Below are 72089 nucleotides of genomic sequence, written 5' to 3'. Positions count from 1 at the left end.
ACTAAGAGGGCTGGAAGTGAGTCAGGGTGAAAAAAGTGCCCTGTGTACCTCGCACGTCCAGAACACACCACGAAGAACCAAGATTTCTTCCCCGGGCATCCTGCCCATCTTCAGGGAGCATCGTAAGCAGCGTCTCCATCGTGCATGGGCTCAGCTCCTCCTTCCTTTCTCAAAAGCAGCAGAGCTGCAAGCACAGAGACCCTTTTCCCCAGCAGCAAACGCCTCCTCGGACTGCACCTGGCGCCCTTTTCCCCTCTTTCCACCCACATCTCACCAACGCCTTTGAATTGTTCAGCTCCTTTCTTCTCTCCTCCCGCTTGTTGCTAAGTTACGGAAGATAATGAGGATCAGGCTTGGGAGCTCATTACAATTCTAGTCACCGGCTCTCTCTCTCTCCCCCTTTCTCTTTCTGAGGAGAAGGAGTAAAAATGCTTGTTAAACTATAATCCAGAAAACCTTCGACTTTCAGAATAGGCAACAGAAGTGCTGGGCGTGGTGTGGTGGCTCTTGCAAACTGCACACCCGAAATCCATGCACATTGCAGAAATTCACGAAATGCTTCACTGGATTCCTGCCCTGCTGTAAGGAAAATGTCAGAAGAGCATCTGCATCAGATGGGGACTGTTCCACCAGTGACGAGGGAAGTAGGAGCAGCGAGGAAATGAGCAGTTAGAGTTTTATCATTCTAAAGTAGCAAAGGGAATTGCTCTTATCTCCACGTGGCTGAACGCAGTGTTTCAAACCAGCAAGTGCAGTCTTTCTGTCTGAAAAGTGACTCCCCTTGATTTGCCAAGCAATCCTTGCAGGGCAAATCAGAAGAAAGTAACGTTTTAATCCAGTCTGAGTAATGTTACAAAACCAGCTCTCCCAACACCTTGTAATACTATTCTCTGAGTAAATGATGGAGGAGAACAGGCTTAGGAACTTAGGGAAACCCAACAAACCTCCAACCACCTTCAACTCCACAGAGAGCTAGCCATTCTCCCTCCAAGCTCCGCCTGGACTTCAACTCAAGTCCCTGGTTACTGTGGTCTGATCTGCAGCACCTGTGGCCCAGGCCAGGCCTGCCCTCCTTGACTCCACTGGCTTGTTTGTGACTTGCACAGCCCAGTTTCCTTACCTGTCCATGGGGTAGAGTTGAGACCGACTCCTCTGGGCAGGGCAGGGTTTGGTCTCTGTGCCCTTTGTCAGGGGGCAGGAGCTGGTGTCACTCACTGCCTGCAAGAGGACTGCATTTGCCAAAGGTGTCTTTCTATTCTATTGCCCTAGGGGGTCTCCACTCGCTGCGCCCAAGTTGTTGGTTGATGCTGTTCTAATCAGCTGGTGAGCACCTCAAGGCTGGAATGAATGCCTGCCCATCTTGGCATCCATAAAAGTTCGTATTAAGCAAATAAATTTTCACCCTCAACTGCAGGCTGTAATTTTAAGTCCAGCATAGAAGGCTTGGGCTATTCCAACCATTAAACATTTATAGTCAGAAGCACGTAGCAAAATTACACAAAAAATACTATTCTTATAAAATTACAAAGTAAAGAAGACAGCCCCTCCATACTGAGACTATCTAGAAGTTTTACTTGTTGTATATAAGTTGGAATAATGCAAAGATCTTATTTTTATTTTCGCTGTAGTTGAGTATAGAAAAGCCCACAGCTGGCCGGGCGCGGTGGCTCACGCCTGTAATCCCAGCACTTTGGGAGGCCGAGGCGGGCGGATCACGAGGTCAGGAGATCGAGACCATCCTGGCTAACACGGTGAAACCCCGTCTCTACCAAAAATACAAAAAACTAGCCGGGCGAGGTGGCGGCGCCTGTGGTCCCAGCTACTCGGGAGGCTGAGGCAGGAGAATGGCGTAAACCCGGGAGGCGGAGCTTGCAGTGAGCTGAGATGGCGCCACTGCACTCCAGCCTGGGCGACAGAGCGAGACTCCGTCTCAAAAAATAAAAAAAAAAAAGAAAGAAAAAGAAAAGCCCACAGCTTCCTGCGCATCCCACTCTGGTGGACAAAACTCTCCAAAGGGCAACTCGGTCATCTCAAGGTGAATTCTCCACCAGTGTTACACTTCCCGCCACAGACATCACAGCTAGTTATGCTGTGTTAATAAAGCTAACCTGGTGCATCTGATAATATATGCCTTTTTTTTTTTTTTTTTTTTTGTGAGACGGAGTCTCGCTCTGTCCCCCAGGCTGGAGTGCAGTGGCCGGATCTCAGCTCACTGCAAGCTCTGCCTCCCGGATTCCCGCCATTCTCCTGCCTCAGCCTCCTAAGTAGCTGGGACCACAGGCGCCACCACCACACCCGGCTAATTTTTTTGTATTTTTAATAGAGACGGGGTTTCCCCGTGTTAGCCAGGATGGTCTCGATCTCCTGACCTCGTGATCCGCCCGCCTCGGCCTCCCAAAGTGCTGGGATTACAGGCGTGAGCCACCGTGCCCGGCCTAATCTACGCCTTTCAAATCACTCCAAGCTCAGCACCAGTGACTGACATCCAGGTCACGCCTGTCTCTGCCACAGAACACTTTTGTGCTTATGAGAGAGTAGCTCACTCTTTCTGAACCTCAGCATCCTCCCCTGTTGAAGAGATATTGCTATCCTTGCAAAGATGTATTTTGGATCCTGCATGTCAAGCAACTAGCAACTAGCATAGAGGCTGGCACACAGTGGATTGCAGTAAGTGGCAGTGGACATCATCCTTGCTATGACTCTAGGTTCCACCCTGATAAAATGAAGTGTAAGTCTGCTGGCATGAGTGCAAATGGTACAGCCATTTGAGACCAATATAGCAGCACTCAGTGAAATAAATAGGTGTGCATATGACCCATGGCTCATCAGTCCCATTCCTGGGAAGAGACTCCCAGAGAGCACCAGCACCAGGGAACAGGGCCCAGGGGACTTATCCCGGCATTGTCTGTGGGCATGGAAAGTGAACGGCAACCTGGGGTTTCACCCAGGGGAATGGATGAGGAAAATGGTGAAAAACGGCTGTGAAGCTGTGAAGCCGAGAGGGGAATGAGCTCCAGGACTGCCAGCAACATCCAATGGTCTTTAAAACACAGTGTGCAGTTTTAATTTTTTTTAAATTTATGCTTACTATTTATTTATTTATTTATTTATTTATTTATTTAGAGATGAAGTCTCGCTCTGTCGCCCAGGCTGGAGTGCAGTGGCGCAATCTCGCCTCACTGTAAGCTCCGCCTCCTGGGTTCACGCCATTCTCCTGCCTCAGCCTCCCGAGTAGCTGGGACTACAGGCGCTCACCGCCATGACTGGCTAATCTTTTTTGTATTTTTTAGTAGAGACGGGGTTTCACCGTGTTAGCCAGGATGGTCTCGATCTCCTGACCTCATGATCTGCCCACCTTGGCCTCCCAAAGTGCTGGGATTACAGGTGTGAGCCACTGCACCTGACCTATTTATTTTTTAAGAGACAGAGTCTTGTGCTATCACCCAGGCTGCAGTGCAGTTGTGCAATCATAGCTCACTACAGCCTTGAACTCCTGGGCTCAAGCAATCCTTCTGCCTTGGCCTCCCAAAGTGTTGAGTTTACATGCATGAGCCATCACACTGGACCAACTTTTATTTTTAAATAAGAAATTGAATGAGGCCTACAGCCTCATACTATTGATGTGAGTTTATTATACTTACGGACATGCTACAACACTGTATTTCACAGACGCATACATATCCAAGGACATAAGTGCTTAGGCTGGGAGGAGAAGAGTGAATGAGAGGGGGGAGTATAAAGAAGTAGGAAAAAAGAGAATAAAATAAAATAAAATAAGAGAAGGGCTTCATACAGATTACTGGTGAACTTTGTATGATTAACTCAACTCTTCACTTTTTGTCCCCGCCAAAAACCAAAGAAGTGGTGGTCTCTCATGCATGATTTGGTCAGATCTGCCTGAAAGGAGTCAAATTATTGCATCAATTAGGCCAACTGCAAGGACAAAACGGAAGTCTTTGAGAGTAACACCATGTGTTCACTCATCTTTATATCCACAGCACCAAGCATATAACAGGCATGAAATAAATGCTTAGATGAATGAATAAAACAAAACATGTTGATATTCATGCAGGTACTTTCCTCCTTTCCCTACCAGAGGATGACAGCACCCTCAGAATGACAAAAGGGAGCATGGGGAACTTATTAGGAGGCAGGTTTGTTTCCAGGAGGTGAGGGGACAGGAGAGAGGTGCACCGGAACTGGTTTCCCAAATGTCAAGAGAGTTGCCTCACTCTTTGGAGGAAGACTCCAAGAAACAAAACGATTAAAGAACAGCCCACAAGGTACATAGTAAGGCACCTGTGCTTTGGACATTCCACGTGCTGTAGGGCACAGAAGATGAGTCTGGCTCCACTGTTACCTACAGGGTGAGGTGTACAACATGTCATACAGTGTCACTGATACTCTGTGACATCAAGGCCCATCTTCCAAACCGTTGGGTCCACTGTGCCCAGTAGGGTAAGTGAGGATACGGGATGTCCGTTTAGTCACTGACTGAATGGGGTGATGAATGAATAAATGGATGAGCAAGCCAGGGCTGAACCCCATCACACAGTTGGGATAACAGCCTTGGCATGAAATGGGAAGATGAATGTACACTGATGGGCTATTGACGGCAGAGTTACGCGCCTAAGAGTATGACTTTATGGACTAGGGCGACAGCCGCTTCCTAAACACACCTACTGGGAAATGGAGATCTAGACGGACGTAACAGCAAATAGCAACTGCCCAGGCCTGCTGCTGCCGGCACGGCACCGTGCTGGGATCCTCACTCATATGATTTCTAGAGGTTAAGTGAGCATAAAGTCACATTGTCTTAGAAACTCGGCTCCACTAGTTACTAAAAGTATGTCTTAAATAATTAGTGAAGTGCCCCAGGCCTGTTTTCTCGTTTGTAAATGAGACAGTAACAGCATATACTTCAGACCGTTACTGTGAGTCTTCAATGAGCTACCACCGCAAAGCCCTTACCATGGTATTTGGCATGTAGCAAACACCAAAAATACCACAACTCTACTATCATCCCCATTTCAAACCCAGGAAAACTAGTAAATGGTTGGGTCAGACCTCAAACGGAGGCGTGTGTGGCTCCAAAGTCTTGCCTCTCTTGATCCTGCTTGATATGGGGGTGGGCAGCACCAAGCCTCTTGGCTGAAGGTCTTTGGTATTTGCAGGTGAGCTGGGCTGGCACAGCTGTGGGGGCGAGCAGGTGTCAGCAGCAGGTGGCAGGCAGGCAGCTGTGCAGAGCTCTGACACACGTGCAGGAGGAGATCAAGTGGTGGGACTGGGAAACTATATCAAAACTCATGGATGCTGGGACCAGTTGGCAATCACAGGCCAAGCCTCGAAGGTCCTCAGATCAAGGCTGAGATCAAGCCTGGGCGTGGGACAGGGCCTGCAAGAAGAAGGATGTGGGAGCAACCAAGGGAACAGAGAGTTGTGGGCTCCAGAGCAGACCAGTCCTCACAACAGCAGTGGGACCACCTCCCGGGGCTTCAAGCCAAGGAACTGGACAGCAAGAGAAGGAACGTAACCTGCACCCAATATCGGAGCTGGGCATGCATTTTCCTGTGGAAGTATGGATTATACATGGTCCTGGGGCCTACAGCCTAGTGTGTGCTGCTCTGTAATACACTGTGTCCTGAATCTTCCAATACAAATCCAACTTCCATATTCTGTTCTTTTTTTAAAAAAAAAATTTATTTTAGAGCCAGCAGATACCTGTGCACATTTGTTACAGGGTATCTTGTGTACTGGTGGGGACTGGGCTTCTAGTGCACCCATTCTCCAAATGGTGAACATTGTACCTGACAGGTAATTTTTCATCCCTCACCCACTCCCTTCTTCCCGCATTTTGGATTCCTGAGCATCTATTATTTCCATCTTTATGTCTGTGTGTACTATATTCTGTTCTTTCAGTATGTACTTGTACTTGTATTCCAGTATGTACTTGTCAAATCATGGATCCCAATTTTGGGTTCAGAGAACATGGCTCCTGGTAACTATAGTTAAGTCCTACTGTGAATTAAACCAGCTTTTGTGGACTGGGACTCTTTTTTTTTTTTTTTGACATGGAGTCTTGCTCTGTCACCAGGACTGGGGCTATTTCTTGTAGGAAAATTTGTTCCATGTTCCAGATAACTTATGGAATAGAACCCTTAGGCATGGCATACCTGGTAGAAACCTCTATTTGCAATTATTATTATTAGGTTCAACTATGATGTGTGGTGCCCTTCCTGGACATTGTTTGATTTTCTTCTAATCCACCAGAGATCGTATTTTAACAAAAATAATAACAGTGAAAACTGTGGCTTGTTAAGAAACCCAGGGTCCCCTCAACAACATATGAATCAAAGGGAAGGACTTTGCCATTTCCCCCCGGAAAGCCTGTCTTAGGAATAAGGCAAGGCTGAAGAGCCAATCTGCTGCAATGACTGTGTCAGCCCATGTGGCCATGAATCCAAGAGGACTAGGGGACTCCTGTCCACCCTGCGAGAGGACCTTGCTGGAACCCGCTCCCTGGGCCTGCCTTCTGCTTGACTTCCACCTGCTTTACTGGGGGTAGCTTCCTTTTAGTTACGTGTGACTCTCTTTTGTCTCTAGGTGTTTTCCCTTCCTGTGAGCAGATCCTTCCTTCCTTCCCTGTCCTTGCACCTCACTGTGTCCCCACTATCTTCGTTTCTGCATTTTGCATCTTCCACAGCATCACCCCAGACCCTGGGTCACCAGAGCCAAAAGACCCTCAATGGCCTGGTTTCCTGTCCCAGGATCTGCTGCTTCGTTTATATTCACTCCTCTCAGTTAACGAGGAGCTTTGTTGCGCTTTTGGCACAAATAATATCAAAACAACAACTGAGATGCAAAACATCAACAACAAATCCAGGCACCTGGCCATCCTTTGGAACAGCTGTTTTCACTGTTCCCCTCATCCTTGCCCAGTTGCAGGCGCCCTTTACCATTGATTTATTTCATCATCCCTTAGTCTGTCACTCAGGGACGGAGTGTGTGCCAGGCACGGGGCTATTACCCGGCACACAGATGAACCACTCATTTCCCAGGAGTTCAGGCTGCACAGTTAATAATCAACTTCTAAGAACCGCACCTGTGGCAGTTCTTAACTGACAAAGGCATGTACAATGCTGTTTCTGTTGTTTTCCTCAAGAATTTCTAAGAACTTCTCAGTCAAGAATGCATATCAGTGGTGCTTTATTATCTTAATGAATTTCAAAGTCCTCTTTTCTCTGTTTTACAAGTGGGGAAATGTGTTTATGTGTGAGAGGAAAACAAAATGGTCAGCTTAATTTGGGCAACGCATTTGTAAGATATCAACGGAAACAGAAGGTGTTTCCACCACACGATTTGCTAGGTTTAGTTTTTCTCCCCCATTCTAGACTATTTTTGGTCCTAATTCTTCTGCAGAAATTATTTCTTCTATAGAAATCTCTCTTCTCCCAGGAGAGAGACGTCGATAAAGGGAGACAGCGTGGCAGCAAATGCTTTCAGGCCCGGCTCTCCTTTCCACCCACAGGCGGCTGCGAGACCAGTGGCGGAAGGAACGGTGCTTCCTGTCCACTTCTTTTGCACTCCACTGAGTTGGAGGTCAAGGAGAAAAACTTTCACTCATTTTACCTCCAGCTGAAATTACAGACAATAGTCGTGTTTCTTTGAACTAAATACTTAACTTTTACCAAGCGGGACAAGCAACGCTGTCATATCTTTTCCAATTCTGTGAAGTAGAAACAGTGCCAGCATTATGACTAATCTCATCGGCAAACCCAGCTAGCTGGTATCAAAATGTCATGGGGTCACTGGAAAAAAAAATAGGCATTTTAGCAATTCTAATTAAGTCTTGAGTTTATTTAAACCCTTGGCTTAATGGAAAGATTTTTCTCCTTTATTAACATTTGTTTTGTTTTTACTTTTATTACTACAAGACTTTATGTCGCCCAGGCTTATTCATTATTTCAGCCAACAAATATTTACTGAGTAACTACTATTTGCCAAACAGAGATCCAGGCTTTGGGGACATAATTATGTAAAATAAGCATGAGGTCTGTGCTTTCACAGAACTGATATTTTAGTGGGAGATTATGAAGAAAAAGTAAATTAATACTAAAATGTTGGAGAGTAACAGTAGCTACATACAGATTTAGAACAGTGCTGTGATGAAGAGTAACTGGGTGGTCAAGAAAGGCCTTTAGGGAAGAACATATTTATAAATGGAGAGAAATATAAATGGCAGGAAGGAGCTCCTGTCCTGGCAGCAGGATCAGCACATTAAACACGAAGCAAGAGTCCGCATAATCATCAAGGGAAATGACCAACACCCGCAGGCAGAGCCTTCGGAGTCCACCTAGCAGAGCGGGACCGGGGCACGGGTCCTGGGTCTACCACATTCATTTACGTGTGGCCTAAAGCCGCCTCCTCACATATTCCAAGCTTGGCCTGAGGGTTTTTCCGTACACAGGAAACCATAACCTAACTGCAGGTGTAAACAGACTGCACCAATCACAGAGTTTCACCAATCACAGGCGGCCAACTGTTCAAACTGTGTTCAAATAAGGCAAACGCCAAACTGCACCCAGTCCAGCTGTGTCTGTGCCTCGCTTCCCTTTCCTGTATGTCTCCTTCCTTTTTCTGCTAGAAATCCTCTCTGACCATAGGGCAGCATGGAGTTGCTCCGAACCTGTTCTGCCTGGGGAACAGGAGGGTGTGCTGCCCAGTTCAAGAATCTCCCTCTGCTCAATTAAACTCTGCTAAATCTGATTTGTCTGAAGTTTTTCTTTTAACAACCACCAGGATTCAGTTATTTGAGCAAGATCCCTAATTCCTACAAGGTTTTTTTTTTTTTTAATCACTTTACTCCTCATTGGTAAATTTTAGATAATAATAACTCCTAACTCACAGGATGGGTGCAAGATTTAAGGAATTAGCGTATGTTAGAGTAGTGCCTGATGCACAGGAAGTGCTGCGTGAGGGATAGTCATGATGAATACAATTAAATGTGCTAAGCACATACACCCAGGTTCACAGCCGTACTCTTCACAATAGCCAAAAGGTGAAAGCAACCCAAGGGTCCATCGATGGATGAATGGTAAAAACAACATGTGGTCTATTCATACAACAGAATATTATTCAGCCTTAAAAAAGGAAGAAATCCCAGCACATGCTACCACATGGATGAACCTTGAGTGAAATAAGCCTGTTACAAAAGGACAAATACTGTGTGATTCCACTTATGTGAGGTACCTAGAGTAGGCAAATTCATAGAGACAGGAAGTAGAAGGATGGTTGCCCGGGGCTGGGGAGAAAGGGGCATAGAGAATAGTGGTTTAATGAGGACAGAGTTTCAGATCTTCAAGAGGTCCTGAAGATTGGATGTACAAATGTGAATGCACTTAACATTACTAAACTGTATGCTTAAAAATAATTAAGATAGGCCGGGCGCGGTGGCTCACGCCTATAATCCCAGCACTTTGGGAGGCCGAGGCGGGCGGATCACAAGGTCAGGAGATTGAGACCATCCCGGCTAACATGGTGAAAATCCGTCTCTACTAAAATAATACAAAAAATTAGCCGGGCCTGGTGGCGGGCACCTGTAGTCCCAGCTACCCTGAGGACTGAGGCAGGAGAATGGCGTGAACGTGGGAGGTGGAGCTTGCAGTGAGCCGAGATCACGCCACTGCACTCCAGCCTGGGCAACAGAGCAAGACTCCATCTCAAAAAATAAAAATAAAAATAATTAAGATAGTAAATGTATGTGTATCTTACCACAAATTTTTAAGAAGTGCTAAGTGTAAATTACAATGTGAAATAAGAATCAGGGTAGAGACAGGGAGTAGCAGCTGTGCAGCAGCAAAGTTTACTGTGGTGTGCAAGGCTGCACATCTCCAAGAATTTCCAATTATATCTTGGTCTATGTGACAGGCACACCAGAGGTGCTCAGTTCACAGCCTGCCTGAATATTCATGGTGTTTCAGACTGTTTCTCCCTCCCACATTTCCCTGAGGTGTTAGTCAAGGTTCTCGTTGCAAGCAACAGAAACTAGCAGGAGAGATGGGCTTGAGATTGAGAACTAGGCTCAAGGACAAACTTCCAGGAAAGACCCAAAATCACGCTGCAGTAAGGGCCTGATAAGAAAACCACGCCACTCGTGAACCCGGGAGGTGGAGCTTGCAGCAAGACGAGATCGCGCCACTGCACTCCAGCCTGCGCGACAGAGCGAGACTCCGTCTCAAAAAAAAAAAAAAAAAGAAAAGAAAACCATGCCACTGACCTTGCCAAGTCCTAAAAGCTTTTAGGACTGGTCTAAAGTCCACTTACTCAAATGTGGCAATAGTTGCTACGGCCACCAGCACCAATGTCACCTGTGTGGGAGGACAGACCGCCACTTCCAAGAACTGCATGCCTCAGCTGCCACTCTCACAGGCAAAAATAAATTCCAGGTGGAACTTCCTGTTTCAAATGTCTAACATATGACAGATAGGTATAGATATTTCTGTTGTATCAAAGAGAACACGTGTAACAAAATTACACGCAGGTGAGTCTGATTGGTGGCGTGTAAGTCACTTGCCTGGGCCCTAGTTGATGAAGAGGCTGGCACAGTGAGTTTTCTCAGTTCTGTCTTGGGGTAGAGGGATTCATAAATGCGGAAATTTTAAAATTGCAAGGTGAACAGTACAGAGCAGCTGGAACCTGGACAAACGTGTCCGCTACAGTCCCCCACCCACTTGGCCTTCCAACATCAACACACACTCTTCTACACTTCAACCTGACAATCGTGACATTATCCAGAAAACGGTCAAATAACTCACCATTGTCTCAGATTAAAAAAACTTGACATTATCAAAATATCAGTGATCCCCATGATATCCCTTCACAGAGACAAGATCTACGGGATCAGTGTCGGACAGGGTCAGCTTCAAATGCTACGGAGGCTGACACACAGAGTTTGCGAGTTTACCTGGTTTGCACATGTGGGCTGGCAGTCATCTGTGCATTAGGTTTAGTTTTGGATGAGATGCCCAGAGATTCATCCCTGGGCTACACTTAAGCGGATGTAAAAGAAAAGGAGCCAGATACTGAGGAGGCGCCATCGCAACTCAGAGGAACCAGGAAAAAGCGCTGCCGAGGGAGGAGAGGCTCCAAGGGCATCGTAGGTGCACAGAAGTGATGAGATTGAAAAGGAAAATCATCTCTGGCTTGGCAAGCAGGTCACTGGTGATGGCCCAGAACCCAGATTCAACAAAATCATGGGAATGGAAGCCAGCGTTCTGGGGACTGAGCTGCGTGTGAGCAGGAGGGGCTGAAGGAGAGGCAGCGAGTCTAAACAACCGTGTCAGGAGGCTCATCTGTAAAGTGAAGGGGGTGCATCAGAAGCCCTGACAGATCAGGAAGGTGCATGTCCGGCCCTGCGGTGAGCACACACTGTGGAGATCCACCTGCATCAGGCTCGATGAGAACATTAATCATCTATATGCCCAGCTCATACAAATGCTTGATTTCCTATGTATCTTTCTGCAAAGTCCACTGAGTTGATCCAGGTAGAAAGATTTTAAAGACAGTTTCTCTTCTGCTCTACAAATGGGTACTTAAACAGAGACAACAGTTTTGGCAATGACTTGAGGGCTTTTAAAAATTAATTTTCATCATTGATTCTACATTGTTTGTTCTGTTTGTCTAGGGTTAGTTACAAGCCATTTTCCATTCTAAGAACACATTTACCCTGTGAGAGAGAACAGCTTTTCTCTCATGTACTTGTGTGTTCAATTTTGTACCTTCTCCAGTTCCCTCTTCCTTAATATTCTTGACTGGACATGTGCACTTCTTTTACCTTCTATAAAAATGAGAAGGGGGTGTAGGGATTGAATTATTAATACAGCAAGCACATGTTATATCTTTATGCCAACACCACCACCAATACCTTGCCATAACCAGCCACAAATCCTTAAGAGTTCTAGCTGTTAGAGCACACAGGTCAGCTGTTTTAAAGTGCACACAGGGAGAATCTCCTTATTCAAAAATTCCATAAAGTCTTACAAAGTTAAAAACGGAGCTTCCAGGCATCCAGAAAAACAGCAAAGCGAGTGACAATGCCAGGAGCCTCCTCCTCACTAAATGCCCTTACTTAGAGCACAATGAAAAATGTTTATCAACAATAATGCCAGCAAGGAACATTAAATCTGATGTGATTCAACGCAGGGCGTGCCTGTTTGCATGTACAGTCAGACACCAAAGGAACAAGCTCTGTACCACAGAGGGCTGAGTCAGACCAGAGGTCACATCTCTGCATGCTGGTTTTCCTGGTTCCATCAGAGAGGAGCAGTTGAGGATACGGGGTGAGGTACTGTATTTCTAAGCCCTGGCTTCCTCATCTGTAAATTACAGACAATCAAACCCACTTCACAGGGTTGTTATGAGAGTTAAATACAACAGTGCAGATAAAGGTTCACTCCAATGCCTTGCACCAATAACAGTGATGGTGGCGATGTTATTATTCCACTTAAACACCATTCCCTGAAGTTCAGCATAGCAGGATAAGCTCCATCTAGCTTCTGGATCACTTCAGACAACGTCTGGCTTCCTACCCTTTGGTCTTGCTGCCCTCCATTCTAACGTGTCTAGTATGAGTCCTAGGGCTCAGGTGACTCCACTGAGATGCAGCCGTCTCCTCTCCGAAGGAATCATATCTCATCATTCAAGTACTTTATGACTGGGCTTAAGCACTAGTTTTCTGTGCATCTCTAGTTCCTCTGGTTGCGCTAAAGTCCTTCCTGAACCGTGAGTGCATTCATCATGGTTCTCCAGGGAAACAAAACCAACAGAATGTGTATACAGAGGTAGACACTGACACAGATGTAGACATGCACATAAAGGGAAGGACCTGACTCCTGCAACTGTGGAGGTCGGCACGTCCTAAGATCTGCAGCACGAGTTGGCAGCCTGGAGACCTGGGAGAGCTGAGGGCATAGTTCCAGTCTGAAGGCTGGCAGTTTTGAGACCCAGGAAGAGCTGATATTTTCGTTTGAGCCTGAAGGCAGGGAAAAGTCGGATGTGCTGCCTGAAGACAGTCGGGGAGAGGGAATTCTTCATTACTCAGGGGAGGGTCAGCCTTCCGTTCTATTGAGGCCTTTAACTGATTGGTAGAGACTCAACCAAATGAGGGATGAAAGTCGACTTCACTCAGTCTACTGATTTAAATGTTAATCTCATCCAAAATCATTCTCACAGAAACACACAGAATAATGTTCAACCAAATAGCAGCACCCTGTGGCCCAGTCACGTTGACACATAAATTTAATCATCACAATAAGCACACGGTCCCAAAGCAAGGCCTAAGCTAATCAGTAAAGTTCTATCGGCTCAGAATAGACACAACCCAAACCACTATCAAAACAAATCAGAGAAGCCAAATGCATGGACTTCTGGAAAGCGACATCTCCTCTCTCTCTTCCTTTCAATGGTGGGGCGGTGGGAGGGCATCCCTATCCCGAGGGAAGTCAGCGTATGGAGTGGGGAGGAGACAAGGAGAATCCCAGAGAGATGCTGCAGCCCTGGTCAGCCAGGCTTCAGGGCTAATTTCCTCGGACATCTCCGTAGCCCGAGCAGGTCCATCATGTTTACCGTGCAAACTAATTTGGATGGGTTTTCCGTCACCTGCAAGATGAAGTCTAACTGCTCTACACTGGAACCATTCTTGTCAACAATCTGCCCCTACTCCTGAACTCTGTACTCCAAGCAAGCAGGCAGTGTGTGAAACACTGTCCAAGTAAAATTATGTTATTGGAGCTGAGAAGATGTCCCTCAAAGGTCCATGCTGCCTAGGCTTATCTCTATCCAATAAGTTACTTGCCAGAGATCCCCCTACCCGACTCCCACATCTCAGATAGGAACGCCCTCCCCGAGTGAACTCACAGTGGGAACCTTCCTTTGGCCTCTGAGATTTGCAGTGTTGGTCACCTTTTGGGGTCAGGCCCTCAACCCTGCCATTTCCCAACTTTCTCACTGTCACAACAGTCAGTGCCATTTGGTCTTAGATTATGTACAAATGATATAATTATTGAACTGGTAATATTACATGAATAACAAAATAAATGATCAAACATAAAACAGTTGTTGGCAGGAAAAATGCTGTAGGTGTTTAGACAAAAATAGTGCATGTTAGGCATGCACTCCTTGAGTGTAAAATTAAGAAAAATCAAAACAAAGTAAGTCTTGGCCAGGGCAATCAGGCAAGACAAATAAATAAGGGGCATCCACGTAGGAAGAGAGAATGGCAAAATATCGCTGTTTATAGACACATGGTTCTATATCTAGGAAATCCTAATATCAGCCCAAAAGCTTCTTAACCTGATAAACAACTTCAGCAACATCTCAGGATGCAAAATCAATGTGCAGAAATCATTAGCATTTTTATACACCAAAACAATGAAGCCAAGAGCCAAATCACGAACGAACTCCCATTCACAACTGGCACAAAAAGAACAAAATACCTAGAAATACAGCTAGCCAGGGAGGTGAAAGATCTTTACAAGGAGAACTACAAACCACTGCTCAAATAAATCAGAGATGACACAAACAAATGAAAACCATTCCATGCTCACGGATCGGAAGAATCAACATTGTAAAAATGGCCATACTGAAATTTATAGATCCAATGCTATTCCTATTAAACTACCATTGAGATTTTTCACAGAACTAGAACAAATATTTTAAAATTCATATGAAATCAAAAAAGAGCCCAAACAGCCAAGGCAATCCTAAGCAAAAAGAAGAAAAGTGGAGGTATACGCTACCCGACTATACTATGCAAGACTACACCAGAGGGCTACAGCAACCAAAACAGCTTCTGCACAGAAAAATAAACCATCAACAGAGCGAACAGACAACCTACAGAATGGGAGAAAATATTCGCAACTATGCATCCAACAAAGGTCTAATATCCAGCATCTATAAGGAACTTAAACACATTTACAAGAAAAAACAACTTCATTAAAGTGTGGGAAAAGGACATGAACGGACACTGTTCAAAAGAAGACATACATGCGGCCAACAAGCATAGGAAAAAAAGCTCGATATCACTGATCATTAGAGAAATGCAAGTCAAAACCACCATGAGATACCATCTCACGCCAGTCAGAATGACTATTACTAAGGCTCTTACTGTGTAAGAATGCTAGTCAAAATAGTCAAAAAATAACAGATGCTGGTGGAAGGAACAAGTTGTGGAGAAAAAGGAACGCTTATACACTGTTGGTGAAAGTGTAAAATTAGTTCAACCACTATGTAAGACAGTGTGGTGACTTCTCAAAGACCTAATGACAGAAATACCATTTGACCCAGCAATTTCATCACTGTGCACATACCCAAATGAATATAAATTGTTCTATTATAAAGACACATGCACATGTATGTTCAGTACAGCACTAATTAACAAAAGCAAAGGCATGGAATCAACCTAAATGCCAACCAATGACAGATTGGATAAAGAAAGTATGGTACATATATACCATGGAATACTATGCAACCACAAAAAAGAATAAGATCATGTCTTCTGTAGGGAGGTCATTATCCTTAGCAAACGAGCAGGAACAGAAAACCAGATACCGCATGTTCTCACTTATAAGTGGGAGCTAAATCACGAGAACTCATGGACACATAGAGGGGAACAAAACACCCTGGGGCCTGTTGGAGAGTGGAAGGTGAGAGGAGAAGAGGATCAGGAAAAGTAACTAAGGCCCACTTGGCTTAATGCTCGGGTGATGAAATAATCTGTACAACACCCATGATACAAGTTTACCTATCTAATGAACATGCACATGTACCCTGGAACTTAAAAGTAAAAAAAAAGAAAAAGAAAATTTTAATTAAAAACAAAGCAACTGTAATCCTAGCACTTTGGGAGGCCAAGGCACGTGGATCACCTGAGGTCAGGAGTTCGAGACCAACCTGGCCAACATGGTGAAACCCCATTTCTACTAAAAATACAAAAATAGCCAAATGTGATGGCAGACACCTGCAGTCCCAGATACTCAGGAGGCGGAGGCAGGAGAATCACTTGATCCCAGGAGGCAGAGGTTGCAGTGACCAGAGATCGTGCCACTGCACTCCAGCCTAGGCGACAGAGCGAGACTCCATCTCAAAAACAAAACAAAACAAAAAGAAATCGTGCATGTTAGGTCAAATCAGCAGCCTATTCTACCCCAAGATTCTGTTCCTGAGGTAATGGAGCATAGAGCTTTCCACACTGTTAACTTCAAAAGAAGTATTAGTTTCAATTTTCTATCTCAATGGATTTTAAATTTGATATTTATTACAGCTCTATCACTATGAATTTACTTATATAACTTTCTTGAATCTACTTGTATTTTTGATGTATACAAAAATGTGGGCTTGGTATTTAATGGAAAAGTAGTTCTTTATGTCTTGCTTTTTATGAAGACACCCAGTTTTGACACTCTTAAGTTTAATGACTAAATCCCTATTTGACCTAATTATGATCCTTGACTTACAAAGGGTACATATAGCTCAGGAAGTATAGAACAAGAGGCAGGGACATGGGGTTCGCAGGATTTCCAGCTATTTGCTATCTGCATTCTGGTGTTTATTCATGGAAGTCATAACTGAGTAGAGTTCCAGTCAGGGATGGGAAAAGTGTGAAGACTGAGACTGAAGTATAAAGATTGGGCCGGCAGCACTGCCCGGGCTGGGGAGTCTATGCAGCTTGGTGGGGTGTGGGGCGGCATGGAGCTGGAGGGTGCTGGATTACAGCCAAGAGGGAACAGAAAGAAATGCAACCAACTTCATCTGCTTCCAGTTTAGCTCTGAACTGGGTATACTGAGGAAGGCACAAGAGAAATGCATTGGGCTCTAAGACTGTGAGGTTAACGGAACCTGCTTCAGCTATTATCTTGCAAATGGAAACCCCAGGCCTCTCTGTGGTGTGCTTTGCCCTTCCCTAGGTTGCGGTTCCATGGCTGTATGCCAGTCTGCCAGATCTGGCCCGAGTCTCTGCATCTGGCTGCCACAGAGGGCTGATGCCTGCTGGAGTTTGAAGGCTGACTGTGCAGTTGGCATTGTCAGCCTGAGCCTGCTCCCTGTTTTTAAGCCATGGCGTGTGCCAAGCAGCAGAGTCCTGTCTGAAAGAGTGAGGAGGGGAATGAAGGGGGAGAGGGGGCTGAGGGGTGAAAACAGACCCCTCCTGGCCCATGAAGGCAGGGACTGGCATGAAAGGAGCCATTGTGAGCACAGTGGGCACCTGCTGTCCCCCTCCATGGGTGAGGCACTCCTGCCTTGGAGAAGTGCCTCTGCTTTGACGCACAGCTAAAAGATGGGTTTGTCCCACGGTGGTACAAAAGGGTGGCCTGTTTGGCAGCTGGTCTACCATGGCAAGAGTCCTGGGCTTGAAACTGGGAAAAGAAGGTGCAAGCTCTGGCAGTCTCACCTCCTGGCCGTATGACTTTGGGCAAATCCTTTAAACTCTTGAGTCTCAGTTTCCTCATCTGCAAACTGGGGGAAAGCATGCTTGTTTCAAAGCATTGTGATGAGGGTCAGGTGAAATGAGGTACGTGTGAAATTCAGGCGGGACATATCTGGACAGGAATGAACCCTGTTTAAGCCACCATCCTCTGGTGGGGCTTGGCATTTTGGGGTGAGCCGATGGATTTCCTCATCTGGTCTTACCCATTCTGGTCACAGACTGATTAATTCAACGATTACCTTGGTCCACGTGTAACCTAAAGGTACAACATAGGTATGTACCTTTAACAATTCATAATCAATTATAATGGTAATGGATTACATTTGCTTCATACATACTATGTACTTCGCAGTATTAGGCAAATGCTTCAGGTGTGCTATCTCATTTAACCTTTACAACCGCCCTAGAAAGGCCAGACCAATCTCAGGTTTCCCTGTGACAACAGGTAGCTCAGATTACTTAAGGGGTCCAAGACAAGATAAATTGTTAAGTGGCAGAGCTGAGATTCAAACCCAAGTATTTGCACTTCAGAGCCCATGCTTTAGAACTTGGAAATATTTTTAAAAACTTAGTTGAGAATGATGGAACCCACAGGACTGTCGAAAGAACTATTTACGATTGACCAAACTTAGCTTTCTCATAAATACCTACGAAACTATCATAAATATCTATGAAACAAATACAATACCATGTGATTCTAGTGTTAATTCCATCCCTTCATCAATAATAAATTGTTGATCTATTTAGTCAGGTGTGGCTTAGGGGACGTCTCTCTGTCTTGTGAGGAGCTTGTATTTTTGTTATCCAATTCCATGTTACTTGCTAATATTCATTCATATATCCCGTGCTGTCTTGAATGGCCAGTGAGTTCTCAGTGTTGGCTGGGGTAACACTTGCTCAAAAGTAAGACTGAGATTCAGAGTTACCGGTGGCTGCATTTCCAGAGCGTCTATGACTTCTTCTGGAATCTGTTACTACACAGAATTGTGCAGTGGAGGAACGGAAGGAGGCTCACAGTCCTCCCACACATGCTCTGCCTCGCATCTGCTACCCCTCATACGACCCTTCCCACCACACACATCAAAACCCCACTCTGAAGCTCAGCACATGGGGGAAGTTTAGGGATCACCTTCGACTAAGTAGACAGCTCTTGGTGGCCGAACGGCCACCTGAAAAGTTTCTTTCCTATACAGTTGTCGTTGATATATTTGATGTTCCATGTGCATTATCAGAAATCCCCCTGACAGGTAAACATCTTAGAGTTTTGCTACGATAAGTTATAAAGATTTAAAGTTTCTGACATTGAAACTATAAATGTTGTAAAGTTACATAACGTTAATATAAATGCAAGGTCCTACCCAGGATGTCGCGTTGCATTTCATTATCCCGGCTCCTTAGTCTCCTGTGGTCTGTGACAGTTTCTCAGGCTTTCCATATTTTTCATGGAAGTTTTGAGGAGTACTGATCAGGTATGGGTTTGTCTGATGCTTTTCTTATAATTAGACTGGACATGAGGCTTGTTGAAAAAAATACCTACCCCACAGGTGAAGTCACATCCTTTTGGGGGTACATGACATGCTCATGACATCACTGATGATACTGACCTTCATCACTGATGAAGAAGGCATTTTAGTTTGGCTGCTGGAACAAAGTACCGTAGACTGCGTAGCTTAGAGCCAAAAGAAGTTTGTCTCTCACAATTCTGCAGGCTGGCAAATCCAAGGTCAAAGTGCCAGAAGATTCATTCAGTGTCTGGTGAGGGCCTACTTCCTGGTGTGTAGATGTCTGTCTTCTTGCTATGTCCCCATATGGCAGAAAGGGCGTGGGAGCTCTCTGGGGTCTCTTTCATGAAAACCTAAATCCCATTCATGAGGGCCCTACTCTCATGACCCAGTGACCTCCCAAGAGCCTCACCTCCTAACACCCTATAACTAGGGGTTAGGATTTCAACATATAAACTTCAGGGGGACAAAAACATTTAGTCCATTGCAGCCAGGTTTCTCCACTGTGAGGTTACTGCTCTCCCATTGATTTAAACTGTGCTTCATTTAAATGCAATCTGAATGTTGTCTGGTCACTAACTCATAAAATGTAGGCTTGACGAAACTGAGACTGTAGCCGTTCCAGTAGCTTTGTTGTCTGTTGTTATACTGATGTACTGTGAGCTTTAGAACTCATTAAGTCATCTGTGACAGGCTGGTCCATTCACAGGGAAAATAATCTGGAGGCAGAGTGGCCTGATGAGGCTGGAGAACAGGTGCAGTGAACACGGACAAGAGAAAGTGCTAGAAAGGTAGGCGGGCACGGTCAGAGAGAGAAATGGCTGACTTGAAGAAGATGGCAGAGGTAGAGCAGATCCAGGGCACGTTTGCTCCAGAGGCACCCACTGGAGGCGGTGAGGCCACACAGTGAGGCAGCAGCCTCTCAGAAAGGAGGCAGGCAGGGAACGGAGACCTCAGGTCATTAAGGAAGTCATCTCTGGGGTCTCCCGGAAGAATGCTGGGATGGTAAGTGGAGGGCCCTGATCCCTATGAGTGAGGAAGGAAACTGGACATAAACTCAGCACAGCGACTAAGAGAAGGCGGCTGGATGACATGTGCCGTGGAGAGCAGGTTTCTGTTTTGTTTTCTGTGATTTTGTTTTATAAAGGGTGAGACATCAGCAAGAAGGCTGCCGCCTCTTCCGGACCCTGAGTGGAGGAGGATGTGGGGGAAGGAGCCGCCCCGACTTGAGTGGGCTCAGGGAAGCTGTGTTCTTGGGTGGCGGCCAGGGTTCAGTTCAGCAAGGACGTGGAGGAACATTTAGTGATGACATGGGGGAGTTTGGTTTCCTGCAGAGGGTTCTGGAGAATCTGGCAGGCAAGTTTGGGAGGAAAGGCCACCGAGGGATGCAGGCCAGGGGAGAGGATGGCAGTCAGAGGCCAGAGGCGCCAAGCATTGTGATAACTCAATCAATATGCGAAGGAATGTGTATGTTAAGTAGCTCGATGTAGCCATCCCACAATGTGTACAAATTTCAAAACCTGCTGTACATGATAAATACATACAATTTTTATTTGTCAATTAAAAAATCACATATGATCCTTCACTCCCTCCTCCTACGCATCCCTACTGAGTGCTCTCTTTGTGCCCATGGTGCTTTGGCAAAGGGGAGGCAGATGAGAATAAAACCAGGTCCTGGCTGTGGAGCTCACCCTCACGTGGGGCACACCTGGGGCCACTGCATGGTGAGCGCTGGGAGGAGGAGCCTGGTCCAGGCTGGCTGAGGACAGAGGGCAGGGCTGGGTCTCAGGTAGGGGACCCCAAGGCCAATCCCAGGGAGGACATCTGAGCAGGGGACTGAAGAGGTGGACGCTTCCAGCCCATACATGCTGAGGAAGCATCAGATCTGGGAGACGAGAGGCTGGAGGGGGCAGAGGCCCTCAGAGGACCTGGCCTGGTCTCTGGGTTTTATTTTGAGTGTGATGTGAGGAGGGAGTGTCCAGAGCAGAACAGCCAGAAGCTGATGTCATGTGGCAGACCTGTGGCATGGGTTCAACCCACCTGAACCAATGGTCTATAAGCATGAGCTCCATCAGCAGCTGGGAGGACAAAGCATTGCTCAAGTTTCCCCAAAGCGGCCCGCTGTAGGCAGCACTGGCTGTTTCCCAAGGGCAAGTCAGCAGGAGCAGTGATCGTCTTTAGCTCCTAAGATTCACAGACTATGAGGAAAGAAGTGCTACTACTGGGCAGGGCATGTGGTCTCTGGGAATTGACAGCCTCCACCTCGATGGGTTCTCTGTGCCAGATGCCCACCGAGATCCCGGCTCCTCTGGAAGCTCCTGGCTCCTCCACCAGCCAGTGCTCACTGGGAAGTCTGAATTGGTTATCTCGGCTACAAAGAAAGGCCTTATGGTTCAAGGTTGCTGGCACGTAAACTCTGAGGAGGTGCTGGGAAGTGCGTCCCCTGTCCTGAGTCTCCCCCCAACCCCCATGGGGCACTTTGGCTGTGCTAACTTGGAGACTGGCACTGTCAGATGGCAGGATCATGACCACAGAACGCCATCCACAAGCATGCAGTTTGCAACAGTTTCCAAAGTAATTGCCTGGTAAAACCCACTCCAAATCAAAGTTTAAAAATCCCGATTCTTCTCTCAGTCTTCAAGAAGGGCTATGAAGGATGGAAGGTAACAAATGCATGTGGACACATGCAGATATGGCGCACATGCACACACATACACACAACCCCTTATGCAGTGCAGCTCAGGCTCAGTCATGAAGATACTTCACTGGGTCTTCCTTACACAGTTCCAGACACACTGAAGCCCAACTTTTATAAGAACACGGAAAATTAGAACTGGATGGAAGCTCCTTCATCACCTGATCCCCATTCTCTATTTTGCAAATAAGAAGTGCAGCTCCATAGAGGTAAGGTGACCCAGGTTCACAGAGCTCTGGAGCGGCAGGGCTGGTGGGAAGGCAGAGCCCCTTGGCTCCCAGCGCCGTGCACCTTGGTGCCATTGGAGGAGAATTTCATCCCGACTGTGTGCCCTCACCTCTCTTCGTCCTGATCAGCCCCCAGTTGGTACCTGGCCTTCTGCCACCGGCCCTTTAATCCTTCCTCCAAAGATGACAGCCTCACCCAGACAACTGAGTGTGATTCTCAAAATACCCCCATGGGTGGGTCATGTCTCCATCCAGTGACGCTTCCATTGCACATAACACCTTTCGACCTCTGCCTCAAGGCAGCAACAGCAGCGAAAAGTAGGCTTTGAGTCAAAGATATCTAAGTTAAAACTTAGTTCTAAAACATAACAGCTAGCTGTGTGGCTTTGGGTGAGGTACTTAACTTCTCTGAGCCTCAGCTGTTCTTTTTTAAAAAAAATTTTTAATTAAAAAAAAAACTTTTCCTTTAGGTTTGGGGTACATTTGAGGTCTGTTATATAAATAAACTCAGGAGTTTACTGTAAAGCTTATTTCATCACCCAGGTATTAAGCCTAGTATTCATTATTTTTTTCTGCTATTCTCCCTTCTCCCACACTCCACTCTCAAGTAGGCCCCAGTGTCTGTTGTTCCCTTCCTGGTGTTCATGAGTTCTCATCACTAAGCTCCTATTTATAAGTAAGAACATACAGTATTTGGTTTTCTGTTCCTGCATTAGTTTGCTAAGGATAATGGCTTCCAGCTCCATCCTTGTCCCTATAAAAGACATGGTCTCATTCTTTGTTATGGCTGCATAGTATTCCATGGGGTATATATACCACATTTTTTAAATCCAGTCTACCGTTGATGGGCATTTAGATTGATACCATGTCTTTGCTATTGTTGAACAGTGCTACGATGAGCATTTGCATGCATGTGGTTTTATGGTAGAATGATTTATATTCCTCTGGGTGTATACCCAGTAACGGGACTATTGGGTCAAATGGCAGTTGTTTTTAGCTCTTTGAAGAATTGCTACATTACTTTCTGCAATGGCTAAACTAATTTATGATCTCACCAATAGTGTATAAGCATTTTTTCTCTACAGCCTTGCCAGAAGCTGTTAATTTTGACAGTTCAGTAACAGCCATTCTGACGGGTGTGAGATAGTATCTCACTGTGGTTTTAATTTGCATTTCTCTAATATTAGTGATATTGAGCTTTTTTTCATGTGCCTGTTAGCCACATGTATGTGTTCTTTTGAAAAGTGTCTGTTCATGTCATTTGCCCACTTTTTTTTTTGTGACAGAGTCTTACTTTGTTGCCCCAGCTGGAGTGCAATGGTGTGATCTCGGTTCACTGCAACCTCTGCCTCGCAGGTTCAAGTGATTTTCCTGTCTCAGTCTCTGGAGTAGCTGAGATTACAGGTATGCACTAGTACGCCCAGCTAATTTTTGTATTTTTAGTAGAGGCAGGGTTTTGCCATGTTGGCCACGCGGACTTCAAACTCCTGACCTCCCAAAGTACTGGGATTACAGGTGTGATCCACCATGCCCAGCCGCATTTGCCCATTTTTAATGGAGTTGTTTGCTTTTCTCTTGTAAATTTGCTTAAGTTCCTTACAGACGCTGGATATTAGACCTTTGTCAGATGCACAGCTTGCAAATATTTTCTCTCATTCTGTAGGTTTTCTGTTCATTCTGTTGATAGCTTCTTTTGCAGTGCAGAAGCTCTTAAGTTTAATTAGATCCTATTTGTCAATTTTTGCTTTGGTTGCGATTGCTTTTGGCGTCTTTGTCATGAAATCTTTGCCTATGCCTGTGTCCAGTATGGTATTACCCAGGTTGTCTTCCAGGGTTTTTACAGTTTTGGGTTTTACATTTAAGTTTTTAATCCGTCTTGAGTTAAATTTTTACATGGTGTAAGGAAGGGATCCAATTTCAATCTCCTTCATATGGCTAGCTAGTTATCCCAGTACCACTTACTGAATAGAGAATTCTTTCCCATTGCTTGTTTCTGTCAGTTTTGTCAAAGATCAGATAGTTGTAGGTGTGCAGGTTGTAAGTATTTCTGGGCTCTCTATTCTGTTTCCGTTCCACTGGCCTGTGTGCCTGTTTTTGTACCAGTACCATGCTGCTTTGGTTACTCTAGCCAAAACATGTAGTATAGTTTTAAGTCAGGTAATGTGATGCCTCCTGCTTTGTCCTTTTTGCTTAGGACTGCCTTGGCTATTTGGGCTCATTCTGATTCCATATGAAATTTGAAATAGCTTTTTGTAGTTCAGTGAAGAATGTCATTGGAACTTCTCAATAAACCAGGTATTGAAGAAACATACCTCAAAATAAAAGAGCCATATATGACAAAACCACAGCCAACATAATACTGAACAGGCAAAAGCTGGAAGCATTCCCCTTGAAAACTGGCATGAGACAAGGATGCCTTCTCTTACCACTCCTATTCAACCTAGTATTAGAAGTCCTGGCCAGAGCAGTCAGGCAAGAGAAGAAAATGAAGGGCATCCAAATAAAAAGAGGAAGTTAAACTATCTGTATGCAGATGACATGATCCTATATCTAGGAAACGCCATAGTCTCAGCCCCAAAGCTCTTCACCTGGTAAACAACTTCAGCAAATTCCAGAGTACAAAATCAGTGTGCAAGAATCACTAGCTTTTTCAATTATAAAATGGACACACTTATACTTACTTGACAGCACTAATGAGAGGATTAAATGAGATAATGGAAATGAAAGTATGTGTCCTGAGCATAAAATAGCCTCTCAGAAATGTTTTGTCTTCCTCCTTTGGGGATTCCACCTCAGAAACAAAAGCATTAGTATAAATGACTTGGCAGTGCCAGATCTCTGTCTTCTGAATACAGCCAAAGCCTATTTGGATTCAAGTGTAGCCAGTGAGACTGGAAATCAAGTGAAAAACACAAGGCACTCCCCCTACATGAGTACTGACAACAATCTTCTGAGAGATCAAAGACAAGCTTTTTTTTTTTTCTGACATTCACCAAGTCCCAAGGGTTGTGCTGGGTGGTGAGGTTACAACAGAACGCAGACCATGGCCCTTGTCCTGGAGCTTGCAAGTCTCCATGTGACACAGCTGGCATCATTACTGGGGCAAACAAATGCACAGCTGTCCAAGAAAGGTGATGTTGAAAGATAACTTCTGTGGGGTTGAAGACATTCTGGAAAGTTTGTGTAAACATAAATCTGCTACCTGACAGGTCAACCAGTGAACCTATAGTCCCCCAACATAAATCATAAGAAAGAGCAATTAGACAATGCCCCCAATAGTTAGCTATTATTTACTGACCTGGCATGTTTTATCAAACTTAAAAATAAGCAACTAATAAATTATCTGAATTTCATGATTACGTAGACCGTTTTGAAGCCATGAGTTTCCCACCAAGAAAGTGATGACGTTAGTAATTTCCTCTGTTAGAATCTCCAATCAGGTCATCAATTATTCTAAGTAATGTGTAGCCCTGTGGCACACAGAGGAGTCTCACATGTGTGAGCTGTTCGTTTGTCCCATGTATAGTAATCACCCAAGGCAGAAACTCTAATGCTTTTCGATTTTGCCTCGATTTTCTCAATCGTAAAATGGAGATATCAGAATTACCTACTGAAGGGATAGTGGTGAGCATTAATGAGTTGATATAATTAAAGGGGTTTAAACAGTGACTGAATCAGGTGAGTGGGTTTTCTATTATCATTGTTAATCTAACCTGATACCCAGATAACAATACCAGGTAGAGAGTTTCCAACACTAGAATCCTTCCTTCCACTTACGATCAAAAGATGTTATCCTATGTAAGCTTTCTGAGTTTGGTTTCATGCCCAGCAATAACTAAATTTATGTGGCCGCATAATTATGTAAAGGTAAATAAATACAAAGACATAACATTCCAACAGGGGATCAGGTGTGGGGCCACAGCCCGGCCAGATGAGACCTCATCTTGGGTTGGGTGTATGAGGCAGGAATGACACTGCCAGGTTTGAATTTGGCCATGAACATCTCCTTTGTGCATTCCATGGTCCATTACCACAGCATCCATGGAGTGAAGATATAATAACATGGAGTTAGGGTGGCGTGGGGAGGAGTTTCCACACTAGCTGCTGAGATTAAAAGAGAGGAAGGGAATCTGGAGTCTCTCTCAGCCTAGCTTCCTCTCACGAGTCCTCCCTGGACCCCCAAGGGGAAGGCTGGGCTCTGAACCTTCTCTCCCACCTGACCGCAGTGTTGGTTTAGGGTCAAGGTGCTCAGAGACAAGAGAGGAGCTCACACATATATGTGGTGTGGCAATTCCAATAGGCCAGGCTTGCCCGTCTTCAGGAAGTAACACTTCTCACGATGGTTAGAGGTTGGGGATAGGCGTAGGGTGGAGAGAAAACAAAGAAGTAGAGTTTATGCCCCAACAAGGTAAATCGAATTCCCAGCCCTGCACCAGTCCTTTCAGTGCCTTTGGTCATAAGACATTCATGCAGAACATCCCTCATCACCCAGTCCCATATGGATGCAGTCACAGGACTCAGAAGATGCCCTGTCAACGCTGGCTTCCCTGAGGGGCTCCATCTAATAGCATCAGAAACCACTTCACTAGAAGTGAACTGAAGAGGCCCCTCTGCAGATAGAGGGGAAAGTTCAGGACTTTGCCAAAAGGACCGACAGCTGCAGTGGGAGTGCCAAGCGCCACAGGCCGAGAAGTGGCCTAGATTAAGAAGTTCCATTTCCCCTTCCCCTGTCAAGGATAAGGAAGGCCACGTTCATTTTATGTGCAGGACGATGTGAGGAGCAGAATTGGACCTGTGGCCAGATCAGCTTGGAAATCTCATCAGACACACACAGCAATGTACTTGTCTTTTTGTCATTCCTCTCCAAAAAACAAAGCCACCAAAAGAGACAGTCTTCTCATTCTAAGTACCACGTATTCACAGTTAAGAAGGCAGGGCTGTCCAAAGAAGCCATTCCTTCCATCCACTCAAGATACATCCATGCATATATATTCTCGCCTATGTGCCAGACACTGTGCTGGGCTCTGTGGACACGGCAGCAGGCAATTCACACAACACAGAACTTACACTGCAGAAGAGAAGAAACAGTCAAACATATATAATTGACAGTGACATTTAGGACAGAAGGACAGAGGGCCATGGGGCATGTGAGGTGAGCACGTAACCCCATCACATGTCTTGTATGGAAATGGAATAACAAGTCTAAGGTAAGTGTATTCTTTTGCGACTTGAAAAGCTGAAATGCAGATCTACGTCGTTAACCAGATGTGTGAGCTTTGTCTGTCCACCCCTTTCCAGAACTTCCAAAGAATCTCTAAATGGGACCTAACGCACTTTAAAGCGGACATATAGTAGATATTCACTGAGGCTGTTCTGGGCACTGTGTTCTATTCCTTCATCACTTCTAGTTTTAACTTTTCCTATTTATTCATTTGATACAAACTGACTAACTTCCTCTATTCAACTGTTTCGACATCTCTGACATTCTGAGGGGTGCCCGTCATCCAATCTTTCTATTGTAACCATGAGCTCTACCATTTTAGAGGACTTTTCATAGAGGAATGTGTTGACTCCTTCCATCCATAAAGCCTGTTGTTAACATACTCTCCAGATCGCTTGAACCACTGATGCTAATATGAAATATCCTCATGTCTTCTTGCATCCTCTTTTCTCCCCTTTTCCTGGCTAAATGAACCAGCGGTCTCACACTGCATGGTTGCTGTGGGGAGTGATGGGAACTCCGGGCTTCTGGCCTTAGAAGTGGCAGACGAAGGATCTCTCATGGTGTCCTTGACCTGACCCCTCTTTGTGGGCTTCTTCACCTCCTCCTCCATGCTGCCCTCCCCATGGTTCACGGTGGCCCTTAGCACAGGATGCCTGTTCTTCAGAGTGTCCCCGCAGGGCAGAGCTACCCAGGAGCCTGTCAGGCCAAGGACAGAGAGGCTGCTGTGGTTCTCTCATTTTTACAGACTCTCTATGCCTCAAGCACATAGACACCCCCTAATAACACTTCCTTTGTGAGTTCACTGATGTTTGGAAAACCCCTTGTAAATTCCTACTTCATGGCATTAACAAGAATCCATTCCTGAAAATGTGAATGGTTCTGTTGGTTTCAAACAGCCATCAAGAAAGCTAAGGGATTGTTTTGGTGTCTTAAAATTCTTGTCTGAGTCTCAGTGGCTGAGACAGCAGCCCCAGAATCATACAGAATCGAAACCCAAACATTGTCTTCCTCACGTCAGCAGATCCCAAGGACGACAGGATGGAGCCCCAGGTGTCTTAGACAGCTCAGCCGAAAAGTGGGTGCTCCTGGGACATCTAGTGGCCATAGAGAAAAACACTCCCACCCAGGTAGTAGCAAGGGAAGCCTCTAAGGGTGCTTAGGTATCAAGTGCATTTCCCCTCCCCACCTCTAGCCAGGTAAGAAAGCCGAGATCCTGGCCGGGTAAGAACAGCTCACCCAATTTCCCATCTCCAACAGGAGGCGTTGGTACTTATTTCTCGTAGATCATTTCTACCTGAATTTTGTTATGCAGGAACTCCACGTGAATCAGCCATGGCCTGAGTGGTTGAGAAGTTTTAGCGACCTAGAGTTCACTAGGTATTTGCATCTAAATGAAGTGATTTTCCAAATTCTATCACGCATTCCTTTGTGGATCATGGCACGGAGGTAGAATCCTAGCTCTGAAACTCTGTGCCTGCCTTCCCTCCTGCCAGACCCCTCCTGAATTCCCTGATTATACAACGCAAGCAAACAAAAATGTTCTTGCCGCTCAGACACTTCATGCTTTGTATCTAAAATAAGAATGTCGCGGAGAAAAACAAGTTTGTGCTCTAGCTACTGACAGGTCTCAGAAAATGGAAACAAAACAGTAAAAGAGAATTCCTGTTTCTCAGCCCGAAGAGCAACAGGAGAGAAGAGAAAATCCAAGAGAACTGGGAATTAGAGCTGTTACACAAGGTAGAGAAAGGAAAAAATAAAAAACCAAGGTTCCCAGTCCCAGAATATCCCTGCAGGAAGCTAAGTGGAACAGTTTTCCACAGAAAGCAAGAGACATGTCCTATAAATAATGTGGTGGGCAGGGCAGCGGGGGGCGGGCAGGATCCCCTGGAGGAAGCGGGGAAGGGCTGCACAGGCCCCTGAGCGGCTGGCTGCCTCCCGCCACAGGAACGCAGTCGCAGGTCCAAGGCCAGGATGTTGAATATTTATATTCTGCTTATAAAATATGCCTTTTATTGAGAAATTTAGACACACTCTACTGTGTCCAAAGAGTCCTTAAAGTCACATCCTTTCCATTTTCCATGTTCTCTTGTCAACAGGCCAGTACCCACAGCCTGGCTTTCACTTGGAGACGGGAGGGTGAGGAGAGGTGCTGTGGTGGAGATGCCTCGCAACTGCCCGGAACATGACTGTCTCACATCATGGGCTTAAAAGAAAAAAAATACATATGTTTCTTTGTATCAATAGTTAGAACCCTGAATGGAAGTGTTGGTCATTCTGAATTTTCTAAAATTTATTTTTATTTTTTTAATAATAGTTTGTTGTTGTTTGTAGAGATGGGATCTCGTTACGCTGCTCAGCCTGGCCTCAAACTGCTGGCCTCAAACAATCCTCTGGCCTCGGCCCCTCAAATTGCTGGGATTATAATCCTGAGCCACTCCACCAGGCCTGTTCAGAATTCTAATATACAACGAATTCTTAATGATAACCAAGAAATAAAGACTTGGAGCTCAAACTGTGCCCCTGAGGCCTGCAATTCCTGAGAACCGTGCCTCCTCCTCCCATTCTTCCATTTGGAATTGCGTTAAGCACAGAGACCCGAGGAGCCTGGACACAGCGCAGGATGAGGGTGTAAGAAGCCAAACCCCGCCTCCAAACACAGGGACTCCTCACCAGCTGGTAGGGCTTCAGTGCACACACAGGAAGCAAAAGGATGGGCAAGGTGCACAGATGAGGTGGGAGGACCGGAGCCAGGACGTCTGAACCTGGTGAGGAGCTGCAGGGGTGGGCCAGGGGTGAGGAGGAGGAACAGGTGCCGGGGAACTCCTGGGACCCCAGGCTGGCAGCCACTGCCTCCTCTGTCCCTTGGGCACCCTCCCTTTGCCCTGCCCTGGAGAACGTAACTCTTAGCAGGCTCTTGCAGCCTGGACTTTCCATGGCACTGCTGCCTCTGACTCCAATCGCTACCACTTTCCCCCTAAAGCTTCCACCTCTGAAGATTTGCCTCATATCATCTCCTCTGTGTAATCTCTTCTCAGCTTCCCCTTACCCCTAAGTCCCCACCCCTCCATCCCCAAACAGGGAGCATTGTCTCCGGTGGCTCCACTCTACTAGACCAGCAGGGAGACGAGGAAGCTTCCTTCTATGGACCACCCGCTGGGCATAACCTCCTCCCCTAAGGGTGGGGTGTGCATGAGTGCCCCAAGTGCCTTCGCCCAGGCAGGTGCGAGGGCGTGTGAAACCGGAGGCGAGAGCCTGGCAGGCTGCACACCTGGGGGCTGAAAGCAGAAAGGGAGGGATGCCCAGGCAGTCCTTAAAGGGACCTGGGGAAGCTTCATCTTCAACCGCGGACAAGCGTCATTCACCTGAAATGCCAGGACCAGGAAGTCCTGCCGGCCGCAGGCACAGCCTGTCCAACGTGATTGGACATCACTTCCTGCCGTTCATGTCCTCTTGGAAGGTCAGGTGGCCTCTGCAACACGGTATGTGCCGCGTGGACACTGGGGAGGGGAACGAGGGTCTCCGAGAATCTCAGGAGGCCAGCCCCCGCAGTGCTCACTTGGAGTTCAGGTGCTCAGTAACCTTCATAGAAGGTGGGGGAATCCGGAGAAGAAAAGAGCTGCTCCCACAGCCACCCAGCCGGTGGATGGCAGATACGGGTCTAGAGCCTGCTTAGCTCACAGTACGCTCACCTGAAAAACAGCTGGAAAACCCTCAGGTAACACAACTCCGGTATTTCAGTACTGAAGTTAGCAAACAGCACATTCTTTTGAGAAGTGGGTGAGGCCTCCCAGGACGGTAAAGCTGCACCAGTTTAGGATGCCTGCCCCTTTATTTGGGTGTCTGAGTGTTCCACAAATGACTGCCACTACCACATGTGGTGGGTGGCGCGAGGCACCTTGGCCATAAAGTCCTGCCAGCACGGGACTCAGAGACCGTGCTCGTCAGCGTCGTGCGTGGTGCCTGCATCTGGAGCAAGACAAAGTCAAGTTTTAGAAAGTGCTTCCACATCCCGGCATTGGAACTTCTGGCTGGGGCACAGCACAGAAAATGCCTTTGCCTCTTGTGGATTCTTGCCCAGGGCTGAGAACTGGCCGGCTGCCATGCTGTGTCCCGGGTGCTGCTCCAACCAGACGCCAGCTGGGTCCCTCCTCCCTTCCTGTCTGTGTGCCTGACCAGGGACAGTGGCCCCTGAGAGATGGCTCCTGGGTCTCGAATCCTATACAACACGAGGCAGCCCATCCGTGCTGTCTGTTTTTGTTTTGTTTTGATAATCTCCTCTTATAACAAGGATATTTGATTTCTTGTTAGGATGAGTCAAGTGGGTAAATTTGGTTCCGGAAACTGACTTATCAGCATTATCACATTTCAAGGAACTAGACTGCATTAAAGACTTCAGTCTTTTGTTACCAACTAAAAATCAACTATTTTTAAATATCTACTATTTCTCATAAATTCATGGTCAGTTTCTCATAAATTCATGGTCAATATCAATACTGTGACTTCCCCAGATGGTTCAGAAAAAGTCTGACAGGCCAGGTGCAGTGGTTCACACTTGTAATCCCAGCACTTTGGGAGGCCAAGGTGGGTGGATCTTGAGGTCAGGAGTTCAAGACCAGCCTGGCCACACAGTGAAACCCCATCTCTACTAAAAATAAGCTGGGCGTGGTAATGGGCACCTGTAATCTCAGCTACTCGGGAGGCTGAGGCAGGAGAATTGCTTGAACCGGGGAGGCAGAGGTTGCAGTGAGCTGCGATTGTGCCACTGCACTCCAGCCTGGGCGACAGAGCAAGACTCTGTCTGAAAAAAGAAAGGAAGAGTCTGAAAATGTCTGTAAATGGAAAGAATCCAATTTCCCTCTTCTTGGTTTGTGAAGGCTCCTGCAGATACTGTCTGTTGGCTGCATGATAGACACTTGAGGTACTTTCTTCAGGATATTTACACATACGGTGCACATGCCTTGCTGACAAACAGATCATCCACTCCCTTCACAGCCCATCAGTTTCGCATTTTTAGTAGCCTGAGGTTGGCATCATTGCATATATATAACAGACTCCCTATATAGGCCTCCTAGATACTGCATGCACTGCTTAAGTTGCATTACAACATGTTACATTTTAAACTTTACTGTGACCACTGATAGCATCTTAGGTGCAGTCACATCACTTACTTATAGGGATACATTCTGAGAAATGTAGGTGACGTTGCTGCTGTGTGAACAGTAGGGAGTATACTCACACAAACCTAGATAATGTAGCCCACCACACAGTGAGGCTGCACATTGTAGCCTATTTCTCCCAGGCAACAAACCTGCACGTTACTGTACTGAGTACTGTAGGCAGCTGTAACACAACGGTAAGTATTCGTGCATCTAAACACACCCAAATGTAGAAAAGGAATAGAAATGTGGTATTATAATGTCATGGGGCTGCTGTCCTGTATGCGAGGCATCGGTGACTAAAACGTTGTCATGCTGGGCACAGCTGTACTGCTGCTGTTATTGCTGTTGTTGTTCGTATCTTACAGCAAAGGAGACGACACAACTGGAGAATCGATACACTTGTTTTAGACTCCTCATCATGTCCAGGGTTAGAATTTAGGCATTTCTTATCCTTTTAACCTTAATCCTGAATTTCAGTAACATTTGGCAGCCCCTGCGTCTGCTTCATTAATATGAGCTCATTTCTTATCCTTTTAACCTTCATCCTGAATTTCAGTAACATTTGGCAGCCCCTGTGTCTGCTGCATCAATATGAGCTCCTATATCCCCATTACTTTGCTTTCATAGGTCCTTTTGGTTTGGTTTGTCATTTTCTTTGAGTTTCTTACCATGAATTCTAACTTGTAGTTTTCATTTTCTTCTATAATAAAGAAGGTATTTGAAGCTGTTTCCTCTAAATACAACTTTACCTGGATGTGATAAATTTGCTACGAGGTCTCCTAGTTTGAACTGCTATTTCTATAACTTGTAATTTCAGCCTTGACTTCTCCTTTGCCTTAGGACACTTTATGAGAGTGCGCCCTAATATTAAATAGTTCAGCTTGGGTCTCTATACAATTTATTTATCTATTTTTTGGATTCTGATCAGAGACTGATGGCTCTAAAATCTCTGCTTTCCTGAACTATCTGAAATGTTTTCATCATCAAGAACCTAATTGAATTTTATAAATTTCATAAAGTACAAAGGACAAAAAATTATAGATTCTATATTTGTAGGATGTAAATTTTATATGTATTATTATATGAAATTATGAATGTAAGATCCTCTTCATCTTTGATTAGTTTACTAGATCTACTAAATTATTACATGAAAATATTTAAAATCATTCATTATATTTGTGCTTTACCAAGTTCTGTTTATATATTTTTATTGGCTTTTGCTTTATATGTTACATGTTGCTTTGTGTGTTATATTGTATCTTATTTTCTAAACAATATAAGGTAATACTAAAAATGCAATAGTCATCTGGAAAGTACAAATTAAAAGCATACTGAGGCATCACTACACTGTAATGTGATGTGTGACAGTGAATTTTCTGTGTCCACTTGACTGGGCTGAGTGATATACAGGTGGCAGGTGAAATATTATTTCTGGGGTGTGCTGAGGGTATTTCTGGGAGAGATTAGCATTGGAACCATCTGGCTGAGTAAAGACGCAGCCTCCCTGATGTGGGTGGCATTGGCCAATCTTTTGAGGGTAGGAATAGAACAGAAAGGCATCAGAGAGAGTGACCCTGGCAAAAAGGACATCTGTCTCCTACCCTGGGACATTGGACATTGATGTACCTGGTTCTTGGGCCTTTGGGCTTGGACCAGGACCGACACCATTGGCTTCCGTTTCTCAGGCCTTTGGGTTTAGACAGGAACGACACCAGCTCTCCCACATTTCCAGGTTACAGACAGCAGATCCTGCGCTTCTCAGTCTCCATGATCACATGGGTTAGTCCCTCATCGTAAGTCTCTTTCCATATATCTATACAGATTCTATTGGTTCTGTTTCTCTGGAGAGCCCTTGCTAATACAAGTGAAAAAGCCAATATGAAAAAGAGATAAAATACCAAGGGTTGATGATGATAAAGAGGAACTCCCACACTATACTGGGAGTATAAATTGGCACAGCCACTTTGGAAAACTAATAGGATTTACTAAAGCTGATGAAACTGCCTTTGCAACATTTGTAACAGTGAGAGAAATTTAACCTAAGGGACTCCATCTTGCTTCTATTCTCACAAGCTAATTGCCTTTGTTACCTTTAAAACAAAGATGGTAACAGTCCCTCCCTGAAACGAACTCCCTCCCTGCTCAGGGACCGAAACTGCCTTTGTAAAATGAATGGAGGGTCACAATGTTACGATTACGGGAGGAGTGTGAATTCTGCTAAAAGGAAGGCTTAAATGTTCTCTGGCTTGCTTTTCTATAATTCCTTGCCTCTTAGGAGTCATGTGGCCAGAGATCACAGGATTGATGACTTCTCCAATTGTTCCTATAGATAACACTACTATTATTTTGTCTAAGATCGTTATTCTGAGATGTTTTTCAGACTTCTGCATTCTGGCAGGCAAATGAATGACTGCACCTGACCCGTGACTCATGACTCAACCAGTCCTGCGGAGCCCGCCTGGAGGTGGACTCAGTGCACCAGGACCATTTTCCACACCCCTCTGATTTCATCCTCAACCAATCAGCAGCACGCTTTCCTTAGCCTGCTGTTCACCAAATTAGCCATAAAACCCCTACCTAGCCTCTGAGTTCTCAGAGAGGCTGATTTGAGTAATAAAGTAATAAACTCCTGCTCTGCTTGGCTAGCTGTGTTTATTAAACTTGTTCTCTACTGCAATCCTGCTGTCTCAGTGAACTGATTTTATCTCTGCAGTGGGCAACAAGGATTTGGTGATTACACTGATCAATATGCAATTACATCTCTAGGTATATATCCAATAGAAATGGGTGTATGTTTACCAAAGATGTGTAAGAATGTTCATAGCAGCTTTATTCATAAAGTATTCAAACAGGAAACCCAAATTTCTATAAACAGTACAATTCATAAATAAATTTTGGTATTATACATTGGACATCTATACAGCTACAGGAACTAACAACAAACTGTTGCTACCCACACATCATGGATGAATCCTGCAAACATATTGAGTGAAAGAGGCCAGACACAAAAGGGTACATACCGTATGACTCCATTTAGGTAAAGTACAAAAATAGGCAAAACACTAGCCTAGACAACATAGCAAGGCCCCATCTCTACAATAAATTTAAAAATTAGCTGGTTGTGGTGGTGTGTCCTAGCTACTTTGGAGGCTGAGATAGAAGGATCATTTGAACCCAGGAGTCAGAGGTATCAGTGAGTCATAATCACACCACTGCCCTCCAGCCTGGGCAACAGAGCAACACGCTGACTCTTAAAAAAAAAAAAAAAAAAGGCAAAAGAAACCTATGGTGTTAAAAGTCAGGATAGTGGGAACCTTCCTAGGATGGGAAATTGACTAGGAGGTGACAGGAGGAGGGTTTCTGAGGCTGTTTCTTAACCTAAATGCTAGTACACGAGTGTTCACTGTCAAAATCCAGGCAGCTACACACTTGCCTTAGATGCTTTTCTGTGTATGTGACACACTCCAGCAAAACTTTAAAAAAAACTAACACATGGCTCTGCACAGTATTTATCATGAAACAGAACATGCAAGGCTTTGTATTTTTTACAAGGTAGAAGAATTCAAGTTTGAAGGAAAATTGTGCCAGGCATTGTGCTAATCCCTTCTCACAAATCACTTTAATTGTCCACATTGCCCATTGAGGTGGGTACTATGATCCCATTCTCCAGATTAGGGAAATGAGGCTCAGAATGGAATCAGTTCATCTGAGACCACACACGTGCCACCTGACCATGAGGAGGTGAGGAAGGCAGCCCGGTGGGCCGAGAGCCTGCAGTGGGAACAAATCCCAGCAACCCCGTGGCTCGGCCTGTTTCGCTGTGTAGAGCAAACATGATCTTTTCCCATGTGTTTTATAGGACTTGCTTAGTGATTCTCCACAACCAAAATGAAGCCTTAGCATTCTTCCGTTGAACTTCTCGGCTTCCCTTGAGGACTGATTTTATTTCATCACCCTTTGTCATGAGTCTGGTATTGTTTACAGTGTGATTTTACACATTCAATTTCTTCCATAACAACATTTACTCTACAATGTTCGACCTAATTGAATTTAACAATCTTACAGCTTGTTTAGGGCATTTGATGTTTTCACATCACAGCAATTTAAACTGAGAGAAAAAAATGCTTACGCAAAATACCTGTTTCCAAAATCTTTGGTTTTTGGAAAAGGTGCATATAAAATAAGGCTAAAATGCGGAACATAAAACCTCATAGAAGGAGAAGAAACATAATACAAAGGTCATGGTTGAATATTAAATGTAGCTCTAAGCTTTCTGCAAGACAAGAAGAACATAAATCTTATCTGATAAAAGGAAATAGATCAGTTATTCAAAGAAGACAATCTTTCAGGTACAAGTTTCCAAGAAGAACGCCACAGAAACATACAACTTTGTCAAAAGGATTGGCAATGAGTGATATAAATTATAAACAGAGTGATATTCAAAAATGTCATTATAAGAGGAAAATTTTATTTTTAGAGAGTGAGTTCAAGGGAAACACAAAAGAATAAAGGAAGAAAGGGAGGGTTTGAATTTTAAAAGCCTCCCAACTTATTTCTCCTATCTAACCGTAACTTTGTACCCATTGACCAACCTCTCTTCACTCTGCCTACCTCTGCCCCCACCCCCGCCTCTGGAAACCACCGTTCTATTTTCTGTCTCCAGGAGATGAATATTTTTTTTTAAGATTCCACATATGAGTGGGATCACGCAGTATTTGTCTTTCTGCGTCTGTCTTATTTCACTTACCATCATGTCCCCTAGGTTCATACACATTGCAAATGACTATAGTTAACAATAATGTAATGTATATTTCAAAATAGCTAGAAGAATGAATTTTGACTGTTCTTATCACAAAGAAATGGCAAGTGTGAGATGATAGATACACTAATTACCCTGATTTGATCATTAAACGATGTAAACGTGTTGAAACATCACACAGTACCCTGTACATTGTCATGTGTCAATCGAAAATTAAATCAAAAACAGGCCAGGTGCAGTGGCTCACGCCTGCAATCCCAGCACTTTGGGAGGCCGAGGCGGGCGGATCACCAGGTCAAAAGATCGAGACCATCCTGGCCAACATGGTGAAACCCTGTCTCTACTAAAAATACAAAAATTAGCCAGGCGTAGTGGCAGGTGTCTGTAGTCCCAGCGGCTCGGGACGCTAAGGCAGGAGAATCGCTTGAACCCAGGAGGTGGAGTTTGCAATGAGGCATGATAGCACCACTGCACTCCAGCCTGGCAACAGAGCAAGACTACATCTCAAAAAAAAAAAAAAAAAAAAAAAGAAGAAGAAGAAGAAATTAAATCAAACAAACAAAGGCAGCAGAGGCCCACGAGGCCATCACTGTGGTGTGGCTTTGCAGCAGAGCAGGCCCGGGCCGGGCTCAGGAAGCCACTCCCCAGCCAGGGCAGGCACCCTCCACCTCCCGGGCTTTAGCTTCTCATGATGGAAGGAATGGAATGAGTACTTTCCCTGACTGCCTCCTGGTCAGAGCACCCTGTGAAAAGCAAAATGCTCCACCAGTGTCAGTCCATCAGCTTGCCTCCAAGCAGCACCATCAAAATAGAAAAAAACCAAAGCCACTTCCCAAGGTGGTGGGGCAGTTAAAGTTGCCACCCCCTATTCTCCTGGCAGTCCTTATTTTGAGGGTGACTTCCATTTGTTCCACTTACAGTCATTACAAAATAGAGTCAGGAACGGTATTTAATAGGAAACCTCAGTGTGTGATGAATCAGCAGAGAATCACGAAAATGTGAGCTTTCACTCTGAGCAGGCCACGCCCAGTATTTCGTCCTTCCCCTTTGGCATAAGGCTAAAACAACAACAAAAAATCCCCTCAAAGTCATGAGAGACATAAAATTTGGGGACAAATTCACTGAGGCCTTTATTCTCCAGAAAAGCATGTTGTTTTCTCCAAGCTGACAATGGTGAATTCTAAGCTGGAGATTACCAGTGAGCTCAAGACTGTGTGTGTGCGAGATGCATGTACACGGAAGTGTGCGTTCACGGGTGTGTGTGTGTGTGTGTGTGTGTGTGTGTGTGTCCACCAAGGCCCAGAACCTGGGAGGTGCAATGTTCTCAGTGTTCTTTTCCTGAGTATCCCCATGGTTGCTACAAATGATTTCCCAATCCATCAAGCTGCAGGGACCAGTGCTGCTGAGATGGGAGAAGTGGACGCGGTGTTTGGCCACAAAAAAGGGCAGCATCCACTACATAAGCACCTGGACTCTTAGGCCCTGCCCCATTACTCCGGCCGCGCAGTCCCCTGCGTGTTTGTCATAGCCAAAACGCAAGTCCAAGGCGAGGCAGCTAAGGGAGAGGAGTGATGCACCACCAAGCCAGAGAGGAGGCGCGGACAACACCCAGGCCGGCCGCTGCTGATGTTCCTCTACATGATCTAAGCTGAAGGAGAAATGTGACCTCGCCAACACCTGAAACACACACTTGAGATTTAATGAGTTTGTGCGTGTTCCACTCAACTGAGCCAATACTGGCGTTATTCACTAAGACACACACTGCAAAACGGTTCACTATCAACTCAGGCCACTTGAGAATGTATTTATAGAGAGATTTTTATACATTTGCATCATCCTGTCAACTGTAAACCTAAACAGACAGTAGGCTTCTGAGGAACTGTTTTTAAATGCACCGTTCCAGTGGTATTTCTCAACATGGGATTCTCAGACCACATGTGTCAGAACGAACTGGGAGAGCTTTGGTAAGATGCAGATTCTCGGGCTCCACAGCTGGCCAACTGAGACAGCCTCTTTGGGATTGGTGCTTAGGGATTTCTGTCTTTCTCAAGCTCTCCCAGTTATATGCACGCACTATGCATTTTGAGAAGCTCTCCCCTTTGAGTTAGTTCAGTGAGGTTTACCCCTTGGTGATGAATACACCAGAGACCGCCCGTGAGCCAGTGCTCTGAGAAGCGAGTTAGCGCACAGGCGTGGACGTGCGCTTAGTGCACGGTGGCGGACGTGCACTTGTGTCTCTGATCTCAGTGACTCGTGAGGATCGGCACCAGTGGCTTCACACAGCAGCCTGATTTGCTTTGGAAATGGAAGCACTGTGAACATGCAACATCTCAGAAACAGGCCTATGGATCTTTCCACAAAGGCTAGAACTGCATCATTGGCTTTCCAACTTGAACCTTTACATTTTATGTTCATTTTTCCTGTGTCTCCCATTCAACTAGGGTTGAACATTTCCATTGAAACGAATGGAGCTTATCCATCAGCCTCAGGGCAAACAGTGTCTCCCCAAGACTTAGGAGTAAGAAAAGAGTCACAGAACGACCTTCTGGAACCTGCTTTCTCCCTCACAGCCCACACTAGGTGGTCACAGCCGATGCTCCTGTGACACAGAGGACACCGCGCTTTCTCAGAAAACGTGCCTGAACGCAGCTTGCGCTGCCCCTAGAGTTGGTCCACCTGCCTTGACATGTGACACACATGGCTGCCTCTGTGCCCCACACGAACAAAGAGTAAGGAATTCCCCAGTACACTTTCTAAACAGACTTTAGGCAACATTTTTCAAATAGGATGAGGAAAAGGCAAGGACTGTGGGTCAGATACATTCCAGTTGACCGTTACGCCTCACTCTGATTCCACCTGCTCTTTGCAGAGCTGCCATCGGTGGCCAAGTCCTCTCTGCCCTTTGCTCAGCTGAGGTCAGCCTTCCTTTACCTGCCTCACACTTTCCCACCTTCCTTCTAGACATGGCTTGTGTGTGACCTTCTCGTGGGTTGAGTGAGAATAAACGGGATGCCCATATCCACCACTCATCCTGACAACTGTTTCCCCAAGCCCAGCCCTCACCTCCCTTCTTTTCTACTTTCTGATAGATATTTTCCCATCGACAAGAAAAAGAATGAAAAGAAAACATTTTCTTAACATCACCATGATTCCTGGCACAACTGCATGTTCATCTGTGCTTCCAACATTGTTTAACCTTCGACCTATAAGGTATTTGATAAAACGGATACTGATATTTTGTTTAGCTTTACTTTATGACGGTATCTTTTACACCCTGTGAGATTTCTATTTACACGTGAGATTCTGATTCTGAATCATTTAATTTGGACACAGGCATCATAGATTATGCTACTCTGACCTGGGTCAAAATTTGTCAATAGGGAAAATGGGCTTGAGAGAGAGAGAAACAAAAACCCTTTATCTATAAAATTCAGGTTGAAACTTCCTTTATTAAAAATCCAAATAACTTATATAACAATTAAATTGCCAGGAGATTCTTCAAAACATGCCACCTTTTATTTAAGAAATAAGCTTCTCCCATTTTCCAGTGTGGTTTGGAGCTACTGTGGGTTGAGAATCAAGCTAAGTGGATAGGGCTGCACCATTTCAGCCACATCCTACTCCTATCCCACAATGTTCCTATAGATAAGAGCACAGGCAGGCATTGTGATTTTGCTGTATTTGTTGTTTCACAGTAAAACTGCCTTAATTGTGCTTGTCCACATGCAGCTGTAACCATGTGATCCACCAGCACCTGGCCTCATTGTTCGTACCCCCTAAGTCTCCGGGTCTCCCTCCCTAAAATACTGCAGTATTTCAGTTCATGGTGCTCCAATCCGAGCAAAAGATGCTTGTAATGGGGCCAACCACAACCTCTCTCCTCAAAAACTGGGAAGAGTTTTATAAAGGAACGACAGCAAACAACCAGCAAAAGCTGAAAAGAAGGGCCTCAGACTACTAAAAAACTTAAAGTTGGGGTGCTTTGAAGCCACCCTTTTTTCCCCTTTCAATTGGAACAATTTGGATCCATAGGAGAGGAGGCCCAGTTGGATTTTCCTCAGGTCATTTCTCCTCATTAAAACTGAACTTTACAAAATTGGTGCTTGGCAAGCTCTGTGTCCTAGACCCCTGTCTCCCCGGACCCCAAGGATCTATTTACCCTGGCCTTCCAATGTCCAGTGTCCTGGTGGTAGCCTCCTCTCCAACCCCACCTGCGTGTCTGTGGAACACAAAAGTATAGTTACACCTGGTTTCCTGTGAAAGGTGGTGCTGTGAATTTCTACACTCCATACTCTAATGGCTACCTGGGGCATGCTCTTAAAAACATATAGACATTTGCTGTTGGGTGAGCCATATACCACCTGGGAGGCCTCAGGACTTAACTTCTCAAGCCTCCGATTTTCTGATTTGAAAAATCAGGTTTGTGAGACACACAGGGCCTTTGTCCAGAGCAGGATGCACAGAGAGCACTCAGTGGAGGTCATCTCCCTCCTCCCCAGGCCGGAACCCTGACTCGCACTCTCTCCTGTTTGGCTGGCATAGGGCACTCGCCATTTGGTTTGGCCACCCAGCATCTCAAGCCTGTCTGTGTTTGGGGGATTTCTGCTGAATGGCCTTTAGTGGAAGTTTTAGAGGAACTGCTACTTGAAATGCTCGTCTGAGTATGCTCACCTCACCAAATGGTGCTTTGATTGGCCAAACATTGCCCGGCTTCAGTCTTCTTGCTTCTAGGGCAGCTGCATGCCGCCTGACTCCGCCGGTCAGAAAGGCCCTCACGACACATAGGAGCGAGTGGCCCAAGCAGGGAAGGTCAGAGCTCGGCCTGTCTTTGGTGGGGACGGTGCTAGAGGTAATTCAAAGTGTGCCTTCCTGGAGCAAACATGGTGTCATTATGACAGCACTGATAGCTGTTCTTAAACCAAGTTCTGGTACAGAAAACAATGGACAAAGCCAACTACAGAATTCCCCCAACCCCCGTCACATGCAGGATTGGGAGAACACATGGCAACTTACAAAGGGCAGAAAAAGAAACTCACCATCTACAGACCCCTCCAGTCCACGGAACAGCAAGAGACAAAAGGAAGAACCACCAGAGCAAGAACAAATAAACGACCGCTCAAGGCCCAAGAATTCCTATCGAGAGCGAGAAAGAAAAGTGCCCTTTTATGAACTTGGTAATAAAAGAAACCTAAATAAGTCAAAGTGCTTGCCAAGTTTTAAATTCTGACTTGCCAGATGCAGAATTCTGATTCTGCATATTCTCAAGACTCAACTTGTGAGAAGCTGCGAATCTGCTTCCACTGTATTTGTGCTCTGTCAGGAAGGAGGCCCTGAGGCTCTCCCTACTATGTCCATTCCCAGCAGGCTTTCCTCCCGCCGGGAAAGTCTGCAAGGTGGAGCTGTCAACACCAGTTTGGTAAGTGAGTAGTAGCTGGTGGAGGGATGACCAGCAGCTGCAGCCACAGCCAGGCGCAAAGGCAGAATTTAAAGTGGAACAATCAAGACAGTGTTTCTAGTGCTGTGGTGACATCACACACCATGAACGTTTTCTTCACTGTGTGCACGGAGCAGAGAAAGAAATTTTCGCTAATTACAGAGAGGCAGATCAGGGAGCAATCCAGATCTTCTAACAGAAGCCTGCACTCTCCCGGTTTGTGGTGGTGGAAACAATAACTTTTTAAATCGTCTCTGATGGAAGGTATGTGAGCGCTGAAGCAATGACCACAAAACTGCCCCTATTTCCCTGCGGGTGTCACGGGGCTGCCTGTCTGGGCCATTGCTTGGGATGAGCAGGTTTCTCTGGATTTGTGTGCTCCCTTTTAGCCAAGACTAGAATTACCTATGATCGGTGGAATCCAAAGTCCTAAGAGTCCCAGGATTCCACCCAATTTCTGGGTATTGTGCTTCCTTATTATAACAGTAACTCCTGTTCTAGTGAGCTGTGAATTAGATCAGAGGTTCACGAGCTCCAGCCCACGGGCCAAATGCAGCCCCTGCTTGTTTCTGTAAACAGAGCTGTTTGGACTCGAGAGGCCAACTCACTTTCCTGTTTGGGGCTGCATTCGTGCAGCAATGGCAGAGCCGAGTCATCACCACAGAGCCCATGTGACCCCACAGAGCCTCAAATCCTTACTCTCCGCACTTTCCCGACGATGTCTGCTGACCCTGGGTTGGATGCTATCTTACTTCTGAGCACAAACAGAGGTTCCCTGCTGAAGTGCTTCCGTGGTATGTCCTGCTTCCCTGGTACGAACCACTGTGTGCACGGGAGGAAACAGAGTAAGAACTCCCTTCCCAACACAGACTATGTTGGAATATCAAAAATAACCAGAGGGTTGGGACTCCAATGTAAACATAGAAAAGAGGAACTAAAGCCCACTGGCACAATCGAGGAAGAATTTGCTTTTATAGGTGTGGCCTTTTCTGATCCCACTATAGCAGATATTGGGTTTAAAAACTGTAAAACAGACCAGAGTGTATATTTCTTAAAAATCTAGCCTAGTTGTTACTAACGTTTTACTGGGGGGAAAGGAGGAGCAATATTTCTGAAGAATGATATATACAAAGACATCCACAATTTCACTTACAAGTTCTAGGGGTTCATGGGCCCCTAATAAACTAATCCACGAGCCCCAGATTAAGAGACATCGAGATGGTCTGGGCCAACATGGTAAAACTCCGTCTCTACTAAAAATACAAAAATTAGCCAGTTGTGGGGGTGTGCACCTGTAGTCCCAGCTACTCAGAAGGCTAAGGCAGGAGAATCACTTGAACCCAGAAGGCAGAGGTTGCAGTGAGCTGAGATTGCACCATTGCACTCCAGCCTGGGCAACAGAGTGAGACTCTCTCTCAATAAATAAATAAATAAATAAATAAAAGTACTAGTCAAGAACCTGTTTTCAATTAGCTTAATTAAAAATTAGCAAATGGTTATCTGCCAGTTAATTTAAAATTGACAGCATCGGACAGGTGTGATGGCTCACGTCTGTAATCCCAGCACTTTGGGAGATTGAGGTGGGCAGATCAGAAGGTCAAGAGACTGAGACCATCCTGGCCAACATGGTGAAACCCCATCTCTACTAAAAATACAAAAATTCGCTGGGCGTGGTGGTACAGACACGCCTGTAGTCTCAGCTACTCGGGAGGCTGAGGTTGGAGAATCGCTTGAACCCAGGAGATGGAGGTTGCAGTGAGCCGAGATTGTGCCATCTCAATCAATCAATTAATAAAAACTGACAGCAATTACTAAGGGCCAAATGAGTGGTACAGACAATAACGATATCTGAATTGAGAAAAGAAAGAGATAATTCTTGTTTAGTGAGGGCAGCCTTCACAGAAGAGATGCGATTCGTCTATGATCTCACAGAATTGCGAAGTTTTAGACAAGCAGGAAGGAGCAGCAGGGCTGGGCTGCAAATGTCTTCAAGGCTGAGAGAGATCTTGTCCTTGGGTGTATCCCTGTGGGCCCCAGGTGGTGGGGGAGCTAAAACATCCCTAAAAGTCACCTAAAGAACGTTCAGGTGTCTGTTCCAGATTCTACAGTGTACCTAACCAGTAAGAAACCACACTAGAAAACTCAAGCTAACCTGCCATTATTTAAAAAGTCTGCTTACCTACTCCTCCTTATTCCACTTCCATACCTCTTTGAGGCCAGACATTCTTCCTCTACTTCAGCCAAGGCAACACATTGTAACAAACTCAGCCTAAATGCAAGCAGATAAGGACAGTCCAGCTGTCTTCCACTAATCCTGAGGCCAGGGAGATTTGCAAAACACCAAAACACTGTCGTTCTTCTTACTCATTGTCTTTGGGGCTTTGGAAAATGTAGTTACTTTCATAAAAATAAGGAATTTATGCAATGGAATTTTTATTGTGCTTTCAAAGTGAATATGTATTTTTGAAACTTCTCAATTTTAATTTCTAGTGTTGTAAATATTAGTAGATCTAGCCCATCAGAAACAAAAGGTACATAGGATCCTCTCTCTCTCTCTCTCTCTCTCTCTCCTCTCTTTCTTTCTTTCTTCTTTTTTTTTTTTTTTGAGACAGGGTCTTACTCTGTCATCCAGGCTGGAGTGCAGTGGCGTAATCTTGGCTCGGTACAGCCTCAGCCTGCAGGCTCAAGCGATTCTCCAGCCTTAGCCTCCTGAGTAGCTGGGACTACAGGCGTGAGCCATGATCACCCAGCTAATTTTCATATTTATAGTAGAGATGGGCTTTTCCCATGTTTGTCAGGCTGGTCTCAAACTCCTGACCTCAAGTGATCCACCCGCCTCGGCCTCCCAAAGTGCTGGGAGAACAGGTGTGAGCCACCTCGCTCAGCCAGATCCTCCGTTTTTGAGAGCATAAAGGGGTCCTGAGACTCCAAGTTTGAAGAGAACCACTACTTTATATAAACTAAGTACAACTCAATGACATGCCTCCTGTGAATCAGGTTTTTCTGGCCTGTTTTTCTCATGTGTGTTTTATTTTTTTCTGAGTTAGGCTGTGTGCCCAGGAACCCAGAAAACCAGCCTGTCCTTGTGGCCTGTAAAACTCCTAACCTTCTGTTCCAAGTCTCCACGGCCACAGCTAAACGAAGGGGTTTAAGAATACCATACAGACCAGGCACAGTGGTTCACACCTGTAATCCCAGTACTTTGGGAGGCCAAGGCAGCAGATCACTTGACCCCAGAAGTTCAACACCAGCCTGGCCCACATGGCAAAACCCGTCTCTATTAAAAATACAAAAATTAGCTGGTTGTGTTGGTGCACACCTGTAATCTCAGCTACTCGGGAGGCTGAGGCGCGAGAAGTGCCTGAATCTGGGAGGTGAAGGTAGCAATAAGCTGAGATGGCACCACTGCATTCCAGCCTGGGTGACAAGAGTGAGACTTTGTCTCAAAAAAAAAAAAAAAAAAAAAAAAAAAAATATATATATATATAAAAAACATAAATTGCCCCAAAATGTGACGAAACTTTTAAATATGAGTAAACCTAAATGTGCTCACTCCATGGGGGTGGCCCTGCCCTAGTGGCTTGCCAGAGTCCAAGGTCCAGTTTTCACTCTTACAATTCAGTTTAGTTGAGTGAGTAGGTCTAAGACTTAATATTTGTTTTCTATTAATAGTCACCAACACTGGGAATCCTGGGGCATTTGATAAAGACCTGGCCAGGGAGAATTACTCATTTATTTGTCTCACTGATTTTGGGTAGATTGGAAAGGTTTGTGTAATACAATACTTTTCATGGAGACAATAAAAATTCAGACTTTTTTCTAGATACATAAAGCATTAGTTTAATTTTTTTAAAAGATATGTTAGGAGGCTGAGGCAGGAGAATGGCGTGAACCCGGGAGGCGGAGCTTGCAGTGAGCCGAGATGGCGCCACCACACTCCAGCCTGGGCGACAGAGTGAGACTCCGTCTCAAAAAAATAAAAAAATAAAATAAATAAAATAAAAGATACGTTTCTCAGAGGCCTGCACTAAGTCCTTTGATGTTAGGTAGCAGGTGAAAGTCCCCAGACCTGCAAGGTCTGAGTATCATTTGAAAGCAAGACCACTCAGCTAACCTCCACACTGTGTGTGAAGCCACCAAATTGGACAGAACTGCTCAAAACATAGAATTTCAAAAATCTAATGAAAATGAAACAAAAGCAGTCAATAGAAGAAAAAAAGCCATCGAGTCAGGAGACATGCATGGAGAGGCTCCTCTGTGTGTGTTTCTGATCGGGCTAGAGGGGCGCATTGCGTTTCCCTCTGTTCTTGATGGCCAGACCCTCGTGGCATCAGAGATGAGCTCTCCTTTTCCATTAACGAGTATGCAAATGCTGGCTGTGCGCAGAGGTCTCTCTGGTGCCTTCCTCCACCCAGAATATTCTGCTAACCTCTTGGTTTCCGCTCAGACTGGGAAAATGTTCTCATGAACCCTGACCTGGAAGAAGACCCTGAGGAGAACCCGGGCACACAGCAGCCGTTCCAGGCCTCAGCTTCAAGGGGGCTCACGAAGGTTCTGAATCCTTGCCCAGCCTGCACTGGGGACCTGGTGTGGCACTGAGTGGCTGTGAGTGCTCAGTGTCCCCCATCTCGTGCTAAGCACAGTGAAGGAGGGGGAGATTGCGCAGTGTGCCGATGGAGCGGTCGCCTTCACCTGGCTGCGTGTCCCTCCATCATGTGGCAGGTGAGCCCTGCCATCCAGCCTGTGCCACTGCCTCAGGAAGTCAGTGCCAGGGGAAACGTGGGAAAGGGAAAGCAGGAGACTGGAGCAACTTTTTGGCTATTAGAGCTTATTTGGCTTTTGTCACGTATCAACAATCATCTTTTTACTAACCAGAAAAGAAGGCCATAGAGTTTTTCTGTAGCAAGTCACTGTTTATGGAAGAGGAGACGCTTTATCTGCATCGCAGTTCCGAAGATTCCACTCTGTTCCAGTCATTGTTGTGGGCGCACTTTCGACATTTGATTAAGAGCCATAAGAGTGGCTTCCTCCACCCACAGGAAAATTCCTTTGAGGACTCATGAGACCATCGACATTTAGCAGCTGTTTGAAAGACTGTTTAGACTCCTGGGATGATGCTGGGGAATTCCTGGAATTACGGTCTTGGGCAGGAAGGGAACTCAAGTAGGAAAGTCAGCAATCTAAATTTCAAACCCCGGGAACCTTCTTTGTATATAACCTAATGATCTCCTTCGCTCAACACAGTGCTTGCTGAGTGAAGGAGTGTAATGGAAAAGAAAGTTAATAATCCCTTGAGCTCTGGATCAAAAATAAGGTAGGAGACCAAATTTTCCATCAAACTGGTTGGGTCCAATCACTTAATGCGAAATGCTCACTTCAGGGTCTGTAGCACTTGTTGATTAATGTACCTAACAGATCTTAATAAAGTGATCAATTCAAGCACTGTCTTCCCAAATTTTATATATATTTAACATATATTGCTGCATGACAAACCAGACAACACTTAATAGTTTAAGGCAACCGTTTTATTATTCCCCCAGAGTTCTGTGTGTGGACCATGGTCACTTGGGCCCTAGTCTTGTGATGTCACCTGGACCACAGTCATTGGGAGGTTCACTGGGTGGAGGCCTCCATGACAGCTCAGTCCCATAGCTGCCGGTGGGTATGGCATCTATACGTGGCTGCTTGTATGTATGGCCTGGGATTTTCACAGCACAGCAGCAGGGTCTGAGAGGCAGAGTCCTAGGAGTGATTGTCCCCAGAGAGCAGAAGCAAAAGCTCTCATCAGTCCTCTAAGAGACTGGGCTGACAATGGGCACAGCACCGTTCTGCCATCATCTGTGGCTTAAAGCATTCACAGGGCCAGGCTAAATTCAGGCTGTGGGAAGATAAACTCCACTTCTCAATGGGGAGAGTTCAAAGCAACTGTGGCCGTCTTTACCCCATCAGCTTTCTTGCCAAGAAATAGAGCTCTGCATGACACATCAACTTTCATTTATTTAACATTTATCTCAAAATACATGAGTTATCTGGCAAATAATATCACATTCATAATAAAATTCCAAGAAATTAGCATCCTATACCTTATTGGGCATTGTTTATGTTTTATATATATATATATATTTTTTTTTTTTTTTGAGACAGAGTCTCACTCTTGTCGCCCAGGCTGGAATGCAGTGGTGCCATCTCGGCTCACTGCAAGCTCCTAATGCCTTATTTTCAACCAAAACCTTCTATACTCTCCATTACCGCAGAAAGGATAGGAAGAAGCATAAAGGAAACCCAACATATTTGTAATGACTCCTTGTGAAATCTCTGGCAGAGACAGAGCTGAACTGATTCCAACAACATTCCATTTCCTGCTAATGCCATATGAGTGGTTGTTAAGAGTAATACCATGTGGATTGTTAAAGAAGAAATGTTTCTATGACACTTGTGACAGCACAGTGAGAGAGAATTTATTCAGGACCACTGCGATGGGTATAGGGACCACTGCGATGTGGTCTTGCCATGGCGGGAGAGAGCAGGCTCGATGCTGAATAGAGCACAGGCAAGTGGGAATTGATAGCCAAGGAGCAGGGTGGGAGTCAGCGGACAGAACACCACTAAGAGGAAATGTCAGGGTGAGTGGGGCTGTAGCTGAACCAGCCTACCAGAATTCTTGCTGAAGAAAACTCGGGTGATCAGACGTCACCCGGGGGATGGTGGAGGATAATCAGATATTAAGCATGGGGTGTTCTTACTAAACTGACGTACCAGCGTTCTTGCAAAAACGGAATTTACAAGGAACTAAACAGATGGGTGTAGCAGAAGATTCAGAAGCTAGACTAAAGTTTGGCCAAGCAAAGAATCATTGTCAGAACTTAGAACACAGAGGACAACTGTGGGTGAAGAATTATCCAAAAATGAAGGAAAACGTTGACCCAAAGAAGGAACTCACCTAATGTGATAACTTGTAAATATGGTACAGAGAATACCTTGGAAATCCAGAAGGTGTCCAAAGTCAATATCCTCTGCTCTGAAATTAACTGCAGAATGCTGGATGTAGATGTAAGAAAGGTAATTTTCTAGTGCTGACTGAGGATTGTTTAAGGGAGAGAGAAGGTCCAAGATTATAAATTCCCCAAGGGCAGGTCATATGAGGTCTTAGCTATTTTTGCATCTACAGTGCCTGACATAAGCTCATGGCCTCCACCTTCAAAGCCAGCAATGTCAGATCGGGTTCTCACACTGCATCTCTCGGGCCTCCTGTCCAGCCTCCCTCTTCCACTTTTAAGGAGGCTTGTGATTACATTGGGCTTTCCAGATAATCCAGGATCATCTCCTTATTTTAGGATCAGCTGATTAGCAACCTTAAGTCCATCTGCAACCTAATTCTTCTTTACCATTGAAAGTAACATATTCACAAATGCCAGGGAACAGGACATGGACATCTTCCAGGGACTATTATTCGGCTTGCCACACTATGAAACCACCCTCACTATTCCCTACTTTTCTATTTAAATTATAAAATAAAAAGTAAAGTATCCAAATCAGTTATATCTTCACTCCAGAGAAATGAATTTACTGAGCTATGCCTTAATGTCAACAGCTTTCAAAGAAGACTCAAGTGCATTTGCATCTACACCATGGAATACTATGCAGCCATAAAAAGGATGAGTCCATGTCCTTTGCAGGGACATGGATGAAGTTGGAAACCATCATTCTGAGCAAACTAACACGAAGACAGAAAACCAAACACTGCATGTTCTCACTCATAGGTGGGAACTGAACAATGAGACACAGGGTGGGGAACATCACACACCGGGGCCTGTCGTAGGGTGGGGGGTTGGGGGAGGGATAGCATTGGGAGAAATACCTAATGTAAATGATGGGTTGATGGATGCAGCGGGCCAGCATGGCACATGTATACCTATGTAACGAGCCTGCATGCTGTGCACATGTACCCTAGAACTTAAAGTATAGTAATAATAAAAAAAGAAGATTCAAGTGTATTTGAACAAACTCTATATAGTTTTTTTTTAGAAAACGGAAACTGAAGTTTTTGTCCAGCACATGATCCAGTGTTTCTTCTTCTACAAGAGCCTGCCTCCTACATTTTGCTTGAGTCTAATTCCAGGAAAACTTATGTTTCTGCAGAAGTAGTCATCAGTGAAAACAACGTGGCCCACAATGGTGACCCCAAATCCTCCCACATGCTGCCAGAAAACATAAGAGCTAAATTCATTCCACTTCCTGTAGATGCTTTCTTTTTGTTTTAGCTCCAAAAAAAATCTTACTTTAGTTTTTAAAAATTGTGGCGGAAAACATATAACTTAAAATTCACCATCTTAACCACTTTCAAGTGTGCAGCTCAGTAGTGTTAAGTATATTTTCGCACTATTTTGTAAGAGAGAAGGTTTTTGTCTTGCAAAACTGAAACTCTGTACTCATTAAATAACATTACTTTAAAAATGTAAAGTTACTTCTAGCATGCTAAGAAGTACACATTTCTATCTTAAAAAGAAAATGGTTTTCAATTATTTTGAAAGTTTTACAAGTGCTTTATCAGCTTCAGAATACTGCAGTTAAGAAACATTAGGATTTTTCGCCGGGCACAGTGACTCACGCCTATAATCCCAGCACTTTGGGAGGCTGAGGCTGGGTGGATCACCTGAGGTCAGGAGTTCGAGACCAGCCTGGCCAACACGGTGAAAACCCATCTCTACTAAAAATACAAAAATTAGCCAGGCGCGATGGCAGGTGCCTGTAGTCCCAGCTACTCAGGAGGCTGAGGCAGGAGAATTGCTTGAATCTGGGAGGTGGAGGCTGCAGTGAGACGAGATTGCATTCCAGCCTTGGATAGATAGAAAAGAGAAAAGAAACATTAAGATTTTCCAACAACTGGCCAGGCGCGGTGGTGGCTCACGCCTGTAATCCCAGCACTTTGGGAGGCTGAGGTGGGCGGATCACAAGGTCAGGAGATCAAGACCATCCTGGCTAACACAGTGAAACCCCGTCTCTATTAAAAATATAAAAAATCGCCGGGCGCAGTGGCTCAAGCCTGTAATCCCAGCACTTTGGGAGGCCGAGACGGGCGGATCACGAGGTCAGGAGATCGAGACCATCCTGGGTAACACAGTGAAACCCCGTCTCTACTAAAAATACAAAAACTTAGCCGGGCGAGGTGGCGGGCGCCTGTAGTCCCAGCTACTCGGGAGGCTGAGGCAGGAGAATGGCGTGAACCCAGGAGGCGGAGCTTGCAGTGAGTCGAGATCATGCCACTGCACTCCAGCCTGGGCGACTGAGCGAGACTCCGTCTCAAAAAAAAAAAAAAAGGTTTTCCAACAACCTTCATAGAGCATGACTTCAATTAACATCTGGTGAATAATGCCCAATGCGCAGCATATACATTCACAGGTTAAGAAGAGATCATTTGGTCAAATGTTGACATTCAAAACAATTAGAGACAAGTGAGTCCTTGGGCATTTATGTGTGATTACCATGCAGCCCAACCTGGCTTTTCTACCTGATACTGGCTTTTAATTTTTATAGTTTTTGTTAAGAGACAAGGTCTCGTTCTGTCACCCGGGCTGGAGTAGAGTGGTACAATCATAGCTCACCGCAGCCTCAAACGATCCTCCTGAGTCAGCCTCCCAAGGAGCTGGGACTACAGGTGCAAGTCACTGTCTGCCCAGGCCTGATAGTCTCTCAATCATCTTTACGCAAGCTATGCTTTGAGCAAACTGGCATCTTCAGGATTCTCCAACCTTCTTTCCTTATGCTGTGCTCCACACTCGGAATACTCCCCACTCTCTGTCAACTCCCAGAAATGCTCCAGCCCTTCTTAGAGGCCAGCTCCTCTCTCCTGCCTCTCCTAATACTTTCCTCTCTGTGAAAACTCAATACACTTTTCTTACATGTTGTGATCTACTTTATAATGCAGGTGCGCGCACACATGCACACGTTTATGAGTCACTCAAATTATTTATTTATTGAGATGGAGTCTCACTCTGTCGCACAGGCTGGAGTGTAGTGGATCGATCTCGGCCCAGTGCAACCACCGCCTCTTGGGTTCAAGCAATTATCTGCCTCAGCCTCCTGAGTAGCTGGGATTATAGGCACCCACCACCACGCCCATCTAATTTTTGTATTTTTAGTAGAGACAGAGTTTCACCATCTTGGCCAGGCTGGTCTTGAACTCCTGACCTTGTGATCCACCCACCTCGGCCTTCCAAAGTGCTGGAATTATAGGCATGAGCCACCTCTCCCGGCCCAAATTATTTATTTTTATGCCCCTTTTTAGCATAAAGTGCCTTGTAAATAATATGCACTAAAAAGTATTTACTGAATTTAACTGAAGCGTCTCTTAATTAACTGCATAACTTTTGCTTTAATATAAATGAAAAATCATACTACTGTTCATTACAATGTAAGTTAAATTTTATAGATGGATTATCTGAATAGTTCAGCCTGATTGACTGTTAAAGGTCAAACACAATTCATTTAAGGTTCAACAGCTCCCTCTCACGGCCTCTGAGGGAAACTGGGTTTGTGGGCCAAGAATGGTTTCCGACTCAAATGGACTGTGAATCCGCTTTTAAAATACTAATATATTCTACTTAAGCATTAATGAAAAATTTGATTAAGGTTAAAAAACAAAAAAAGTTTTCATAAAGTCACATGTATGTAGCACTGTATTTTTGCCTTTTTCATAACTTAGAACAATGTCAACTGCATATTAGTTAGAAGTTCAAGCACTCTAACTATAAAACGAAATGCTCAAGTTTAAAATGGAACAACTTAAAACAAGGAACTAAGTAAAATACCAAAACATTAAAACACACAGGTCTCAACAAAATCCAAATTCCTCAAGCCATCATCCCAACTGTTGGTGTGTTTCATGCCAACAGGGAGAAGCTGTGTGTGCAGGTGGTTAAGTCTGGCTGCTGGTGAGGCCTGGTGCTCTGAGGTAGACTTCCTAAGATAGAAGCTGGAATCTGCACTTCACGCAACGATGTCAAATAAAGACAGAGCTTAAAGGTAAGTTTCAATAACTGTAGATGTCTGAATTCTCACATGGGGCAAAGAGGTGTGGCTGGCCTGAAAACCACAGGAAGACTCCAGGGGGAGAGATAATTCTCACCCTGCCAGTCTTCACCGGCTCGTTGAAATCTACCCCTGTGATTGCTAATGTGACCTCGTTGATAACAGAAGCTTTTCCTAAATACGAAATGGTTCTCTACCCTTGGATTCCCATTGCTCTATAGAACCTCTAAGCCGCCTAGGATTCCAACAAGTATTTCCAAATGTCCTTTTTTTTTTTTATAGTGGTTTTCTCCTATTTTATTTTTTAAATAAAATCTGACCTCAGATAAGCATTTTCATTAACGATATTTATTCTAATTATAAAGTACTCACAAGAGGAAGAAAGAGAATACACTAGTAATATTCTGCTAAAGAAAGTTTTCTAGCTATTTGTCATGTGACATTAAAAATGCTTTAAAATACACATACACATAAATATTTGGCTAGGTAATGGATTTTAAAGTTCACAAACAAAACATAATTACAAAAGTATGCAGCAATTTTAACTAGCTCCACTGCTATCCAACTATACAGTATGTTATAAAACTATATACTGTTTTTCTTTTATAAATAAGAATCATACAACTCGGAGCCCCTTCTTTAGACACGTTCACTTTCCCTGAATATCAACCAAATTCTAGTATGTCTGTTGAGATCCACCCAATCAGATATGCCTCAGTATTCTTCTGCATCTTATGTATTTAAAATGTCCTAAAACAGACCAAGTAAGTTTTTCACACTTTGCCATAATTTTTTCTCATGAGTGTGCACTAAATGCTTGTGAAGTAAGACACAATGTATGATTGATAATCCACTCACATGATACGCAAAACATTGGGACCTAAACGCTGTGATGTAATTCTTCTCACAAACAAATGTGAATAGTTAAAAATTTCAAAGAAAAATACATCAGTTAAGTAAAATACATGAAAAATGGCGAGTGGAATGTCAATGTCAGGTGAGGCCTATGGTGCAGATCAGTAGCTAACTCTCTGCCGAAACTTCAAACAAGCAGCCACTTGCCTCGCCAATTAGCTGTGCCTCTGTGTCGTCATTGGCTATTAATGGATAGACCTCTCAGGTTTTCTGAGGCCTAAATTATGATGTCAAATTAAATTATCTAAATTTTGTATTGTCTAGCTCGTTAAAGCTTTTCAGAAGCTGCGATCCACTTTAATTAGAGAAAAAGGAATTTAAAAAGATATTTCATTCATTACCTAAAAGACCTTCCTCAGATTCTTTACTTGTCTTTAGTTGGGTCCAACAGGTAAATCATGGTTACAAATAATGCTAAGATGGACAAAACTATCTTTTGTAACATTTCTATCTGTCCACCAGAAAAGATATTTTGACCTTACAACTGTGAAGTGGTTCGTAATACAGTTTAATCTACAACAGGACTTAAGTATGTCATATTTATGAACACATGTGCACATTTATGTTAAAATGTGTTAAACTCTAAGGTTATATTCATCCAATAACAAACATACAAAACCCCAAACACTTCCAGGTTTTTATCACAATAAACTATCTTAAAATGTAAGACTCTCACGATTGGCTTTCCACAGGTGTAAGGTGATTCATTTCTTTTTTTTTTTTTTTTTTTTTTTTGAGACAGAGTCTCGCTCTGTCACCCAGGCTGGAGTGCAGTGGCCGGATCTCGGCTCACTGCAAGCTCCACCCCCCGGGTTCCCGCCATTCTCCTGCCTCAGCCTCCCGAGTAGCTGGGACTACAGGCGCCGCCACCTCGCCCGGCTAGTTTTTTGTATGTTTTAGTATGTTTTGTATGTTTAGTTTCACCATGTTAGCCAGGATGGTCTCGATCTCCTGACCTCGTGATCCGCCCGTCTCGGCCTCCCAAAGTGTTGGGACTAAAGGCTTGAGCCACCGCGCCCGGCCAAGGTGATTCATTTCTATTTGCTTCCAAAATACAATCATTCCCAAGTTTGCCTATAAATGGATTGACCACACTAGCAGAACATTGAGTAGCAACAGTGCAGATTAATAAAATCCATGTAGGGTCTAAAATTATGCTAAGAGAAGGCCTCACTTCACAAAGGAAGAGGTCATGTCAAATACCTTGACAGAGGATATGTTCTGAAAGTCAAGAAAAGCGTGACACTATCAAATTTGTAGTGATTATACAGTACGTTACAGAGGTAACCCGGATTACGGAGTTAACATACAGATTATACGATCTGCAAATAGAGGTAGGATTTAAAGGAGAAAGAAGGAGGAAGGAGAGGGAAGAACCGACCCAAGGCCCTTCTTCCTGGGTTTCTGTACCAGCTACTCTTGAAGACAAGCTCCGGAAAGGAAAAAATATATGTGTTGTTTTAGTGCACAGATGTGTGGAAACAGGTTAGGTGAGGTTAAATCAGAATGCCAGACAGGGTCTATCTGATCTAAAACATAGAAACCAAAATGTATATACACCTATGTGTATATATTTTACATATACATATATATAGACACAAACATAGACACACATACACCTCTCACGTGGCCTTAAGAGCAGAATTTTAGAGCACGGAGAAAAGCTCTGCCCCAGAGATTTGGATCACACATCAGCCCCACGGTCTGGACTGTGCACTGTAAAGCTCTGAGCCCTGGGTTTCAAATCCTCTGGATTCAGGTCAAGCACGTGGGCTTACATAGGTTATGGTTCGGGTCCACCACTCATTTGCTGCATGCCCAGGCAAATTATTCTACTTATCGGATGAGGATAAGAGCAGAATTGTGAGCATTAACTGAGTTACTGTCTCAGAGCAGTGCCTGGCACGTGTGAGCATGTGTAGACACATGCTGTTATTTCGGGGATTTGTTCTCTATTCGCTAACTCAGGAGTGCTCGCTCATCGACTGATGTTACCTCAGCTCTCACAGGAAGGATGCCTGCCCCCGACCCTGTCACCTCCTCCCACACTTCGGGCGCTCCTCTCCACCTCCTGCCTCCCTGAGGATGCTGAGTCTGTGTTAGGCCCCGCTTGGTGTTCATCACACCCTCCATGGGCTCCACCATCCACTGTCATTCAGTAACTAAAACTGTATTTACTGAAGACTGGGCACGAGCCTGCGCGGGGGCAGTGCCGTCCTGCACCAGCCCTGGGTTCTCTGCACCCTGGGATTTGTCAGGCCCATGTTATCGTGCAGCAGTCAGGCCTGGGGGGCAGAGCCACCACCCTAGTGCTGAACTGGGGCACAATGCATGTCCCAGAGTGTCTTCCAGGGGCTCTGCTCTGCACAAGGACAATGAAACTTCTGGAAGAGAACACTGGGGACACGCAGCTCAGGAGGACTGAGAGCCAGGAAGGAGAGGGAGCGGCAAGGTGCCCCCCACCAGCCTTGCAGGCCACGCCTGGGCCCTGGACACTGAGCCTGCTTAGGAAGCGTCAGTGGGGGTCAAGGTGAAGCCAGTGGCCCTGCTTGGCGGTGGGCAGAGAACGGGTACCTTTGAGCCTAGCAAGGTGGGTGTGGCCTGCATCACAGCTGCCCAGTCACCAAAGGACGCTCCCAATCCTTCCAGCAAGAACTTGAGAAACGTGAGAAGTCGATTAAAATTGGTCTGACATCCAGGGTGATGTCAGAAATGCGAAGACATCACATCTGGAGCCACAGGGAAGTGGTGGCTACTGGGAAACAGCCCTCCCAGCTTCCGGAAGATTCGCAGCTGCTTCCTGGAAAGTCCAGGGCCACGTCCTGGAGGATGGAGTGCTCTGAGGGTGGGCAGGGATGCACCCCCACTGGCCTCCACCCCTCACAGGAGCAGCCAGGAGCAGGGCTGAAGGACAAGCCACAAACGCGATGGCGGGCAGGACTCAGGGGTGTCTGAGAAAGATGCATGTGGAGGAACAGGGCTCTGCCATTTTCCCTGTGGAGCTCAGAACCACGCCATGTGTCACTTTGGCTCACACCATCGCCCCCCAACACACACACTGCGTACCCGCCACGTCACTGTGGCGCCAAGGAGCCGCAACATCTGAGAGCAGAAGGACGAAGGACAGAAGCACGTCGCTGAAACTCAAATCCCACTGCCTGAGGAAATGCCTCTGTGTTTTAAATTATCTCTAAGAACCAATGACTTTATTTTGCTGATTTAGGTGTGGTCATGAGGGGACTATGGAGTGTCACCAGCCGAAGCTCACCCTGGCATGGTTTGGCTGGAAAGGCCCCAGAAACGGTGGTCCCAGGAAGGGGAGGGGCCTGCCAGGGGTTGCCCCAAAGCAGAAGGATCAGGAAGGCCGGGGGTGTCTGGGCTGGTCTGACCTTCTGGGGGATGGCAGGGAAAAACCTTCTGGAATGAACCATTAGCAGAAAAGAAGCCCCAGGAGTGGGCAATGGTGAGAGTGAAGCAGAGGGGACCAGGTGGCCCCGGCTCAAGGTCAGGCCTGACTTGGCTCACAACAGGGTCATATTCGTGTGTTTTATTAAATCACTGCCAACAGAGAGGGGATGCCACAGGAGAAACAACCTCGGAAGCAGGGCTGTCTCGGAAATTAGTTTTTCCTCACGTGGACTTTGAAGAAAGGGGTTTCTTAAAACGTACAGTCCAGCTAGTTCCTCTCAGTGAAAGGTAAATTGCTGAGGCTTTTACTTAGGTTCTCTGAGTATTTGGGAAAAAAATTAAATAACGCCATGTGTCTATTTTGGAGTAAACTGGTTTTCGGCGATGTTTTTGCTTATAATGCTTGATGCTTGTTGGATCTACTCCTCTCTCTTTTTTTTTTTTTTTTTAGACGGAGTCTTGCTCTGTCGCCCAGGCTGGAGTGAGCAGCGCGATCTCGGCTCACTGCAAGCTCCGCCTCCCGGGTTCTTGCCATTCTCCTGCCTCAGCCTCCCGAGTAGCTGGGACTACAGGCGCCGCCACCACGCCCGGCTAATTTTTTTTTGTATTTTTAGTACAAATGGGGTTTCACCGTGTTAGCCAGGATGGTCTTGATCTCCTGACCTCGTGATCCGCCTGCCTCGGCCTCCCAAAGTGCTGGGATTACAGGCGTGAGCCACCCTGCCCGGCTACTCCTCTCTTAAGAGTCACAGAGGTTATTGTTTACCATAAAAACCCAGAAAGTGCCAGAAACGGAACCTGGATCCCAGAACTACAACAATCCTGTGGAAACCTTAACTGAAAGGAAGAAGACAGGAACTGAAATAACTTGTGTGCATAACAACCTTAATTCACAACTGAAATCAGGATTTGTTTCCTCTCATCAGTTTCACTAAACCACTTACCGTCCTTTTAAAGGAAGTCGTTAAATAACAATAGTAAACTTTAGGGGAAGACATATGCAATTTTGTTACAAACTAACAGACCACAGGATGAAGGCCTTTACCTGGATGATCCATTTGCACTCAATGAATAGTAAATATATTTTCTCTTTCTTATGATTTTCAAATACTATTTTCTTTTCTCTAGCTTACTTTATTGTAAGACTACAGTATACAATACATATAACATGCAAAATACGTGTTAATCTACTGATACATTATCAGTAAGGCTTCTGGTCAACAGCAGGCCATTAGTAGTTATGTTTTTGGGGAGTCAATGTTATATGCAGGTTTCGACTGCATGGGGGAAGGGATGTGTTGGTGCCCCTGAGTTGTCAACTGTAGTTACGATGAGGTCATTAGGTTGAGACCCTAATCCAATATGACTTGTGTCCTAATGGAAAGGGAGACTCTGGACACAGACACGCACACAGGGAGAATGCAACGTGGAGACTGGAGTTATGCTACCAAGAGCTGGGAGAATGGCTGGGGCCTGACCTTCCCTGGCACCTGCAGAGGAAGCATGGCCCTGCTGACCCGATGGCCTGCAGCCTCCAGGACAGCGAGGCAAACGATTTCTGTTGTCAAAGCCACTCAGCTGTGGCACAGCAGCCCTAGCAAGCAAACACAGCCCCTTTGCGTGACCGGAGTTTGGAGGCTCTGACTCTAGCACACTCCGGGCTTGCACACGGGGTCAGTACAGCACAAAAGCTTAAAACAGGCTCTGCAGTCACAAAGGCCCACAGTCCATTACCTGCTCCCAATAACCTCACGAACAACGTGACCGGGCTGAGCTCTGATTTTCTCGTGGGTCAAACGGCCATGACTGTACGCAGCGCCCAGCCGTCAAGGTTTTTAGAGGACAAAATAAACGGACACACGCGGCCCTCCTAGCCTCGCAGACTGCTGACGGCCTGGTCTTCTGGAGCAGAAGAAAAAGTGGATTAAAAAAAGACTGTAAGGGACAAGGAGCAAGTGGGTGGGAAGGAATAAAAGCGATGGGTGTAGGTTACTCTTTCAAAACACTTTCTCGCAAAAGGCAAATTAGAGATGAGTAAGATCTTGGAAGCATTCACAAGGTCAAGGAAAAAGTAACTTTTTAGGGTAAGGGGGACTTAGGCTTGTGTGTAGATTTCTTGTCCCCATTCTCAGAGTAGGCAGAATCCTGGGCATCGTCCCCAAGCAGTGTCCCAGGTATGGGGGCAAGGCACAAGGGTGAGGGGGTTGCCCATGGGCCCCAGAGCTGGGACAGACCAGGAGGGAAACTGAGCAGCAAGTGGGAGAGGATCGTCGGCCCAATGGTGAGGGATGAGAGGAATGGGCTGGCAGTGGGCATGCAATGCTGTGGAAGGCAGGGTGTTCAGATGAAATGAGAGTTCCACTGACAGAGCGGGAGCTGAGCTGAGAAGTTCCTTGAGAGAAGCAGCATGAAACAGTGCAGCATGCGTGGGGAGACAGGAAGAGCTCTAAGCCCCTTTCAGTGGGAGAAGAGGAGGCTATGTTTTTCAATGTCTGCACAGGTTGCCATGTACCCCCCACCCTGGCTCTGGGCTCAGCTACATGGGCTGCAGCCTGCAGGGTATTAGCAAAGGGGTGACAACGCGCCCTTGGAAAGCTCACACAGTGTGGCTTTGCTAGCTCCCCACCCTGCCGTCACGGTGAGAAGGTGTTGGGCTCGCCTGCTGGATGAGGGAGACTTGCGGCCCAGGTGCACTCTGCCCCCAGCCACAGCCAGAAGAGTGCCAGCCACAGGAGGGAGCCCAGCCCAGGCCCGTGAGAGCCCCGACCTGCAGACACATAAACCAAACACACACCACTGTCTGCAGCCGTGGGGTTCAGGGTGCTGTTCTGGGCATTGCTGTGGCAACACTGACTGATGCAGTGGGCATGACTGCTCCTCTGCCTGTGCCATTCCCAGCAAGGCAGCTGCTGTAATCACAGGCTTGGAGCCTGCACTCCGCCCACACACGTGGAGGTCGGCTACGGGAGACGGGGAGGGAACAGACTCCAGGAGCTAGTTAGGGCAGAAAAAGATCAACCAGGGGAGCCCCTGAGAGGGGAAGACCATGAACTTGATCATGAACTTGATCAACATGGCCAACTTGAAGGGCCAAGTGAGAAGCCTATCAAAATTGCCATATGCCTGTCCTCTCCCACTCCTGAGACAGTAGGCACAGCCTGTCTCTGTCCTGTTGTACTAGAGGGCACCCCAGCGGCGTACCTGGGTGGTGTGTACTCCTCAAGACACTGACCAACCAGGAGCATCTGCTGCTGATGTCCCCCTGCCTGGGGGCAACCCTGACCAAAACAGATGAGAGTTTCATCCATGGGCTGCCCTATGCCTCGGAGGCTAAAAGTATTTGGGTCCTTCAGTGGAAAGCAGTTGTGTGTGCTGGAGGAGTCCCTAGACCCTTCTACCCGTGAGGGAGGGTCTGGCTGTGCTGCAGGTGACAAGATTCCCCAGGAAGGAGACTGATACATCACAGGCTGGTCACACACCTGGCTTCTTGGCAGTGTGTTTGCCAGTGACACAGGTCCCTCACATCCCTGCTGGGGCCCACGGTCAGATGCAATGGCTGCTACAAACCACTGCCTTCATCTTCTCAGTGAGTCATTGGTAAGTTCCGTTTAGGGTGGTGGGCAAGCCCTGGTCCCTGTGGCTGTGAGTTTTACAATCCGTGGGGGGAGGCGGAGGTACACATTGAAGCCTCCGCTGCAAGTCTAAAGAAGGCTGAGCATTCTGGGTCTGTGGGGTTCATCCCTCATGGTCCCCCAAGTTTGCCTGTGCAGGTGGGATCTGCCCCTGAGTTCCAGGCCATCTACCCAGGCTAGCACCAGCAGGCGCCTGGACCGATGGCTGCTTGGCCAGAGCTGAATACTACATCCTCTGCATGTCCCCTGCCAGGAAGGATGTTGGAGACTCCCAGGCTCTTGTTCTGTGGTGGAGTTAGAGCCTGGTGTTTTCAGCCACACCAACAGAAGAAAGCAAGACAGGGCCAGTGCCTTGTTGATGGATCTGAGGGTCCTGGTCCATGGGACGTGCTGCTCTGTGTCCATATCAGGCCCATCAGGAGCATGGCCGGCCCACAGCTGGAGGGCATCGGCCGGCCAGGACAGGGAGCGTGGTAACAGAATTCCAGGTTCTGTCCTCACCAGCAGGGACACTCTCAACCACCTGCTGCTGGGTCGCCACGTTCTCCAGGGGAGGGCAGCAAGCCAGACCTGCCCAGCACTGTCTCAAGGATCCCTGAGTCCTCAGCAGCACTTGGGCCCAGACCAGCTGCGGAATGTGAGACAGCATGAGATGGCCAAGCCGGCCGGCACTGCCTCAGAAATGAAGGGAAGGGAAATTCCGAGAACCAGGTGCTCAGGGTGGACGCCCACTCTCCTGGGAGGCAGGTGGGAGCTCCTGTGCTGATCCAGGCTGGGAGGTGGCACCCAGGCAAGATGGGCCCGGCTGGGCTGAAGCAGCCTTGTTCCCCTGCAGGGTGACTCTACGGGGAGGGCCCACGGCCAGGTGGTCAGGTCCTGGGGAGGAACCAAAGCCAAGGTTGCAGAGGAGTCGGCCAACTGCAGAGTGCAGGCACATCCCAGCGGGAGGGGTGCAGAGGGAAAGACAGAAGAAAGCAGGAAGGCAGAGAGGGCACATTCCTCTAGGACAATCCGAGGGGTCTCTATCCCTTGGGACCTTGGTCACCAGTGGGACAAAGCATTTGGCAACCATTTGACATGCTAGAATGGCAAACCACTCCTAGAACCAGGTGCTCAGGGTGGATTCGAGGAATGGTTTGACAACCAGCACGTCCCACGCACCAGGGCCCTCAGACCCACCAACAAGGCACTGGCCCTGCCTTGCTTGCCAAGACACCAGCCAGGCCTTGGGTGAGCTGTCCCCTGGAGGAGCAGGAGGGAGGGAAGACTGGGGAGGAAGACTCATGGGAGGAAGAAAGGTGGGAGGAAGGAAGTGGACTGCTGGGAGGAGAAGCAGATCCAACTCAGGCCACAGGTGGAGGAGCTTCCAGGCAGGAGGGACCAAGGGACTGTGAAAAGAAAATAAACCTTGGGACCCCGAAATCACTAAGCCCAAGGGAAAAGTCAAGCTGGGGTTAGGACAACCTCCCTCCCATTCTATTCCTAAATAACATAGCTACAAAGATGGGGGAAGAAAAAAAAAAGCTACATACCTCCCTCACAATATGCTCACAAGGAAACCCCTCAAGATCTTTCCTCTAAAACAATTCTGCTGAATTTCACTTTGGTGATGTAAATTGATAGCTTATCTTCATAGATGGCGAACAAAGAACAGAACTCAAGGTCATCTGTCTGCTCGTCTGAGGAAATGCGTATCTGATGGCTTCCTCTGCCCTACTGTTTATGTAAAAACGCAGATTCACTGAGCCAGACTAAGAACTGACTACTCCTCTATCCCCTCTCACATATAAATTGTGTATTCAGTGAAAGGCTGATCATAGATCAAAAAATAATGCAACTGTTTATCTCTTATCTACCTATGACCTGGAAGCCTGCTCCCCACTTCAAGTTGTCCCACCTTTCAGGACAAAACCAGTGTACATCTTACGTGTATTTGACTGATATCTCATATCTCCCTAAAATGTGTAAAACCAAGCTTTACCCTAACCGCCTTATGCACATGTTGTCAGGGCTGCCTATAAACCAAAAATAAAATTGTAAGCCCCCCAACCATCCAAATGGATGTCTCCTCTTGGCCTAGGGCATTCCAAAGTTAACCCGAAGAAGATATTCAGGCCAGGATGGAAGGGAGGTAAGACAAGCCTCATTATACCCTCCTCCTTTTTGGAATTCAAAAAAAGCTGACCAGCGTTCACATCAACAGACCTTAAGTCTGATAAGAAACATTTGCAATCTGTTCTCTCTGAAGGCTGCTACCTGGAGGCTTCATGTGTTTGATAAATCTTTGGTCTCCACCACCCCTTATCATCCTAACCCAAACATTCCTTTCTATCGACTCCAGGTCTTTAGATAGTAACCTAACTCTTTCAATCAATTGTCTTTCAGAAAATTTTAAAATCTACCTATGACCTGGAACGATCCCACACCCTGCTTCAAGTTGTCCCATCTTTCCAGACCAAACCAATGTACGTCTTATATGTCTTTGACTGAAGTCTCATGTCTCCCTAAAATGTATAAAACTAAGCTGTAGCCCAACCACCTTGGGCACATGTTCTCAGCATCTAAGGGCTGTGTCATAGGTCATGGGTCACCCATATTTGGCTCAGAATGAATTTCTTCCAATATTTTGCAGAGTGTGATTCTTTTCATTGATAGTAACCTTGGCAAAATAAGCTTTCTAAATTGATGGAGACCTATCTCAGATACTTTTGGTTCACAGGACGGTGGCAGGAGGGTGGCCCTCCCTGCTGGACCAGCTGAGCCTCTCACTTCCATGTGGTGATGTCTGGGATGCACTGAACTAAACGTGTCAGCTCCAGGAAGAACCAGAGCAGAGTTTAGGTGGGGAGAGCAGGCTGGCTGAGGTTTTCGGGGTACCCTCAGCCCTGCCTGGCAGAGTTCTTGGGTACCCACAGCAAAGAGACCTACCCCACATGATGGATGGCACGGCCCTGGCAGTGGAGTGCCCGCTGACTGAGGCCACTGCTCTGCACCTCTTGTGCTGCTCCTTGTTCCTCATTCTGTTTGGCAAGAGCAGCCCCCAACCCCCGCACTTGGTCCCAGAGCTATGCCTTCCCCCTCTTCTTCCTCCTCGGCGGAATGGCTGTCTGGAGCCCGTGGCTCGTTCCATCAGCGAGTCATTTTCATGGACAGGAGCTGCAGAAGATAGGCCTGAGGGCCACTGGGGGAGGGGCAGTGAGGTGGGCATACCTGGCGGTGGGCAGGGAGCTGGCGGCCAAAGGTTTCCAGGGCTCTGCCAGGTGACTCACGGCAGACTCACCTCTGCCTTCCTCAGCTGTCCCAGGCCTGCTGCCTCCTCCAGTGTTCCCTTCCCTTTGTATTAAACACAGCTTCAGTCCACACTCTAGATTGTTCTTTTTTTTCTTGATCTCTCTCTCTCTCTCTCTCTCTCTCCCCAACTCCCGCCCCACCTTCGCCTGCTCTCCTGCTCCCTACCTCTTATCTGAAGTCACCACCACCAAGGCCGTCCACCTGGAGAGCTGCGGAGGGGCTGGGGACACCGCCCTCTTTCATGGTGGCCAATGATGAAGGCACTAGGAGCTGCCCGCTTGCATCTTTGAGGGGCCTTTCCTCTGACCAGAGGCTGGCCCTAAACATGTCACTCAGTAGAAGGGTAATACTCTGCACAGGACTCAGCCTCAGGGCCACCAGGCAACCGGCACAGGCCCTTGCAACGTGCCGGCACAGGACAGGCACTGACAGAAGTGACTACAGTGCCAGAGGCCAGCTAAGGGCCAGCAGGAAGGTCACACTCAGCCGAGGGGACACTGGACGGGAGGCCTTGTGCACAAGCTGGCCTTCAGACTGCATCCTAGAGGAAAGGGGGCTCCACATGGAAGGAAGGAGGGGTGCAGGATGGGGGAGGCTGGTCCACAACGACAAAACTGTGACAAGCCCAGGCAACGCCACAGCACCCTCCTCCCAGAGAGGGGCTTGTGTTTATCGCCAAGCGAGGGCGTCCTCTCCCTCTACACCATCGACGTGGCTTCCCTGCGCTTTTAAGAGTGAAATCCCACAACAGCAGCCCTTGTCAGAAGCTGGCACATGAATGCAAGGGCAGCAGGAGCTGGGGCTGCGTGTCCCGGTGCTCTCCCAGCTCCACCACGTGTAGGCTGGCCTCGCTGCAACTCAGTTCCCCAGCTATTAAACGGGACCGTGGCCATGCAGGCCCCTGAGATGACTGTGGTGACCAAATCGGCTGGCACCTCCCAGACTTAGCGCCCAGTCAACCACACCTGCGACTGTGATGAGTTAGTACTTGAGCCTGCCTGGCCTGGCCTCTGTTTGCTCCTCTGCCCCACCTCGTGCCCTGAGCCTCCCAGTTTGCTGAGCTGCTTTTCCAGTTCTTTCGCACATCACATTAGATGGAATGGGGACATGCTGGAAACCTTTGTCTCGTAGCTGTCTGAAACCGTTGCTCATTTATACTGTGTACAGACTTTTTTCTATCACATTTGCAATCTCAAGAAGCCTCATGTTATGAAATGCTTGAGGTGCCACAAAGGCCCTGTGTGTTTACCTACTGATGAGTTAGTTGATCTCATGAACACTCAAGAGTGACAACTTGTGAACACTGGGAATAAGAAAACTTTTAATACAAAAAACGACTAATGAACACTGACATTTAAACTTACCCTCTATACCCTCCCGGTTATGCTTTAACTGTCAATTATTCATCTCTCACCTAATAATAGAATTATGGTGGTTACTCACAAAGCGGCTGTCCCGCCTCTGCAGCTCACACTGGAAACTGCAGGAACAGAGCAGGCACCTCCGGCGGCTCGCAGCCCAGCCGGTCTGACCCTGGCCTTTTCAGGGGATGTCTCCTATCCAGAAGCTTGGGGCCAAACAGGGTAATTGTGTAGCAGAACAGGTGATGATTATGCAAGAAACAGTACGGTCTTTTAGAAGATCAGCTCTAAAGGTCAAGGGGGCGGACGTCTTTATTAAGAAGGGAAAAAAATGTCAGCTATGCTGCTGTGTGCAGAAAAAGGAATCCACTCCTCCATTGACAAAAATGCCCAGACTGCATCGTGCTGAGCCTCAGATCTAGCTTTCAGGGTCGTGGCAAATCTAAAAGCACATGCATTCCTCGGGAAATGCCCCTCTACAGCTTGTGTGTTCTCTGACCCCTTTACATGACATGTACCAGCTGTTCTTCACATTCTTTGAAAGACACTTTCATGAACTCAGATGTCCCCCATCCCTCTCCCACCCTCCGTCCCCACACCTAAAATTCATGAGTTCATCCCTTCACCAGGGAGGAAAGCTGTATAATGGCCCTTTTTCAGCAAGGATTCCATATTCCCCAACGCATCCTTAGAACTGTAGCTTCCATTCTCTCCCTGCATACACTCCATTTCTCCTACTTAAATATGAGCTCCTGTCCTGGGCTTACCCTTCTAGCCACCAGGTAAGCACTATATTCCTGAGCTGCTTCTGTGGTCTAAGAAGGAAGGCAACCCTCCAATCCGTTGAAGATCTCCAATTCTCGCCTCTAAGCATACAAATATCTTTTAGGAATGTGGCTTCAAAATCCATCCAGATTTAGTAAACATGGTAAAAATTTAAGAATTAAAACAGTTTTGAAATGTGAGCACAATAGCCAGGCTGCCAGAGAACAGAATTTATTTGCAATTAAATGCTGATGTGGTCTTCCAGCATCTGTTAACTTCTCCCCTAGACACTCAGAGAAAGCAGAGTTCGTCCAAATTAAGGACTCTCAGAAAAGTACTTACTCTGAGAAACTCTTAGATCTTTTAAAATGGAAAGCAATGCGGCAAAGATAACCTATATGTCATGAAAAAGTAGCCGTGTAAAAGGGAACATAGATTCATTTTCAGATGTGCATCAATGAATTCATTTGATTTATAGATTGTGATGATAATAGAAAAGCTAAAGTCAATAGGTTCACTTTAAGCTTTCGCTGCAAATCTGATAATGGGAAGGGTGTGTGGTTCAATGTGGGGGTCTCAGGTGGTTGGCATTTTGTTATCTGAGTGTGCTTTTGCATCTTACTAGCAGCCTAATGTCACTGTAGACTCTCCCGCGGGTTTCAGGGATACTGTGACTGAACACAATTTGGATGATGAATTGTACGGAAAGTACATTTTCAGCCCTGTGTGTATGGAGCAGTCTCGGAATTGATTTAATTGACGCACTGTGCTGACCATTCCCCCATCGTCTTGGGGCAGGGTCTGTTGCCCACAGCCGGCTCCAGGGCACCCGATGGAACTCCCAAGGAAGAAGCACCTTCATACGGGGGTGGTCCCAGCCTCCCTGAGTCCTGTCTGCACCCCTGAGAGGGGCCCCTCACCCCTGGATGGCCACGGAGCTAATTTTCCTAAATAACTAGAGAGCCGGGGAATAAAAAAATACACTGTGGTCCATCCAACCTGGATGAGAGAAATTTAACAGTAAGTAAGTATAGTTACCACGTTAACTGTAAACACTGCCGTAAATGGTACCTGTTCAAAGTGCGTAGATAGGTGTTGGTACAAGGACTGGGATTTCACACTTACCTCTTCACAGACGGATGTCTGCAGAGTAGGATTTTGTGTATCTGCTTTTAAATTCATCTTTCTAATAATTCATCTTTCTTTATGTAATTTATAAAATGGCGGTTCATGATGCTTTGGAGATTTTTTTAAAGCCGCGTCTCGCCAAAGACAGAGACATGCTACCCTAGGGAGGAACCTAAGTCCCTGAACAACCTTGAGGACACACCAAAGCCCAGGACTGCCCACCAGGAACTATGCAAGGAGACAAGAGTCAACTTCTATATTTAAAAGACAATAGGCCGGGCGTGGTGGCTCACGCCTGTAATCCCAGTACTTTGGGAGGCCGAGGTGGGCGGATCACAAGGTCAGGAGATCGAGACCACGGTGAAACCCCGTCTCTACTAAAAATAGAAAAAATTAGCCGGGCGCAGGGGCGGGCGCCTGTAGTCCCAGCTACCCGGGAGGCTGAGGCAGGAGAATGGCGTGAACCCGGGAGGCGGAGCTTGCAGTGAGCCGAGATTGCGCCACTGCACTCCAGCCTGGGCGACAGAGCAAGACTCCGTCTCAAAAAAAAAAAAAAAAAAAGACAATAGTAGTAAGTACCGTTTCTGTGTGTACGTGTATGCAGCAACTGTACAAAACAATGCTGCGGGAGGAGGGCGAGCGTGGCTCAGAAGGAACTTCTGCGGTATTTGTTCCTGTTTAATGGATTCTGTATTTGCTGATGTATATTGTGCTTTTTTTCATGTCTCTAATATTGTATTAAACATGTGAATTAAATCAAGTACAGAACAAAAAGAAAGTATTTTAAAATCATTACTACAATGGATAATGGCTGATGTATAACGTAAAGACAAATACTTTTGCAAATATTTTGCATTAGTTTAAAAAATGGACTTTGTACAGTCCTAATACTCTGCTTCAATCTAAAATTGCTTGAAATGCATTATATCCAATAAAATCTGTATTCATTACTACTAATATAATATGAAAAGAACTGAATACATGATGAAGATTCTAATCTTAGTTCTGTTTCTTTTAAAATCCTAGGTTTTCTTAAGAACAAATTGTTATCATTAAAGCCTCTACGTGCTTCCAAAGAAAAAATTACGCATTACTTGATTTGTGGCACAGAAGCCTTAATTCAAGTTCCTCATGAAGACATGCACAGTACTCTTTCCTGTGTGCACTCCACTCATTATTTGAATTCTCAATCTTCTTACCACCTTCTCTTGTAAACCTGCTGTTATCTCATGGCTCAGTAATGAAATTGTTACTGGTGTCAGAGAAGCTGTGCTTAGTTTAGGATTTCTGTAATTGAAACATCAAAATGGCTTAATCCAACACCTTCTCTGAGTGATCTGGCCTAGGCACTCCCCTCTCAATAGGTGCATCTAAGCATCCATACACACACACACACACACACACCCCTGCATTTAGACCAGCATGGGGAAAGTGCTACAGACAGAACCATCGAAAACCAGACAGATGGGATTTTGAATAAAAGGGCAAATGCTGTAGTTTGGAAGACTGAGCCAACAGCCACAGAGAACTGTCTGCCCACATAGTCCTGGCCTGAGTTCACAGGGAAAATTAACAGAGGAAGAACAAATGAGGGTAATTTTCTCTGTTCACCCCCTACATTCAGAAAAATATTTCATTGAGCCACTTCTGAGGACATCAGAAGCGAAGGTTCCAATAGGGCCCAGTTCCCACCTGGGACAGCCGATGAATGTGATTTTACAACACTGTGTGTAACTGTGTATGGGAAAGACAGGCCTGGACGGGTCCTATGTCCGTGCCTGCCACGTAAGGACTGCAGAGGAGCAGCAGGTAGGAAACCTGTTTCCATCGGAGGGTACGGCCAGTGCCTGTGGTGACGGGGCGGGGGGAGGTCACACGAGCACTGGATGCTCTTCCCTCCTCAAGGAGCCGGACGAGGCTTGTGGCAGTCCTCTTCCAAGGAGACTCCAGGAACTGGTGAATTCGTGAAGCTCCTGCAGTCCAGTCAGTCCAACTGGGAGTGACAGGGAGTCTCAAAGACCAACACACTCACCCCTCTGACTACGCCTCAGGCCACTGCAGCCAATCTTGTGTTTCCCCAAGCCGAGTGCTTGCAGACTCCACCACCACCAGCTCCTCTACTCCTTCCCCCAGAGTGTGTCACTCTGTCCCCTCTCTACGGAACGCGGAGCTAGCGTGACATCTCCCTCCTACTCGAATTCGTTTGTCAGTGCTTCTGACTCTGAACACCACAAGAAGACACACTTTTTCATCTACCTCCTGCCTGCAAGCCCAACATAGAGACTGGTAGATATCTGTCATTCCACACATTCACCAACATGTTTTCTGAATCACGGGTATAGCGTTAGAGTGACCTATTGAATAGGTGCATGGACACATACATGACAATTATCTTAGACCTATTCTTGTAAATGACCTCATGTGACAGAAGTCAAAAGCTATGACACTGCTTTTTTGAAGCCCATGCCTCAAACATGCACCGGACCCCACCTTTGCCACTGCACAGTGACCTCTGGTCACTCCCTCTCGGCCACGTAAGATGTTGACACGTGGTTCACAGTGCACCGTCCACCTCTGCTCCCACCCGCCCCCTGGGTGAGTTCAACGTCTATGTGAGGGACACTGTGGCCATGCAGTCTCCTCACCTCCCATGTCCCCTTTATCTCACCTTCCTTCCCACAGCCACACTCCGGCCTCATCTTCTGAAATCACTGTCTGAATCTCCGGGGCCAGTGCCGGAGCCTCTCCCCACAGATCACTCGCTCAACCCTCACCGCTGCTCCCTCCCCTCCCAGCCCCACCCAGTGCTGATTCTTTTTACTTCTTCAACTCATCAGGTTCTCTTTCTTCATTTCCCTCCATATCCACGGCCATTATTGAACATCCCTGCCAGTATACAAAACTCCTCACCCCTCCAGCTTCCCACCCAAGTCACTGGGATGAGTGTGGTGCCCTGGTGAGTCTGTGATGGGAAGCATCACCATCAGGACACAGGGGCACTCATGGGATTGACCCCAACAGACACAGCGGCCAGCCCGGCCACCCTCCCGCCTTTCCCTGGAGGCTTATTCTCCCCTCTCCATGACCACTGCTTAACGCAATCTCCACTCTCCTCAAACTTCCAGCCCCACTGAGCCCCACCCCGACCTCACCTCTCTCACACCCTCCTTCTCAGAAGAAGCAGGTGTTCCCAGACAGACACTCCCTCCACCTCCACTCCTGCAACCTTCCCGTGAGACACATTATCCCCCTCATCCTGCCCTTAGCGCAGAGGCGTCGCCTCCTCTCATGCCACTCACCCGCTCACCCTCCACCTCAATAATGTGACACTGTTACATTCCCCGTGTCCTTGTATATGTGACTACTACTGCTCTACTCTAACCTTAAAATGTAATGTGGCTACGAGCCTGGGTGACATTACCTGGAGAGAGCAGGTGGTGAGAGTAGAAGAGGCCACTTGGCCAGCCTGGAAGAACTGTGTCAGATCATAATAGTAGTAGCCAAGGAGGACAGGGGGCGAGGGGAGTGGACAAGGGGGAAACACAGAGTGCAGCAGCCAAGAACTCAGAGCAGGGAGAGGCTGAAAAGCAGTGGTGCTATGTTACAGCAGCCTAGGAAACAAACACTGTCCAGTCCCAAATTCACACCTCTGACCCGGGGAATATTCCAAATTCACACCTCACCCAAGGCTCTTCCGAATTTACATTTCTCATCCAGGGCTCTCCCAAATTCATACCTCTTACCCAGGGCTCTCCTGAATTCAAACCTCTGGCCCAGAGCTCTCCAGAATTCACATCTCTAGCCCAGGGCTCTCCCGAATTCATGCCTCTGACCCAGAGCTCTCCCGAATTCACACTCTAACCCAAGGCTTTCCTGAATTCACTTTCTTGAACACAACCTTCTGCATGTCCTGTTGCCCTTCCCTGAGAATCCTTCTTGGGACCTCTTCCCCACCACTTCATAGACGGGATCACATTAGCAAACATCTTACGTTGTTGCTGTGTACTTGGTTTGTGGCCTGTCTTCCCCCTAGAGGGCAGGTTTGGGGACAACAAGGGCTGCATCTGCCCTGAAAGTCACTC

General features: G+C 46.2%; 2 long non-coding RNA genes across 4 annotated transcripts; both read left to right on the top strand.

Moving 5' to 3' along the window:
- Window positions 1–24879: 24879 nt before the first annotated feature.
- Window positions 24880–34916, top strand: LOC144336304 (uncharacterized). 3 transcript variants are annotated; one of them, XR_013407940.1, is made up of 2 exons: window positions 24880–29892; window positions 30502–34916. It is a non-coding gene; the product is annotated as an uncharacterized LOC144336304 (long non-coding RNA). The 3 variants fall into 3 exon arrangements; XR_013407938.1 differs by having other exon boundaries at window positions 30344–34916; XR_013407937.1 differs by having other exon boundaries at window positions 30206–34916.
- Window positions 34917–42506: 7590 nt separating this feature from the next.
- LOC106994186 (uncharacterized) lies at window positions 42507–64495 on the top strand. The gene is made up of 4 exons (XR_013407936.1): window positions 42507–42743; window positions 43059–43273; window positions 53372–53501; window positions 64182–64495. It is a non-coding gene; the product is annotated as an uncharacterized LOC106994186 (long non-coding RNA).
- The last annotated feature ends 7594 nt before the right edge of the window (window positions 64496–72089 follow it).

This window comes from Macaca mulatta, chromosome 17, assembly GCF_049350105.2.
Source record: "Macaca mulatta isolate MMU2019108-1 chromosome 17, T2T-MMU8v2.0, whole genome shotgun sequence".
NCBI classification, from domain to species: Eukaryota; Metazoa; Chordata; class Mammalia; order Primates; family Cercopithecidae; genus Macaca; species Macaca mulatta.
This window is presented reverse-complemented; position numbering and strand designations above follow the sequence as displayed.